The sequence below is a fragment of the Alnus glutinosa genome, chromosome 10 (genome assembly GCF_958979055.1).
Source record: "Alnus glutinosa chromosome 10, dhAlnGlut1.1, whole genome shotgun sequence".
In the NCBI taxonomy this organism is placed as follows: Eukaryota; Viridiplantae; Streptophyta; class Magnoliopsida; order Fagales; family Betulaceae; genus Alnus; species Alnus glutinosa.
In genome coordinates, this window is record NC_084895.1 from 8,537,679 (window position 1) to 8,609,370 (window position 71,692).

Sequence of the window (71,692 nt, forward strand, 5' to 3'; positions counted from 1 at the left end):
TTGTATCTCATTTAATTAGTGATATGAGATAAAGATGTTTTGAATGGCTTTCAAGAAATTCAATGTTTTAAGAAAAATGGTTTTTTTATTTTTTTATTTTAAGAAGAAGGTTTTAGCCTTGTTTAAATAGTGTCAAATGTGTTTTGAAATATGACAGGAAATAAATCGTGTTTAAGTAAAGGGTTTTAAAGAAAATGAATTTAACCCAACTATTTTTTGGTTGGGGATTTAGTTACTGAGCCTTTCAGCTCATTTAATTTACTTTTTGTTTTCAAGTGATCTGCAATTCAATCTAGGAGGTCGGAATGGGGGCGTTGTTAATTATTGAGTTAATCTGAGCTGCATTAATAAGTGCATTGGCACGATTTCAGGATTTAGGGCTTATTTAATTAAAAATGATTACTATATTTTTATTTACAACAAAACTTTCCGCATTTTATGAAGTTTTAAATTTGATGTTTTTATTCAATTATGCATTTAGTATCGTATGTAGCAATTGCTATGGTAAACCTTTGTAATCTTTGCACATCTGATAGAGTAAATTGACAATCCTACCCCTTTTTGGGCTGGGATGCTACATTTAGCATGTCATCTATTAAGTTATTCTTTAAGAAAATATAAAACTATGGAGATCGACAAACACATGAAGCCTAGAGCATGACATTTACATCCGGTTTTTCATATTTATTAATCCAAGAACCTATGATAGGGTTTTTTCGTTACTCTATTAGGCCCAAGACTCGACCATTCAAATTGACATAAATAACAAATCCATACCACATGCATATAATGATCAAGCATAAACATGTGTGGAATTCAAAAAAACTGGAAATAATCAAGTTAAGCATCAATATATGAATTGTAGCTAGACAAATTGAAACCTTAAAGAGACATGATTAGGGCTTCAATCGAGCCCTAACTAAAGTATTAGCTCCACATAATTCGGATGAAAATCATCCTAATAAGAAAATAACAAGGAAAAAAAGGAAAAAAAAAATAGAGAAAACCCTTCTTGAAGTAGCTTTTGATCATTTCCAAAGCTTGTGTGTCTTTCTTCAATGTTTAGAAGCATATTTATAGAGATTAGGAGAGACCTAGAAGTCATAGAAATCCTAGAAAAATCGAAAATTAGTTTCTTAGTCCAAATAGGATAAGGACAACTTTTTCCTTTCCAGAATTCCTAATCCAAAGTGCAAAAGGATTGCTGCCATGTACTATACACCTGAGTGCGCTCGAGCCCAAGGGAAGTGCACTCGAGCCTAGGTAGTGAGGTGATCAAGTATAGGTGCGATTGAGCCCTTGGCTGATGTGCTCAATCCCATGGTTGCCAGTATGCTTCCAAAGTGTCATTTAAGCCCAATTTTCATTGGAATTCTTGCATCTATCATATAAAGCCCTGAAACATGAGAACAAAACAAAATTAAACAAATAACAACGCTAAGAAATTAATATTTGCGAGTTTAGGGGCTAGAATTTGTAACATTCTGCGCTTATCATGCACCACCACTGCCTAGCTTTTCTTGAGAACTTGTAGGCCATGTACTTGACTCTTTACTCCTCAATGCAATTCATAACTCAAAGCAACTCCATCATGTCCATAAACCATTTCTTTGATCCTTGGGAGTTCATGTTCCTATGAAACACAGGGAATGGATGCTCATCAAATTCCTTAAATGAGCAACCTTTCTTTTGACTTGGAGTCTCTTCTCCTCGAATGTTGACCAAGGTCTCCATAAGGAGACTTGCCACTTTCATCAGGCTGGGAAGGTCCTTTCCCATAATTGTTGCCCACGTTGTCATTGCATTGACATCTCAGCAATTACTACGATCATTAGTCCCTACTCCAGAACACGCGTTAAGTCACACTTAAGATTTTAAATCTTATTACGAAACTTACCCCACTAAGCTTCTATCCTAATCCCAACTTATCATATATCTTAGCGTAGATCCATGCCTAGTATTTATATCAAAACATCATAGTTCAGATTATTCCTAATCCCTATAGTAACATTAACATAGTGATCTCAATCCTGACTTTAATACCATATCCTATCATAAAATCCTCAAATCCAATGTCCTCAAAGAAATCCTTCTTGTTAAGACTCTGCATTCCTTGTACAATTATTCCATCTTATGCTCTAGTAGATCATCTCCTAAAACTTAACAGATCAGTTCCTATAGTTCGCAGAGCCGAATGCTCTGATTGCAATTGCAATGCCCCGAGAAATTAATTGACTGGTAATTAACTTCAAGGTTCACCTCCCGGTCCCATTCCACAAGGAATAAGACTTAGGGATCTTTACTCCTCAAAAACAAAATACTATGTAGCGGAAACATAAAGATTCTACCAACATTAATTACAACCAGAGCATCGACCAAGAGTCATCACAATAACTGAAATCACACTATATAGATCATAGATATAAAAGATCCAAACTAAATCGTTAATACATAATCAAGCCTTAAATGCTAAGCTTAAAACATTACCCAAAAGTACCCATTAGCATGAGTGGTCTTCAAAATCCTACAATCAGTCCTCAAGCATAACCGGATCGATATCACTATGCCAAACAGGGCTGAGCATGGGGCGGGGATGGGGTTTTTTTTACCCCACCTCGTAGGGGTGCAGGTTCCCCAAAGAGAACCCGCACCCCGTGAAAAGCCCCTGCAACCGTGCGGGGCGGGGATCCCTGTAGGTATGGAATAATACAGATTTTTATTTTTTTTATTTTTTTATTATTGATTTTTATCTTAGCCCCTCCCTCCCACTACAGCAACTGAACTTCAAAATTCCAAGTTAGAAGAAGATTGAATGGATTCATCAATTGATCAAATTCTCCCAACATAAAGGTTTGTTTTTTTTTTTAAGAGAAAAAAAAAAAAGAAAAAAAAAAAGAAAAGAAGGAAAAGCTTTCTATATAATCAGAATCAAAATTCAATAGGATCATCACATGAGCCAAAACGCACTATTGCATGATCGTTAAAACCAGTGTAGTGACAAAAGTTGAAAAAAAAATAAAAATGAAACACAAGTATCTATCCAACATAACATCAAATTGTCAAACCATGGGGGTAAGAACACAAATTCAAACCACACATACCTGTCTTGACTCTTGCTAAATGCTAAATAGAAGCTAAATACAAGCTAAATAGAAGAATAGAAGAAGGAAAGAAGAAAAGAAGAGGCCGAGAGAAGTAGAGAACGTACCGTGGGGTGCGGGCCATGCGACGTTGTGGAAGTGGGCATGGGCCGCTGGGCGTGGATGTGGGTGTCGTGGGGTGCGACTGGCGCCATAGGTTTTGGCTTGTGGGTTGTGCCAGCCATGCGATGATGAAGAGGCTGAAGTCTGAAGATGTGAAGACTGAAGAACGGCTAGGGTTAGGACTTGTAACTTAGGTTTTTTTTTTTAATATGCAGGGCAGGGGGGGATCCGAGAATTTTCAAGGGCTCCCCCTCAACCTGCCCCTCACCGTGCGGGGGGCCCAATTCAAGGCCTGTGGCCCGCACCATGGGTGCGGTTTTCATGTTAGAGGGGGCGAGGCGAGGTGGGTATTGCAGGGATTTACTCACTCCTAATGCCAAATGCCTGCATCTGCTTCCAAGGTCATCTCGAAACCAACATGTAAAGGTGGCCCAATTATAAAACAACACATATTTCATAGGTGGAAAAGATAAAATCGTAAGTCAACTACTTAATGAATAATAATACACATGATGCACATGTTATCATGGGATGAACTTAGTTTATGATGTAAATCAAATGCAGCAATGTATGTTTATAGTTCCTCATTTGACAAAATGATCATGGATGCAATATAAATATAATATATGCTGAAATAAAAGAGTCATGTCATAGTTCAATTCCATATGGTCTACCCATGATATTAACTCCTTTCCAACATGGTTGAAGTTATCCCGAGGGACTTGTAATATAACATCGGTGTTCTGAATATGTACGCATATTGTCTATCACTAGCAGCCTGACCGAGTTCGACCTTGAGTTGTCCACATCACAAGTGAAGTCCATAACTGTGACCCCCCATTCAAGCATGGTGCCCCGGTCACAAAGCATCTATTGGATTCAAAGTTAAACATAACAAAAAAAAACCAAAATAGTATTAAGCCCATGATCATTTTTCTACACTAGAGAGTGTACCATGTCATACGATGCAATTTAGTCTTCACTGTATTTTGTCATTAATTTATAAACTCATAATTTCATTATTTTGTCATTAATTACTCATTTTCACAAAAATAGAGTTCATGGTAGTAAAAATATATTTTATGTGAGTTGTAAACATGCGTGTTGTGATAAATAAAATAATTATGCTATGCAGAAAAATAATAATAACCAGTATCCATGTGAGTTTTACTCACTTGTATCTTAAAGCTTCACCGTAAAGTCTTATTGAGGCTTTACAATCTTGAAATCTATGAAAAAACTTATCATTAATCTTAATCCCAAGCTAAACAAGTCTTAAATCCTAAATAAGCTCAAAATAGACATTTTGTCCGTTGGTCGAAGGTTTGGACAGAAGCTCAAATCCCAAATCCAAACCTAAAAGCTACAAAACCAGTTCTAAGTAAGTTCCGTGGTCTTAATATGATCCCTAACTAAGTCCTAAGTGTGACGACTAATTTTTTTTTTTTTTTTTTTTTGGTTTTTTAGAAAATTATTTTTTAGTTTTATTTATTGATATTTTTAACATATTTAATTTTTTTTCATTAAATAATGACACGTCACATTTTCATTGGGCCTAACGTAACAACTAACAGTTTCTGTCAAGTTAGTGGACAAAATATGACTTCAGTGAGTGATTTATCAATTTTGTTGACTAGAAGGATTTCTGATTTAATTTTTATACCACATGAAGCGATTTATAAGTTAGACCAATCATATGTACTAATTTTATATGTATATATATATTTTTATTTTTTATTTGGTCAAATGAATTTCATAAATAGCCTAGTATAGTCACTTATATAAATTATTTCGAATCCAAATAATTATTTGTTAAAAACAAAACGTTTTTAAGCCACCAGGCCGGCAGGCCCCAACAACAAAAGAGAAAAACGCACGGAATTGTGATGGGCTTGGGGGCATATGCTTTGCAAACAAACCAAGATTCGGGAGGGGGCAAAGGAAAAAACGAAAAAAAAAACCAAGATTTCCCCATCACTCTCAGTCGAACAATAGACGCCCCATTTCCTCTTTTTCTTTCTTCGATCCCCACAACATCCTCTGTACGGTCACGAATGGAGTCCTTACAGAGCCGAGTAGAGTCATGGATCAGAGACCAGCGGGCCAAGATCCCCAAGGTCTCGTGGGGGCCTCTGCAATGGCGGATGCGGTGGCCGTGGAACAACAACGACAGGGAGCAGAGGAAAAGGATCCAGGAAGAGTACGAGCGCCGGAAGAAGCAGCTCCATCAACTCTGCCGCGCACTCAAGGCCGAGTCCGTCTCGGACTTGCAGGACATTCTCTGCTGCATGGTCCTGTCCGAGTGTGTTTACAAGGTACGGGATTTTTGGGACGCTTTGAATTGCTTAAATTATTTCTTTATTTGTTTAGAAACTTCAGCAAAATAAAGGATATTGTTGATTTTGATTACACGGTAAGAGTCGGTTGGTGGGTTTATGAGAAGGGTGAAGGAATGGAAGGAAAGTGAAGATCTGGAGAAGATTGTCTTATTGTGTTGTTTCTTGAGCCAGAAGTATTGGTTTTTCTTTCGTTAGTTGTATGGTTTTTGAGAAATTTGAGTACAGGAAGGAGAAATGATCTTGGTATGAGCTTGTATTATGTGGGGTTTATTACATGCATGTAGGATTTTAGCCCTTGACCCTTGTAATGCAGGGGCAGTAATGATAAGCAGTTTTAGTTAAATTGCATGTGGCGCTTGTTGATAATTTTGAGTGCTCGACTAGTTGACAATCACTGGGCGTTAATATTTCTAAATTCGTTCAATTATTTGTATGTGAAAAACGTGACCATTATTTTGTATTCTTTTTATCATTCCAATATAAAAACAATGGCAATATGGTTGTGCACATTCGATGTAGTTTTGAGGCTTTAAGTGAAGGAGTTTAATAGTAGAGTTTAAAGGCTCTCCTTTGCCTTTTTAGCTCTTAGTTAGAATGACATTGTTTATCATTCGTGTTGGTTATCTTATTGTATAATTAGTAGAAAGAAAAGTGTGAACTGTTCTCTGAGAACAGTTTCCCATTTTTTATAAAAAGAAAAGATACAGTTTTCTTTTTAAGTAGGAGTTTTTTGTTTTCATCTTTTTTTTTCTTTTTTTTTTTTTTTTTTTTTTTTTTTTTTTAAAAGAAAATGTTAACTCAAAAGAGTACGCTTTTACTACAAGCCCCTTACAAAGTCCATGTGACACTTATCATATCATCCACTAAATAATTAAATGTGATTGTAGCTGACGTGGTAAGTGCCACATGGACTTGTAAGTTTACGTGACATTTACTACGTCAGTCACTAAAATTAAATTTGATTGTTGCTTATGTGGTAAGTGCTATGTGGACTACTACATCAGTTTGTGAGTAGATTGTAGTAAAAACTATAGTACTCAGAGCATTTTCCAACTCAAAATGACTGTTTTTTGAGAACACCAAGATGGTATTTCTTGAAACTGTTTTCTGTTTTTTAGTTTAGGTAAAGCAAAGCCACCTAGAATATCTTATTTGTGATTTTTTTTTTTAATCTGTTCTCTGAAAATAGTTTTTAGAAACTATTTTCTGAAAATACGACTTACAAACCCTAAATATTTTCACATTTAGAACTTAGTTCATGGCCGTTTCCCCATTTTCTTTATTAGTGAGATTTAGATTCAATGATGAGTAATATGGATGTTTAATGCAGCTTGCTTGACACTTGAGTGGAAGGGTTCTTACATTTCTAGTACTGCTCCCACTTTAGAACAACACTTTTACCTTTTGACTCAAAGGCTTTTAAGGCTTGCAGTTCTGTCTTGATTTCATGATGATAGGCCTGGACCTAGCTTGAAATGAATTCTACTTATTTAGAAAGTTAATTTGCCTGAGATATCTGTAGCATTCAGTGATTTAAATATAAATAAGAGGCACTGTAATATTACTTTTGAGCATAAAAATGTCCAACAAGTGCTTTCAACGTATGAACCCCTTGATCTAACTCAACTCAACACACCTTTGCTATCTGCCCTAATTTAATCATCCCCTCTTCTGTACTCTCTTGCTTGCAGCCCCTTCTCTCTCTTAGCACTTCGTTTGTGTTTTATTTTTTCTCTTTTTGCCTCTAAAAAGAAGAAGAAGAAGAATAAAAAAAAACTTTTCTCCATTCTCTTGTAGTTCTTTCATGAAATTAAAGCTAGTTAGATAACGCCTATTTAATTGAAGGATTTTTACTTTGGGCATCTTAGTGTTTAAATTGAGATAAAGTTTCTTGAAACTACAAACAAAGAGAAGGAGAGGAAGAAAAGGATTGCTTCACGCAAATCTCATGAGCATAATTGCTCCAAATTTCTCATAAAACATGTCCTCTACTGAATTGGAAGTGTTACATTGGCATTTATGGAAGACTAAACCTTGCCCTAATATGTCTTGAATGTAGCAAGTTTTAATAATAAGCCCAAACTAAATAACTAATAGAATCCCAAAAATATGGACAAACCCAAAAACAATACTTAATGGACCAAATTACAATCCATGTCTAGAATGTGAAAATTGTAGAAATACCCTTGACTCCTAAATTAAATAAAACTATATCCTTGCTACCTGGATCACCACACCAAGCATGACGGCATGGCATTCCAAGAAACAGTACTTATTTTGCTAAGTCCACACAACACTACATAGTTGTCTCTTGGAATAGCCTCTCCAACCCGCAAGTAACCACTACCAACTTAAGCGTAATTGCAGAAGCTCCAAACAAAGAACTCGGAATGACTATAATTCCCTGGGTACAATGTAGAAGGTGATTGTCTGCTGTCTCCCCAATTTCTTTGCACATAATCGCCATCCAATTATAATTATCTTGTGTTTTTTGAGGTTACCAGCAAATCACTATAACATTGTTTCCCCTCAAGCCCTATTGTTGTTCTGATCAGAAGGTGGCTTTAGATAAAGATAGAGATGTCTGTCAGTGTCATACATGTGTCTCCATTGTCTATACTGTTGATTTTGACAGTCTAAAAAGTTGGAATGCAATAAAAACATGAAATGATGTTGACCCATATAATACGACTTTGTTTTTGTTGGTGGAATAGTTCTTAATTGAAATTGTTTTGGCACTGAGCTGAATTTGTTTTGAGTTATGGTATCTATTCTTCCATATATGAAGAGACCTGCTGCTGAGTTGGTTCGAGCTGTAAATAAATTTAAGGCTGACTTTGGAGGGCATGTTGTTTCTTTGGAACGTGTGCAACCTTCTTCAGATCATGTTCTTCACAGGTGTGTTTTGTTCTATTTCTCTTGAATACTTTTTTTAAAATGATTTTTCTTCTGCCAGTCTATTGGTACACCTTTCTTTATTAAATACATTTTTTTTAGTAAGTAATCGACATATATCATTAAAAGTGTTAGGCGCTCCTAAGTACATATGGAGTATACAAAAGGAAACACCTAACTAGAAAGAGCAAAAAGAGCAAGGACATCATTATAACTAATCGTCAAAGGAGGCATATAACCAGCTGTCCACAGGTAGAAAGTTTAGAAGAATAAGGACTTAATCTCCAATGGTCTCTCCTGGTCCTCAAAACTTCTGTCATGTTATTTTCCTCCATAAACACCATAAAAGGCATGTAGGCACCATCTTCCACACAGTGGCACTTTGCGGACTACCGAAAGTCTACTAACAAGCATACAGATCAACTATACTTCTAGACATAACCCAAGACAATCCAAAATTACTAAAAAAGGCAATCCAAATGGCATAAGCCACGTCACAATGAAGAAGATGGTCTATGAACTCCCAATTCTTCTCACACATGTAGCATCTATCCATCACAATGACGTGCCACTTCCTGAGGTTATCTACGATAAGGATCTTACCTAGAGCCCTCGACCAATCGAAGGATGAACAATGATAAATTGGATAGATTTAGGTAGGATAATTTGAGGTATTCTGGGCCTCCTATTGTTAGGATTATTCGAGGAACCCTAAAAAACTCCCAAGCAACTATAAGAGTTGTCTAATAATTTTTTTCTTCATACTAAATAAGGGCGTCTCTAATCTTCTCATACATTTCCTTAGCAAATGGTGAGGTGGAATGATTTGTCATTACTCCACACCATGGCACCTTTTCTGCTTTGCAAAGCTCAAGTAAATTAAGTTTCATATCTTGTACCCACACCATTATATAATTGTGAAACAAATTCCTTGCGTCTACACCACCCTACACTGGACTGATGTTCCATGATTCAAGATCTCTTTCAAAATCAGTAGTTGCTATTAATAGTTCAGTTACATGCGATTGTGGGCTAGATGGAGGCCATACAAAAAGGAAACCTCTAAGCTTGTTGCACAACTCAGTGTTGAAAACAGCAGCTGCAATGTTTGACAGGTCGATTGAGCTGGGGAATATATGCTGGTTGTGGATCTTGATGTCTGCCTAAATTTCATTGCTTATGTTGATACACAGATTCTTCATCTTTACGTATGTTGTGGAGATGGTAATGGATTCCATAAGGAAACCTTCAGAGTTGCTCGACACAAACTCATCAGTCTCTGCCATGTGCTTCCGACATCTCTTTTTTGTTGCTGTCGTACGGAGGCAGAACATTAGACAGGGGAGCCTTCCATGTCTAATGTTCTGCCTCCGTACGATAGCAGCAAAAAAGAGATGTCGGAAGCACATGGTAGAGACTGATGAGTTTGTGTCGAGCAACTCTGAAGGTGGCTCCCATGTCTAATGTTCTGCCTTTGTACGACAGCAGCAAAAAAGAGATGGTTGGAAGCACATGGCAGAGACTGATGAGTTTGTGTCGGGCAACTCTGAAGGTTTCCTTATGGACTCCATTACCATCTCCACGGCATACGTAAAGATGAAGAATCTGTGTGTCAACATAAGCAATGAAATTCAGGTAGACATCAAGATCCACAACCAGCATATACTTCCCAGCTCAATCGACCTGTCAAACATTGCGGCTGCTGTTTACAACACTGAGTTGTGGAACAGGCTTAGAGGTTTCCTTTCTGTATGGCCTCCATCTAGCCCATAGTCGCATGTAACTGAACTATTAATAGCAACTGCTGATTTTGAAAGAGATCTTGAATCATGGAACATCAGTCCAGTGCAGGGTGGTGTAGACGCAAGGAATTTGTTTCACAATTATATAATGGTGTATGGAAGCATATTAGGAGGGGGTGGGAGGAATTTCGTAATTTTGTTCGGTTTGAACTGGGGAATGGATCAAATATTAGCTTTTGGCAAGATTGGTGGTGTGGGGATAGATCCTTGGAGCAATGCTTTCCAGCTCTTTTTAATATAGCAAGGAATAAAGACGCGACGGTAGAAGATAATTTGGTGGTTCATAATGGTGCTATTTAGTGGAATGTTCTATTCACGCGACATATTTAGGATTGGGAGTTGGATATGATCATTTCTTTCTTCGATCGTCTATTCTCCAGTTCGGCTCGACATGGGGAGGGTGACAGGTTAGTGTGGAATCCCTCTAGAAAAGGTCTATTTGAGGTGAGATCCTTCTACAAAGAGCTTATTAGGAAAGGTGGCCCTGTTGTCCCGTGTTTTCCTTGGAAGAATATTTGGCGTGTTAAGGCTCCAACTAGGGTGGCCTTCTTCGTTTGGTCAGCTGCTTTGGGCAAAATTTTGACGCATGATAACTTGTGTAAGAGGAAGGTGATAGTAATTGAGTGGTGTTGTTTATGTAAGAAGAGTGAGGAGTCTATTGATCACTTGTTGCTTCACTGCGAGGTAGCCAAGGCTCTTTGGAGCTTTGTCCTTACTTTATTTGGGGTCGAGTGGGTTATGCCACGTACGGTGTTGGAGTTGCTGAATAGTTGGGGGGCGGCGCTTGGGGGTGGTCTTGCTATTGAGGCTTAGCGGTTAGCTCCTTTATGCTTGCTGTGGTGTATCTGGAGGGAGCGGAATGCTAGGCTGTTTGAAGATGTAGAGACATCCATGGTGGAGCTTCGGAAGCGGTTGCTCAATACTTTATATTTTTGGATAGCGCCCCATCATAGTTTGAGTTCTTTTACTTATGTAAAATTTTTAAATTTATTCTCTGTTCGTCCCTGTTAGGGGTTCTCTTGTATACTTCCCGTGTATAAGGGTTGCGCCCCTCTGCGCTTTTTATATAATTGCAATTACTTATCAAAAAAAATTATATAATGGTGTGGGTACAAGATGTGCAACTTAATTTACTTGAGCTTTGCAAAGCAGAAAAGGTGCCATGGTGTGGAGTAATGACAAATCATTCCACCTCACCATTTGCTGAGGAAATGTATGAGAAGATTAGAGACGCCCTTATTCAGTATGAGGAAGAAAATTATTAGGCAACTCTTATAGTTGCTTGGGAGTTTTTTAGGGTTCCTCGAATAATTCTAATAATAGGAGGCCCAAGATACCTCAAATTATCCTACCTAAATCTATCCAATTTATCATTGTTCATCCTTCGTTATGGAGGCCTGTAACAGACCCACCATAGCTCAATCACTTTTTCGTCTCACTCTAGCTGAATACAACACCTGAAAGAATGGGGCAAAGACGTCCACCTCCCAATTATGAGTCGCTCTAGCAAAGTTCACGTTTCACTGATTGGAACCACCAAGAGAGCCGAGGCCTTAGCTGCTACTACAATTTAGAAAACAAATTAGATCTACCAGATTCCCTGAGGAAAAAATGGGAACATATACAATAACCCAATCCAAAAGCAATCTCAGAAATGAGGATTTAAGGAAAAGCACATTGGTCTCTCACTATCCTCAAAGAGTCAACAATTCATTTCTTTCCAAATGCTCCACACTAAAATAGTTGGAATAACTTTTCAAATAGTCTCTTTCCAGTTTTATATATCTTGCTCGGTATATAAAACTAGACAATGTGAGCTGATCTCTACTTGGAGTTAGCTATAGTGTGAAGACTTTAGTGCACTTATCACCCTCCCAACACCATAGATTTCTGCCTCCAACTCATCTCTTCCATGAGAACAGATCTCTCTAACTCACTAACAACTTATGTCTTCAATTTCTTCTTAACGCCTAAGTTCCTTTCTTCTTCAAGGACATTAAAAACACGTAACTCTTCTAGAAGGATCTTCTTCTTCCTTTCTACATTGCTAAACACCTCCTTGTTCCATCTCTTCAAATCAGTTTTCAAAGCCTTGAACTTGCTAACTAAAACGAAGCTTGACGCACCTAGGAAATGATAAGAATCCATCACAGTTTCACCTTGTCCACAAAACCTTCAGCCTTTTGCCACATGTTTTCAAATTTGAAAGACCCCCTCTTAGAGCATCACCACAGTCAAGGAGGATTGGGAAGTGATCCGAACAAAGTCGAGTGAGCCTCCTCTAGGAAACACCAAGAAACAAGCTTCTCACGCTGGAGAGACAAGGAATCTATCAATTCTGGAACAAGCGGTAGGATCCCAATTATTCGACCAAGTAAAAGTACCACCAATAAGAGGTAGGTCCATCAGACCTTGATAAAAAATGAAGTCAGAGAACTCCATCATTGCAAGAAAAAAGGGCCTCAGCCGACCTTTCACTAGGGAAACAGGTAACATTAAAATCACTCTCAATACAACAAGGCAAGTTCCACCAGCTAAGCGAACCAGCCAACTCATTCCAAATAAGCCTTCTATCCCTATCAGAATTAGGGCCATAGACACCTGTAAAAGCCCATGTGGAATGATCTTCAACGCTTTTGAAGGTTATAGCCTAGGTGAATTCCATGACACACTCATTTATCTTCTCTACCACGCTCTTGTCCCATAATCAAAATACCACATGAAGCCTCGCTAGAATCCAAGCAACACGAGTCCACATGATGACACCCCCATAAACTGTGCACAATGCTACGGGTCATGACTTCATGCTTAGTTTCTTGAAAACAAATAATATCCACCTTTTAATCTATGAGCAAATTCCTAATCCTTAGACATTTCTTCCCCTCATTCAAGCCTCTCATGTTCTGGGAGAGTAACCTAGGCTTCATAAAAATACTGGAAGGCCCCTATTCTTTCCTTTTCCAGGGCTTGAACACTCACCTTTAGCATCATAGTTGATGGAGCACTCCAAATTTCTTAGATCCCTATTGCCTTTCATACCAAGTTTAGAGAGAGCAGCTGATTCTTCCTGACGATGTTGTTATTCAATAAGTGTCAAAAGGGCCATAAACAGCTCCTCATGACCCACACATGAGATCCCCACGATATGTGTGTTGTAATATCTTTTAGTTTCCCATCTGTGGGCCTATCTTTGAGTTACAGAATTAGCTACTACCCTCTGAAAGTATTACTTTTTAGTAAATTACCTCTCCATTTCCTTTTCGTCCCTCTTTTGAATGGCGATTATTTAAGTCATATAGAATAACTGTGGATAAGCAAGTTTTTAGGAAAAAAGAGGTTACACACACACACACACACAGAGTATTACGTTGTTTTGAGTTTGTATTAAGCAATCTCTATAAGCATAAATCAATCCACTCTTATTGTATGATATTTCAAGTTGTGCGTCATGCTTCTGTATTGTCCTGTGTACCATAACAAGCATCCATGCAGCAGAGATCTTTTCCTGTTAAGAAATGTAAAATATGGAAGATTAAATATATTAGAGTTTTGATGGCTGATTTTTGTCTACAAATGCTTTAAGTGTATCGCACTCGATTTCCAATGGCGGCTGGTGCAAACAAAGATATGGAACTTTGGATATGTTGAAATTTCAAAATTTTACAATTATATTAGTTGACTGTAGGTGTGGTAGTAGTGACATTATAGATGTCCAGGAAAGTTGCTCTAGTTTCCTATGAAGTAGTAAAGTTATATGTCTACCTATGTATTGTTTCTTTGTTTTTCTTCAAGGTGTTTTGTTTATTTTCATTTTGAATAAGGAATTTGTAATTTTTTGTTCTATCATAGAGCTTAATTGCATGTTGTTTGTTGCAGGTATTTGTTGGCAGAAGCAGGTGACACTTTATTTGCTTCCTTCATTGGAACAAAGCAGTATAAGTAAGGATGATTGAATGTATTGATCAGCTGCCTTAGTCTGTATTATTTTTATGATTTTTTTATTTTTTTTATTTTTTCATTTTCTTTTGTAAAAATCAAGGGATGTCATGGCTGATGCAAATATACTGCAAGGTGCTATATTTCATGAGGATGCCATGGAAGATGCTGAGGAAATTGAAACTGTTAAATCTGAACAACATGAAAGTCGAAAGGGAAATTTGGTGTGGAATCCCCTTGAATCAAAATCTAAGCAATTAAAAGATAAATCTAAACCTGCTGCCCATCGGGTAAGATAGCAGTTATTGTTTTCATGGTCATTTGATCATGTTTCATTAGCATATGTCAAATATCTTAGCTCTTATTTCTGTTTTCCCCCACTTTGCTATGCAGCTCTTATCCTCTATATGCCAATGTGTTGGTTTCCTTGTTCCTCCATCCTACACATGCTTAATGTAGTATTCTTGTCTGTGTAGTGTCTTTCTGATTTTTTTTTCTTTCCAATTTTCTTTAGGGTTTTTTGGCTCGTGCTAAAGGGATACCTGCTTTGGAGTTATACAGGCTTGCTCAGAAGAAGAAGCGAAAGCTTGTATTGTGTGGACATTCACTTGGTGGAGCAGTGAGTCTGATTAGCTTGTTTTGCTTCAGTTTCAGCCAGTTCTCTGCATATGATTAATTGACATAATATACTTGGGCTGCGACCCTATGGCCTTTTCAATAAACTAATTTACATATCAAAGAAAATTATTCATAATATACCTGTCATCTACCCCTTTTGTGTCTTTGTAGGTAGCAGCATTAGCTACTCTTGCCATTTTGAGGGTCATAGCTGCTTCATCATCATCTAAGGAAAGTGAACAGGTTTTAGTTAAATGTATAACATTCTCCCAGCCCCCAGTTGGAAATGCTGCTTTAAGAAAGTAGGTTTCTGATAATCTTCTTAGTAACTATGTAATTTCTGAATAATGGGGGTTCGAGTTGGTTAAGAAAATAAATCCATGTTTTGATTTTATTGTATTTTCTTTCAGTTATGTTAATCGTAAAGGTTGGCAGCATTATTTCAAGAGTTACTGCATTCCAGAAGATCTGGTGCCTCGCATCCTTTCTCCAGCATACTTTCATCATTATAATGCACAGGCTCTCTCAATGCCTGCTGAAGCTGAATCTACTAATTTATCAAAGTTAAAACGTGAGGAGGGGATAGAGAACGATGGGGAGCAGTTGGTTTTGGGGTTGGGTCCTGTACAGAGTTCATTTTGGAGACTTTCAAAGCTTGTTCCTTTGGAGAGTGTAAAGAGACAGTTCAAGAAATATACAGGAAAACGAGTTGACTCTGTAGAAACGTCTTCATTAGCTAATTCTGTTGCAACAACTTTGGCTGAAGATGAAGTAGTTGAACCACAGTCTCTCGAAATCCAAGAGGGTTCAGATGGCATTTCCCTTAAGCCGTTTCCTGACACTAATAAAGGGCCCCTGGATGTAGCAACAAGTGGAAAGGTAGAAGAACAAGGCAGCATTAAAGGTGGAGATAGTAGGACCTGGCGCAGAGTGCCTTATTTACCTTCTTATGTACCATTTGGGCAGGTATATACAATGAACTCATGCTCATTTTATTGTTTTTTTCTCTTTTAATAGTTTGTCATCACTGAGTTACATGCATGAGCGATGGAAAAGTAGCTGATATTATTAATTTCTAATGTTGATGTTGTTGCTACTTGCTAGCAATCCATGTTTTGTTATTTCTTTGGTGGCTTGTCCTAGTTGTTTCATAGTCATTAGGTTGCCTTGTTGTAGTGTATTGATTCTCATTGGGGTCTCTGACCAGTCCTAAAGAGTGTATGCGGCATTATTGACTTGCTAACAATTTGGTGCCTAAGTCTTGTAACCCAAACCAGTCCAATGATGTCTTCCAGAGTAATTTATGTAAAGTAAATTCCAGTGCCAACCAATATTCTATACATTGTGGTATTAGAGAATGTGTGTATAGCCGCCTTTAAAGACAGTTAGAGGACGGTGGCGAAGCTTAAGGCCTTATTTTTCTATACCCTTTTCCAATGGATAGCTGCCTATGATTGTTCTCTTATTTCTAGTTTTCATGACTTTTTTGACATTTTATATTTTTTTGGTTAGGTGTTTCTCTTGTATACTTTCTGTGTACTTGGGTGTGCTCTTTGGTTTTTAAAGAAATCATTATTTATCAAAAAGAAAAAAGAAAGTGTCATTGTTTTCTCTGTCCAATATTAGAGGCATCATCACATGATGTTTGCCATATTAATTGTCTTTATTGAGGTTCCTGTTTTCACATACTTAACATGGTTCTGTTCTTTATATTATTAGTCTTTTTTGATTGGTCGGTTCTTTGTATTGGTGACTTCATTAGAAGCCTTTTATGTTTTACAGCTTTATCTCTTGGAGAATTCGTCAGTGGAACCACTATCAGGTGCAGAGTATTCAAAGTTGACATCGGTATGTGCTTCCTTTGTTTAGCCATCTTTTTATTAGTGTTTTTTTTTTTTGGGTTCTTTTTGGGGCAGCAAGATGTTTAGATATTTTTTATTTTTATTTTGACAGCTCTTCATAATCATGAGTGGTAGCTGGTAGTAGTATCTTCTGGGATATCTCATTTTGTTTGGGATATCTCATTTTGTTTACTTTCTTCTGGCAAAGACATTTTCAGGTCAGATCTGTCATTGCGGAATTAAGGGAACGCTTTCAATCACATTCCATGAAGTCATATCGGTCTCGATTTCAGAGGTGTGAATTATTGTAGATTCAAAAGTTTACCCATTACATTTGTCAATATCACAATTCAGTTATGCTTGTATATTGTTCCTTTGCCCCCAGATTGGTAGTCAATGGTTGCATTGTTGTCAGTTTCTTGTATGCACTTGAATTTTATCTATTATATTAACAAAACTAGCTCTGAACTGATGTTATTTATTTGCAATTGTCCCTCGAAATCCTTTTTTGTTAAGTCACCTTTTCACAATCAAATCATGATCCATGGGCACTGGTATTAGACCAAGGAATTTTCTTATATGGGTTAAAAAGTTTTTATTGAAATTATTGGTTGGTAATAGGACTTGTTGGTATGTTTTAAGCAAATGGAACAGTACAAAATCATAAATTAATTCTTTAATATCTCTTTTATTCTTTTCTTTTTCCCATGCAACTTCAATAAATTTGACAACTTAGATCCTCAAAGCGTGATTGTTTCTTGCGCTGTCTACTTGAAAAGATATTCTCAGATTTGGAATTATAGGATGACAATACCATCTCGTTAGAATGGCCATAACTTCATAACATCCGAATTACGCAGACTTGGACTCTTGTAGGTTGTCAAAAGGATATCACTAGAACTTTTTTTTTTTTTTTTTTGATAAGAGGATATCACTAGAACTTGAAGGTTGTAGCTAATGTTTTAGATGCATAACTTTGGATGGTCCCTTTTGACGTGATTAGCATGAAAATTCAGGAATTGTGGGCATCATACTTGATGCAGCTTTGTCTTTTGTGCAGAATCTTTGACCTGTGCATGAGTGATAGTCCTTCATCTTTCTTAGGAATCGAGCAACTGCCTCAGTTTCCACACCTACAACAGTGGCTTGGTCTTTCGGTTGCAGGCACTGTAGAGCTTGGGCATATTGTTGAGTCTCCTGTTATTCGCACGGCGACTTCAATTGCTCCTCTTGGATGGAATGGAGCACCTGGTGAGAAGAATGGAGAACCTTTGAAAGTTGATATCACTGGATTTGGGTTGCATCTCTGTACACTGGTTCACGCTCAAGTGAATGGTAACTGGTATTATTCAGTCATTGTCATAAAATCCTCCCCTAGCCCCCTCTTATGTTCTTTCTTTTTTGGTCTTTTGTAAATTAATTTTACCATCATTTTGTGTATCCTGTATGATCGGCAAGAGTGGTCTTACAAGGCTATGATTGCAATCTGGCATTTGCTGCTTTTATTGTTCTTGGAAAAAGGAGATAGTTTGTCATCGTTTTAAATCATTGTCATCCCCTTATCATAATTTATGATCAGTATCTTCAGATCACCTACACTCACCTTTGCAAACCTAATGTTTTTAGTACTTTTGGCTATTGTCATATGTTTTCACTTTTTAATACATGCTTCACAATATTATGTTTTGATTAAATTGCTTCTTTGCTACACCTGTTTGAGCTTTTGACCTGACTAAACTGCTCCACTTGTGTCCGGGTGCCTTTGGAGTGCTTTCAAAGGAATCCAAGTTTTGAGCCTTTTTGTGGTTGGAATTTGTTCACTGGTGATCATAATAAATTAAAGCGCAATAGCATCTACACCCCTTATACTTTGGCTGTTTTCTATGACATTCCCTTGGATTTTAATTTCTTTGTCACACCTCCTATAGTACCCAGCTATTCTATCTAACAATTCCCACTTCTGTCAGATTCACTCATGGGACTTGTGTCATGTATTGAGCACGTGAATTTTCTACAAAAGATACTTGTGGCTAAACAGGACTGAGACCTGCACAAACATTATGGCTGAGATCACAAACCTCTCTCTTTCTGCTTCCTAATCCACCCAAACAAGAACAGAAAACATCAATACTCCCTCATAGCTGCAAACCACCAAAGCCAACAATTTCGTCACACATCCACCATTTGCTGCACTCTTCCTCACTGATTGGAAACCCAAAGCCAAACCACCATCTTCATGACACCCATAACCTAACCCAGCTCTACCACCAACCGAACATTGAAACCCCCTCGCACCTACTTGTCCATGGCGCCCTACTAGTAAAAAGATCTACTCCCACTATGAGAACCCACTGTTAAGAACCTTGACCAAATACCCAAACCACCCCATTTGTGTCTTTGAAAGCCCCAAACATCCAAATCGGCCCAACTTCCGACCATCACCGAAACCCAAAAGTCCACTGTCCACACACACTCTTCATAATCGGCATTAACCCCAACATAAAAAATGGTGGAAACTTTAAAGAAATTTTGAAAAAAGTGATTAGCATTTGGTTGGATGTGGATTTTGTCAGTTTGAAGATTGGGTTGGTCTGGGAGTAGTAGCATTTCTTAAATTGTACATATTGGATCCAGATGATGTCACTTCTGTTGTCTTGCACCATGTAGACGTATTTTGGTGGGATGCCCATGCCGATTCACATGAGTACTCGCCAGTGCCTTGTGTGAGTCTAGAAATGATAAAGCTACAGAGTCCATTGCCCACACCGTGCATGTGACTCCGATTCCTAGCAATGGTGAGGAAAGTCAGGGTCTTGACTATAAGAGGATTGCATCGAAGCTTGAGGTTGAAGAGCCGCTTCAGGATTTTGCTGATCTATGTTTGGGATTTGATTTGAAGTGTTTTGTTGATGTTCTTTTTGTCCTTGTGGGGGGATCATGGAGGAGACGAAGAGAAGAGGGAGAGGTTTGTCTTCAACATGGTCTTTTGCTGGTCACCTGCTTGCACGTGTCGTGAGTTATAAATCTGGTATAATTGCTGGGTTAGAGTAGTTAGGTCTCACAAGGAAAGTGATTGGAAAACTTGAATACCGAGGGGATTTCAAAAAATGAAAAAAAGGCCAACAGCATAGGGGTGCAGTTGCACCACCTTACCCTGAATCAGGTTGCAAATTGTTTTAAAAAAGAAGTTGCAAAACATTTTTTATTCCAGTGACTATACACGTTATAAATTTTCAATTTCTAGAGAAAAAACGATATGCTTTTTACTGTTATAAACATTTGCTCTGATTGTTAATATGTTTTCGGGTGTATTTTTATTTTTTATTTTTTATTTTTCGGTTTGAAAAAGTGTTCTGATGTAATATAAAAGTGAACTGTTTGTGTTTTTATGAGTTTTGTGTTTTGGGTTTGTGAATATTTTTGTTTTGAGAACAAAAGACAAAGAACACAAATTTTAACAAACAGAGCTGATATCAATTGTTCAACTTAATTCAACTAAGTGAAGTCTTCCCAACTGATTAGGGTTGGCTTTGTGAACCTTCTCAACTAATCAGGTTGGCTACATCTATCTTTTTTATTTTCCCAGGAATCTGGTGGCCCCAATTGGTTGAGAGAAGGGTTTTATTTAGTTGATCCCAATCAGTTTGTATTACTCCCAACAGCTAGTTGCTAAGCCCATAGCAAAGCCGAGGCACTAGGTTAGCCATAGATGGATCATACTCTATATTACTGTTCAATTATTATTTTTTTCCAATTTTATTTACACCAATAAATTCCTTTTAATTTTGTTAACCTGGGGGCTTGAGAGTAGTTTCTTCAATGCGATTATGCTCAGGAAGGTACAAAAGCCACAAGTCATTTGACATAGATTGTGGTGTTATAGAGAGACTAATAAATATCCCATTCTGAGAAATGGTGCCTTCTTTTTCACAATAGCTGTATTGGAATGGCCATATGAGTTTTTTTTTTTTTTGATAAGTAAGAATTCATTAAAAAGCGCAGAGGGGCGCAACCCTAGTACACAGGAAGTATACAAAAGTGTCCCTAAATAGAGGAAAGGAAAGAACAAGAAAGTAAAAAGTCAGCGAACAACAAACTACTCGGGCTATGCGCCGCCACCCAAAGATATAACATATTAAGCACCTTTCTACAAAGAGCCTCAACTGAAACCTCCACATCCTCAAAAAGCCTAGAATTTCTCTCACACCACAAGCCCCACAAAACACATAAAGGAACCTGCTTCCAAATACGGAAAACAGGATCACAACCCAGCAAAGTGCCCCAACCACTCAATAAATCCACGACACTACTAGGCATAACCCACTCCACCCCAAACAAGCTATAAAAAAAACTCCAAACAACCCGCGCCACATCACAATGAAGAAGAAGGTGATCAACGGACTCCCCATGCTTTTACACAACACACCACTCTACCACCACAATACCACACCTACGTAAATTGTCATGAGTTAGGATCTTTCCTAAAGCTGCTGTCCAAACAAAGAACGCCACCCGCTTCGGAGCTTTAACACACCATATGCCCTTCCAAGGAAAAGAGGCCGCCTCGTGACAAACTAAAGCTTTGTAGAAAGTCTTCACTTCAAAAATCCTCCTCTTGGAAAGATTCCACACCACCTTATCAACCTTCCCATGCCGAACCCGAGTAGAGTATAAATGATCAAAGAAAGACATCACCATCTCCACCTCCCAATCCTGAGCATAGCGCGTAAAGAGAACATTCCAATGAACCACGCCTCCTACCACAGACAAATTTTCCACCACCCAAGCATCAGGAGAACGCGCAATAGAGTACAGAGTTGGAAAACAGAGCTTGAGAGGCTTGTCCCCACACCAAAGATCATGCCAAAAACGAATGTGAGACCCATCTCCAACCTCAAAACGCAAGAACTTGGCAACACTATCCCACCCCCTTCGAATAAACTCCAAACACTGACACCATAAGGCCCCGTAACCGGTAAAGAGCACCAACCTCCCCTCACACTCCCATACTTCACCTCAATCACAGATCTCCACAAAGCTTCGCGTTCCTGAGAGAACCTCCAAAACCACTTCCCCAATAAGGCTTGATTAAAATTAATAACATTACGAATACCCAGACCACCAGCCTTAATTGGAGTACAGACTCGATGCCAATTGACTAAATGAAATTTAGTCTCGTCACCCAAACCACTCCACAGAAACTCCCTTTATAGCCGCTCCAGTTTCTTAGCTACACTCACAGAACAGGGAACAGAGATAAATAATAAGTATGAATGCTAGAAAGAGTACTGTGAATCAAAGTCACCCTACCACCCTTGGACAAATATAGTTTCTTCCAACTAGCCAACCTTCGTTCCACCTTCTCAATAACCCCATATGAGTTTATAAAATGGTATCATCTATATTCATGCTTAGGTGTTGAAGTACTTGTGCTTGTTTGCAATGCATCATATGGTTTGTAGTTATGTTATCTGCCTATACGAGTATTACGAGTCCAATGTACTCTGTTAAAATCCTTTTATTGAGATTCCTTTTAGATTGGGCTATAATCTATGTGCTTAATTTCTCCACTTTGAATCTCTTAGATCTTGTAAACTTTTTAGATTCAGACACCTTTAGGGTGATAGTTTCTTTTGTATACTTTTCGTGTACGAGGGGTTTGCCTTTTCCTTTCATAAATTATTATTATTATTGAGGAGGTGTGGTTTTGGGGGGAAGTGGTGATCTTGGATAGCTCATTGTATCTCCTCTGTGCATTTCTCGGTTTTGGTGAACGACACTTCCACCGGTTTTCTTAGTAACTCCCATGGCTTAAGACAAGGAGACCTGTGTCTCCTCTGCTATTTGTCATTGTGATGAAGGCTTTAAGAAGGATAATTTCTGCTGCAGTGAGTGGGGGCTTGTAATCTGGCTTCTCTGTGGGGACAGGGAATGTTGGTGGGATTGATATCTTTCATCTTCTATTTGCAGATGATACTTTGATTTTTAGTGGGGCAAACCTCGGTGCTTGTTCTTATGTTTTGAAGCTGTCTTGAGCTTGAAGATTAAGTTGGCTAAGTCGGAATTGGTTCCTATCAGTAATGTTGATGAAGTGGATGGGTTGGCTAGTACTTTGGGCTGTGGGCTTTCCCCTTTGCCTTCGAAGTAGTATCTTGCCCTTCCATTTGGGGCTTCCTATAAGGCCAAGTATATTTGGGACGGTGTTATTAAAAAGATAGAGGGTTGATTGGCTGGTTGGAAAATGATGTATTTGTCTAGGGTGGTAGAGTTACCCTTGTTAAGAGCATACTTTCTAATTTACCTACGTACTTCATGCCTTTCTTTCCTCCTCCCTGCGGGTGTTGCAAACTGTATTGAGAAGTTTCAACATGATTTCTTATGGGGTGGGCTAGCAAAGAATTCAAATATCAACTGGTAAGCTTGTCCAAGGTTTGTTCTTTGATTTCTGAGGGAGGGTTGGGGGTTTGGAACTTGCTGATGTTCAATTATGCTCTCTTAGAAAAGTGACTATGGCGCTATGCGCATGAGAAAGAGGCTTGGTGGAGAGTTGTGGTGAATTCTAAATTTGGCAGTTCATGGGTTGGTGGGTGATTTCTAATGAGCCTCTTAGGGCAGGAGGTGGGGTTATGGAAGAATATTAGGAGGGGTTGGGGGAAGTTTTCAAGTTATACCAGATTTGAGGTAGAAGATGGCTCCAAGGTTAGTTTCTGGCATGATTGTGTTGTGGGGATAGGGCTCTTAAGGAAACATTTTTAAATTTATATGGTATTGCTTGCGCGAAGGATATTTTTGTTGCGGCTCACTTGGAGCTTTATAGTGGCCCCAATTAGTGGAACGTAAGCTTTGCTAAAGTAGCTCATTATTGAGAGGTGATTGTCTTTGCCTTGTTCTTCATGATGTTGTATTCAGTTAGAGTGAGACGGGAAGGTGAAGACAAGCTGATGCATGATAAAAAAAAAAAAAAAAAATGGATGTTTTAGTTTTATTTATGTAAGTATTTAATTTAATGTTTTATTTAATTTTGAATAGTCTGTTATTTTGTAGTTCAATAATGAGCTTGACCCAAAGTCGGTCAAATTAGGCTAGTGTTAGGGTTTAGTCAGTGAGTCTATTTAAGTAGGGGTGTAAACCCGGTACCAGTTTTCGGTTATTGGTTAATAATCGGGAACCGACTCCAGGGTCTCCGGTTACTAAATTTCAGTAACTGGAACCGGAACCGGGTACCCCTGTTAACCGGGAATTACCTGGTTACCTAGCTGAAACTGGTTGTCCAGACCAGTTACTTGAAAAAAAAAAAAATCTCATTGATTAGATATGGGCCAGGAATAGGCGAAAAAAAAAAAAAAGCCACTGGAACTCTCGAACTGCTCACCCAATCGGTTGAAATCGTCTTCGGCAGTTCATCGGTGAAAGATTTTTTCTTCGGCAGTTCATCCAGAATGCCCCGTTTTGGCTAAGGATAATGGCTTACAACTGTAACAGGTTGAAGAAGAAGAATGAAATGAAGATTGTAACAGGTTGAAAAAGAAGAATGAAATGAAGATCAAAAGAAGAGAGAGGAAGCATATGTATGTTGAGTTTGAAACTTTGAATAAAGGAAGGGTTATCACCGAAGCTCTGTAAAGTCGTGCGTGAAGGGATTGAAGTGACGTGTACAGTGTAAAGCTGAAGTGAAGAAGTATCTTGAGGCTTACCCATAAAACACTCTGTTTCAAGTGCATAAAATGCACCGTTTGTAATAGTTTTGTAATGAACTGTTTTGGGCTGGGTTTTAAACACGTGTAGCTTTAATTCTGTTGTGCTTAGTCTTTTGGGCTTAGTCTCTTGTGAAGACAGAAGGGGGCCAAAAGGGGTATACCATGGTAAAAGGGTAGGGGTTTTTTTTAAATTTTTTTTTTAATATATTAATACACTCGGAGCCGGTTACCTGGTTATAGCTGAGTGTTTAGAAAACTAATACTCGGCTCTGACTTCGGGTACTGGGTTATAAATAACCGGGTACCAAACCGGTTTCCCGGTTTTCTGGTTACCCGGATCTGGTTTCCTGGCCGGTTATAATTGGTCCAGATTTACACTCAGATATTTAAGTGTTCTTTTGTTCTCCAAGGGGCATAGATTAGAATTGATGAATAACCGGATTTTGTTTTTTGTGAGTTGTGATTACTCTTCTCTTGTGGTGAGACATCATTCCCTTGGTGTGATGCCAATTCTTTTGTTTGGGGAGACGCCAATCCTTTGTCTTTCAAGCTCTTGATTTGTTTGTGTGACAATTCTTTATGTTCTGCGTCATAAAAGTTGTTGGGTCCCCTCCAAAAGAGGTTTGTTTGATGTTAGATCCTTCTAAAGTGGAATGGTTTGGCGGACTAAGGCTCCTTTGAAGGCAACCTTTCTTGCTTGGTCGGCGGCCCTAGGAAAGATCCTTAGGACAATCTTAGGAAACAACATGCCATTGTGATCGATAGGTACTGTATGTATTAAAAGGAATGAGGAGTTCGTTGACTATGTTCCTTTTCATTGTGAGGTTGCTTGTGCCTTATGGAATGTTTTTTCAGTTGATTTGGCTGTCTTGGGTTATGCCTAGACGCGTAGTCAACTTGTATGCTTGTTGGTAGACTTTTGGCAAAACTCAGTGTCATGCCTTTGATTTTATTCTAGTAAAACTTCAATAAAGCTTATAGAAATTTCTAGGCTGTTACATCTTCGCCCTTATTAATATTCCGTCCTTGGAATTATTTAAGTATTATAAAGAATACTTTCTTATTGCATTAGCAAGCGAACACATAAAGAGATTTATTTGTGCAACCAAGACCTTGATTTCAAATTGATTTATATGACTGTATCTTATACTTTAGTATATCTATTCTGTAAATCCAAAAATCAAAGCTTAACCACTCATACCTTAACAATTTTAAATTTATTAAATCGACTAAGACCAAAAATAAAGACCAACAATCCACACCAGTCCATAAAAAAATCTTGTCAATGTTGAACCCTAAAATAAAATCCTTTAACAATTCTCATCCTCTGTAATTTAAAACAAGACCCAATAATTATGAAAAATACAAAGTCTATAGTATTAAAAATAATTATAATCCTCTCATCAAAATAATTATAATCTTTCTTCAATTAATGTCTATAGTATTAAAAATACGACAATGTTTCTTCTCTCGAAAGTAACCCTCACTTATCAAAAACAAAATCGAAGATTATAACCCTCAGTTATCCCAATAAATTATTTATCCAATTTTACCAAATATATACATACTAAAGAAACCAATTTCTTAAATCATAAATCCACCTTAACCAAAATTTGAGATTATTTGAGAGTAAACAAGTTTATCAATTCAGTTTTACTATAAACTCTCAAATTTGTTTAAAACCTTGAAATCTTTCATTAATTACAACTACCAACGACATTAATCTTGGATGTAAATGTTTCAACTCTAATCATTGTATCTCTGTATTTTTTCTAAATTATCCAGCTATTAGGATTTATGTACCTCAGTACTTATATGGGCCATGTAAACATCCACCAACTCTTATGACCATTTATTAATATTACTCTAGTGATCAACCTTAGATATATATATATATATATATATATATTTGAGCAGTCCACGAGCTTTTGGGGTGGGATTATGGAAGAATGTTAGAAAATGTTGGGAGACTTTTTCAAACTACACTAGATTCGAAGTGGGGGATGGGACTAGGATTAGCTTTTGGCACGATCTGTGGGTGGGGAATATGACTCAATGCAGCTTTTCCAGCTCTGTTTGGTATAACCATTGCAAAGGACGCCTCTGTTGCAAATAACCTTGAGTTTTTGGGTGCTTCCAACCAGTAGAACGTGAGCTTTGCTAGAGAAGCGCATGATTGGGAGGTAGATGTTTTTGCTTACTTATTCCAGATGTTGTATTTAGTTATAGTTAGAAGAGGTGGTGAAGACAAGCTTTGGTGGGTCCCTTCTAAAAAATGCCTTTTCAAGGTCAAGTCTTTTTTCAACTCCTTGACTCGTCCTATAGGTACTCGCTTTCCTTGGAAGTGTGTGTGGCAGACTCAAGCCCCCTTAAGGGTGGCCTTCTTTTCGTGGTCGGCGGCTCTTAGAAAGATCCTCACCTTGGACAATCTCAGGAAGCGCCATGTTATCGTGATAAGCAGATCCTGCATGTGCAAGAAGATGGAGGAGTCCGTGGACCATCTTCTTCTCCATTGCGATGTGGCTTCTGCCTTGTGGTATTATCTTTTCAGTCGCTTTGGGTTGTCTTGGGTTATGCCACGACAGATTATCAATCTGCTTGCTTGTTGGTGGTCTTCAGGCTGGTCGAAGAGTGTTACGGTGTGGAAAATGGCACCCACTTGCCTCTTTTGGTGCTTATGGAGGAAAAGAAATAACTGTAGATTTGAGGACGTAGAGAAGACCCCTGAGGAACTTTTATCCTCTTATCACACTTTGTATCTTTGCACTATGACTTATGTGTTCCTCTTATCCTTTAGCTTTCTTGATTTTCTTACTCGTTTCTCTAGTTAGACATTTCCTTTTGTATACTCCAAGTGTACTAAGGGGCGCCTCACACTTTTAATGAGATTGGCTTATTACTTAACAAAAAAATTATTTCCAAGAATTTCTCTATGCATGAATCACATCAAAATTTGGGCCTCAAATTTATTATCTTGAATTTAAAACCTAGCTAGTTGATACTTGAGAGCTTCAAATATACATTAATATTAAATTTCTACCTACTTACGCAAGAACCTTTGAGCCTCAGTGGTGTGGAAGGTCTTTCAAAAGAGTGCTACCTTATGGTATCCTACCCTTAATGTCAAGAACCATCCCAATAATCATCGAGGTCCTAAATTTATAAAACCAATGCTTCTTAATCAAATGACAGGCAAGACCTCCCATATGTTCCGAACATTAGATTCTCTTATCGAATATTGCACAACAATTGGTTGGCGATAACCTCAAACATGTAGCGACATCTTGGATGGCTCCAGTCCTAGTGCCTTATGTGGAGCCCCCTTCATCTTCCACTATTCCTGATCCATTCATAATCTACAACGAATAATCAATTTGAATTTCTCCCACTTGCCTATTTCCCAAACCAATCAAACACGCATTGTTAGAACGAATACTCTATGTCCTTAGGGTCTCTAAATTCCTGATTTTCCTGCGGTCCTTGGCAAGTTGAACATACAGTCGACTTAGCTCTGATACCACCTCTGTCACGCCCCTGTTTTTAGTCTAGTAAAAATTCAATAAAGCTTATAGAAATTTCTAGGGTGTTACACGGAGTGTTGCTTTGTGGAAAATAGTGCCTTCGTGCTTTTTGTGGTGTTTATGGAGGGACTTGAATGACAGAAGTTTTGAGGACCTTGAGAGGACATTGGAGGAGATTAAGTCTTTATTCTTCAATCCTCTGTATCTTTCAATAGCTGCTTTTGTTTCTCATTTGGTGATTAGCTATCATGATTTATTTGTCCTTTTTTTCTCATTTTAATTATGTGTTTTCCCTTGTATATTTCTTGTGTATCTAGTAGTGCCTTAGGCTTTTAATGATATCTCAATTACAAGTAATTCAAGACGTCATACCCATGTCCCTCTAATAATGATGTGGCTTTTAAAATCACCATTGGGCTTGTGATTGATCATTATTGAATTTTGATCAAATTGTGATTTTAAAAGCCACATTATTATTAGGAAACAAGAAGGACATGGGTATGACGTCTAGCATTAATCCTCAATTACTTATAAAATAAATTATTATTATTCATCGAAATGTAATAGGACACTTAACCATCCACTCATGCATCATCATGATTATGTATCATTGATTTCCTTGACCTCCATGGATGTCTTTTTGTATGGAGTCTTCATGATTATGTATCTGTACTGTGCAGGTGTGCTACTAGAGTGGAATCCTTTCCTTCAGCGACTTATTCTTCAAATTATGACGCAGAACCCGAATTGCAAAAAATGCGAGTTTTAGTTGATGCGCCATTGAGAAGGCCACCAAATCCTCAGATCATGGCAGATACATTGATTCCCATGTTTCCTTCCATTGATTCAGATGCTGCCAATCTCAATCATGAAAAAACTTCAGGATTATTTAGTGATGAAAAATTTATCCGTCCTGAAGGTTTAAGTGATTTTTTCATATTCTGCACCAGTGATTTTGCTACAGTCTCTAAACAGGTTCATGTCAGAACTCGTAGGGTCCAATTGCTTGGCCTTGAGGTACCGATTATAAATATCAAAATATGTTCTGTTTTGATTGTTTATGTAGTGACTGAAATGACTTGTGGGCTGTAGGGTGCTGGTAAAACTTCTCTTCTTAAAGCAATACTCGGTCAAAGCAAAGTAAACACTTTCGCCAATATTGAGAATATGCTCCTTGACGCTGATGTTCAAGAGGGGATTGCTGGTGGTTTATGCTACTGTGATTCAGCAGGGGTAAATTTGCAGGTATTTGTTTTGGTAATGTAAAAAACATATTTCCTGTTTATAAAGCATTTTTTTTAAAAAATAAAAAATTCTTCTCTATTCCACTCAACATTGGCATATAGCATTTGCTGTAATTTCGTACAAATTGTAACATACTATGACATGTTTTTGGTGCGCTATTTTACAACAAAAAAAATCAGTTGAGCTGCTCCCTTCCCCAGCTCCTCCCCCCACCACCCCCCCCCCCCCCCCCCCCAACCATCCCCTTTCCTTTCGATGTTGATGGCCAGTTACTTGTGTCACTGCTATATTTTAGCATCTGAATGTCATACAATATCATTGCTTCACTATGAGTCTAGTTTTTTTTATGGTTAAGGATGATAGCTGAACCTAAGACTTGGACCTTATAAATAAAAATACTTTATCAGTATCATCACTGCCCTCCCATGAAAAGAAAAACAAAAAAGAAGGAAAAAGGAGACAAAGAAATGTTTATCTTTCATGGTATATCGAACAACTTGTTTTTGTAGCGTTCTTAACCAAATGTTACTTATTGAATAAGTAGAAAGAGAATTGGAAGCGTAAAACACCGGGTGTATTTTGTTCAATTTTTCTTCTTGATAGTTTGGTTTGAACTTTGAACCCAAGATCCCCCATCAATGTTACTTAGTTGTTTACTGCTGTATTCAGAAATATTGATATTGGTTATAATGAACATTATTCAATGGTTGGCCTCATTGCCAGCTGTTGCACGTTCCTTGACATACAAGGTAAGTTTCCATTTCCGTATGACAAGTGCAGCTCGCAGGAGTGTTTTGAACTCTAATCTGCTGTCTGACCTATCAACATTGAGACGTCAAAGTTTTTATGTTACTACTTTCTTCTTGATGATTACTGCAGTGTATAGTCTGATTAAATGAACAAATTCCTTTATGTTGAATCTTGTTATTTTTGTTGGATACATTGGCAGGAAATGTTGAGGCAACGATGCCTGATTTAGGACTGGGATTATGCAAATTAATTTTTAGATTTTAGTGCAGTCCTTGTTTGACTCTTTTGTTATTCATATTCTTTCGTGAAACTGCTGTATAATCAAGTCAGCTCGATATGGTTTTCATTATAGCTGATCAAGCTGTTCAGTAGTGAACCATTCATTTTGGCCCTAATAATCTACCTTAGAAGTGCTTGATATTATTTCCAGCTTCACTGGCGAGGAAACAGAAATTGCAATGCCATAGCAGTTATTTGTAATAATATTTTTCCACTGTATGAAATTTAGTCTCATGATTAAGATAATAAAATAGTTTTTCCACTACGTAGCCACGCGGTGAGCCCAAAGCAAACTATTCTTTTGCCTTTTTACTAAAGAATACTGTGTGCTCGCCGCAAATAGCGGCATACGCTAGTTTTTGGAGGGTTTTCTTCTGAAGAGGAAGGCCCTAAGATTAAATGTTTAAGGCTTATCCAAAATAACATTTTTCCGCCAGAAGTTGCTAATGTTATTTTACATTGACATGAACCTTGTTGAAGTGTTGATATTTACGAACTCATGGAGCAATATACATGCTAGTTGATACTATTCATGAGATGAGCTTTCTGCCGCTAGGATAGATGGGGGGTTATAGTTTAGAGTGTAAATACAGTTTTATTATTTAGCTGGTTAGGCTGAGAAGGAACTCTTATGTGTTCAGATATGCTGCTGTTGTCCTCTGTCATGGTTGTTGCTGGTATACTTCTGGATTGTGTCCTTACTTTCTTTCCCCTGTTTGGTTTTTGTACTGCAGGATCTGAATAGGGAGATTTCTCATTTCAAGGATGAACTATGGATGGGAATTCGTGACCTAAGTCGGAAGACAGATTTGATTGTTCTTGTGCATAACCTGTCCCATAAAATACCTCGATACAATCACTCAGATGTGTCACAACAAAAGCCAGTCCTTTCACTTCTGTTGGATGAGGCCAAATCGCTGGGAATCCCTTGGGTCCTTGCCATAACAAATAAATTTTCTGTCAGTGCACATCAGCAAAAAGCTGCAGTTGATGCTGTTGTGCAGGCATACCAAGTGTCTTTGAGCACAACTGGAGTTATCAATTCCTGTCCATATGTTATGCCCGGTGCTGCAAGTGCTTCTTTGTCCTTGGGTGCAACTGGTGGAGATTCTGATGGGAGGGTGGGAGCTCAAAAGTTTCTTTTTGCCCCAATTAATCTTGTTCGAAGGCCTTTCCAGAAGAAAGATATTGTCCTTCCGGTGGAGGGTGTCACCTCCCTCTGTCAGCTAGTCCACTGCGTGCTTCGGAGCCATGAGGAGGCGTCTTTCCAGGTAAAAGCATTCATTTTAATTTTATATTGCACTAACAGACAAGGTAATTTTCCCCCTTTTTTTCTTGTTTTTGGGTTCTGAGTTCGGGGAAAGAAAAAGGGGGTAGGGGATTGAGGGTTCATTACAATTGAACCCCTTTTCCAAATGCTCGTGTGGGATTATGACTATGGGCGCAAATTTGTGTGTATGGAAAGGGCATGGTAATTGCTCTCTCTCATGATCGATATATTGACATTTATAAGTTTGGCCATGTAACAAACATAGGTATTAGTATTTTTGTTAATGTGCGAGAATCATATAGTTAAGTACCTGAAGAACTGTGATGTGATAGATAAGAGTACTAACTACATTAAACATCCGGTGAGAAAAAACAACACTCACGTTATACTGTTATCTTGTAGTCTTTTAATTTTAATTTTATATTGCACTAACAGACAAGGTAATTTTCCCCTCTTTTTTCTTGTTTTTGGGTTCTGAGTTGGGGGAAAGAAAAGGGGGGTAGGGGATTGGGGGTTCATTACAATTGAACCCCTTTTCCAAATGCTCGTGTGGGATTATGACTATGGGTGCAATTTTGTGTATGGAAGGGGCATGGTAATTGCTCTCTCTCATGATCGGTATTCTGACATTTATAAGTTTGGCCATGTAACAAACATAGTTATTAGTATTTTTGTTTATGTGAGAGAATCATAGAGTTAAGTACCTGAAGAACTGTGATGTGATAGATAAGAGTACTAACTACATTAAACACCCGGTGAGAAAAAACAATACTCACATTATACTTTTATCATGTAGTCTTTGGGGGAGTACATGAAGTGGCCCTGCCTTGGAGGGTTTCCCATCATAAAAGAAAAGATTATTTCTAATCTACTCAGACAACCTTTTCTGTCAGTTGCTATCTGCTTAACTACAAATTTATGTTATGCACAAAATAAATCTGTGGTTGGACATAAATTCCACAGCAAAAAGGTGGAAAATGTGTATGAACATCCTTTCTAGGTCTAATGCTATTCATATGGTTCTTAGACAATAATATGCCCACTAGGTCTTCAATGAAAAGCCTTAATGTGACCAGGGTTGTTTTTCACATATAGATCCTTAATGGAGCAACATTTAGTTGGTATGGTTGAATTGAATTGCTTGTCTTCATATTGATGGTGAGAACTTGGGTTCTGGATGTACGTCTTCAATGATAAAATAGAATTTGGGTATCATTTAGATTACTTATGATCAAATGATCATGTGATTAGCTGGAAGAAAAGTCAAAAATGAATTTGAGCATTTATTTATTTAGAGAGAGGTCTGTAGAGAGGGTTAATGTATCTTACACATCGAAGAACTTTGTGACTTTTGTCGCTGAGGTCATATTTTGCAAGCTTGTGATATGTTGGTTTAACTTTAGATGATTGGCCATTTGGCCCGAATAAAGAAATCAATAAATGAGTTTCAGGCCAATCATCTAAAGTTAAACCAACATATTACAAGCTTGCGAAAATATGTATGTATGTATGTATTTATTTATTTGATATGCTTATGATCAAAGATTATAGTTTATTTCTTTGAATTTTTTTCTTGTTCAAATTAAAGGAACTTGGTAGAGATAGACTTCTGGTGGAATTGGCACGAGAACGCTCGATGGTAATGGATGCAAGAGGAGATTCTCAAGCCAAGGCATCCTCGTTAACGGCTGCAGCTGTGGGTGCTTCCGTTGGTGCTGGTCTTGGCATTGTTTTGGCTGTTGTCATGGGTGCAGCATCTGCCTTGAGGAAGCCCTGAGAAACTGCATTTGTTTTCCCCATATTTCCATGTATACATCTTTCAAGATCTGAGAGTTGGATAGAATGTTCCCTTGCTGTTTCCATTAGCGGCCATTTTTGTATTTAGAGTTAAAATTATCTTAGGTTCCTCTAGCAGATGGCCCTATTCTATGTAATAATGTGTAGGCAAAGAGCTTGCTTAGGCGTCTTTTTAAAGTTCATATTTTTATCTAAACCCTACCTTCTGTCCTGGATGTACAGATTGTATATTTTGGTAGTCCATTACAATGTCATCTATTATTTCAAGAATTTATATAACATAATATGGATTTGAGTATATTGTTTATGATCACAGGCCTGACTAAAGGTGAAGAGTTTCATGGACACCTATGCATTTTGATCTCATTGTGCTGAATGTGGAGATATGTAATATGCTTAACCCTTGCATGGCGCAAGTGAAGTTTGGGAATGAGCTCGGAAGTTTTGCAGCCGGTAGCCGGCTGTCCTTGATGACCAACGGAGCACCGTTATTAGCCACTTGTCAAACCAACCAGCACACAGTTTTGCCACCTTGGACCAACCACGTGTATTTGACAAGAGCTCCCAATGATGGAAACCAGCATATTTATTATTGGAATAACTTCACAAAATAGTATTGAATTATATACCGTTTTGAGATAAGAGTACTGAACTAGATACGTCTCAACTGGAGTATCTAGGTTTCCAAACGTCCCACTTAAGAGTACTCCGTTAGAATTTCTTGTTAAATTTTGCTAAAATTCTTAAAATACATGTTTTTTTTTTTAAAAAAAAAAATTATAAAAATTTTCAAAAATTTAGGTACGTGTATTTTTACAAATTTCATTAAATTCTTACCAATATTTAAATCTTAGCATTTTTTTTTTTTTTCTAAAAAAATAGGAATATTTTAAGTACTCCGTTAAGATTTAACAGCAAATCCTAAAGTAATAACCTTAAGTGAGACTTTTGGAAACATGATTACCCCAGTCTGAGATGTTTGTTAGTTCGGTACCCTTATTTTAAAACGATATATAATTCGATACCCTTTTGTGAAGTTATCCCCATTATTTCATCACATGAAGGCTAAGGCTAGTTTCGTGACACGGCATACTGGGGAATATTCATTATCCCAGCAACATTCTTTATAATAGAAGAAAAGAAAAGAAAAGAATTTAAACTTGCAAGTACAAACTTGTCTATAAAGATTCATTGATGAAAGCTCCAGAACCAATAAAAATAAACTGGCTACTGGAGAGACAAACTAAATAATTATTTGAGGGGAAAAAGGGGAAAAGAACACGGCACGTAAAACTGAAACAACATATATAGATATCATTTAGCACAACAAGAGAAACTGATACTTGGCTTGGATGAAGCTGTGGCATTATCCAGGCTTACTCGATTTGCTGACAATTCAGCCTTGTAAGAATCGGAATTGAGGACTTTTCTGCTGATATTGTTGTAAATCTCCCGGATAACAATCTCAAATGCAGTTTGAACATTAGTAGCATCCAGTGCGGATGTCTCCATAAAGAATAGTCCTTCTGCTTCTGCTAACCCTTTGCCCTCCTCTACGCTTACTTCTCTAATATTCTCCAAATCACACTTGTTTCCAACCAGCATTCTCGCCATAGTGCTATCACAATGAGCTGCATTGATCCAGTTCAAAATTACAAATTAAGGGCCACATACGGGGGGAGAAAGAAAGAAATCATAAATGTAAAACATTGCAAAAGAAGGGCATCAGAGAAGAACAGAGAGATGAATACACAGCACTTTACCAAGAATATGCCTCGATGAAACAAGATTGAAAACAAAGGTCCGAAAGAAAAAAAAAAAAAAAAAAGGGAGAATATGCCTGATTAGGTGACTGCATACCCAAGGTTAAGAGATGAAATACACAGCACTTCACCAAGAAAACAAGTTGGCTCATTACCCTCAAATTTGGGCAACAAGATACACTAATTCTCCTGAAAAGAGATTTTCAACAATAGAGGATAATGGTACCACAAATACATGCAATCATCAATCTAATATAACTGGTGTACTATATAATAAACCCCTTTTGAAGTAGGCAGCACTCTATAAAAGGAAATGGGCTAGATCGTTGAGAGGTACGCTCATGCTATCCTTGTCAAACACACTTATTTTCTCTGCTTACTTTCATTTTCAAAGCCTATCACTGACTTAAGCATCAGAGTGATTCCCCTCTGGACCACCAGCAGGTCACTTAGACCTTTCTTTGTTTCTTATCTTCCAGACATTGGCGATCCGGAGCTCGGTGTGCGATCAACTGACATCTTCAATAACAATACTAGATGCAACACCTTTGCTAACCTATAAAAGATTGACGGTACTTTGGAGTAAATTTCTTGTAATTTTTATTAGTAAATTACATATACAACTCGTGGTCTTAAACCCACAACCCCACCCTCCACCTCATTCTGATGGGAAGAGAATATACCATTTGAGCCAGAGAAATTAGCAATATATCATAGTAACTAGAGGCATTTTAATTTAATTTTTACTTCTTTCTTTCTAACTCTGTTTTGACCTTCGACATGTTTGCACCATCCATAAACTCCAGCTAGAACTTGGTGACAAAAGTAGATTTCAATCTGCCTCCAGCTTTTTCGCACTTGTCTTGTTCATGTTCCAATATGAATTTTGGTGAAAAAATTCATCTACCTCTGTGAATGATGCTTGTTTTGTTCACAGAAGCTTGAGAGGGCCTTTTTGATGACTGAGCTAGCAACATTAAACAAGTGGTGAGTAATAATAGTCTTTATGGTGTACTAGACTTGTGCTCGCACCAAGAAAAGCAGACCAATGTGAAAGTTTATGCTTGTTGTATAGTCATTTCCAGTAGAATTATATAGATTGGGAATATACATAAACACTGGCATGCTCCTGAGGATGTGGAAGACAAAAGTTAAACGACTTTAGGCATGTTATTGGTTAATTTGTGGGGTTCCAATTTCTAAACTTTTTAGATATACTTCAACAAAAGTTTTTAATTTCTAAAAGAGACTTCGGACGCAGAATAGCATTAGTATAACTATCCCTCACCTGCCCTTTTCGTGTTGATTGAAATGCAGTGATCATATAGAAAGGTTAAGGGCAAATATTGAGACCCAATCAATCTTCAAAGCATTGAAAAGATTGAAGCAATTACAATAAAAAAATTTCCCACATTTTGTCAGAAACGAGAGAGAGAATGAAAAGTAAATAGAGAGAGAGAGAAGAAGAAGTTACTGGTGAGTTCATCCAGCCAGCGGTTGACACTGTCGAAGGTAGTCCTGCGGCTAATATCGTAAACAACGAGTGCGCCCACAGAGCCTCTGTAGTAAGCAGAGGTGACGGCCCTGAAGCGCTCTTGGCCAGCAGTGTCCCAGATCTGGGCCTTGACTTCTTTGCCATCAATCTCCACCACTTGGGTCTGGAACTCCACCCCAATGGTGGCCTTGGAGTTTGTATCAAACTCGTTGCGAGCGAAGCGGGACAAAAGGTTGGACTTGCCCACTGCAGAGTCGCCAATCAGCACTATCTTGAACAAGTACTCCTCTCCCACCGCCGCTTCCTCCTCCATCTCTCTCTCTCTCTCTCTCTCGCTGTGTGGTACTAAATTATGAGAATGCAGACAAGCTGCCTAATTGGCGGGGTTATGGGTCTGACTAGTTTTAAGCGACGCGGTTTGAGTTGCATTCACACCACTTTGCCAGTATACCAGAGGGGTTGGGTTGGGTTGGGTTGGGTTGGGTAGGGTGGTTGAAATTGTTTCACATTTTATGAACGTCATGTGAGAGGGACCGGACATTACATGTACTCCATTACCTCGTTGGTTGTGTGGTTATGAGGCTTCAATCAGACTATCTAACTAAATTCATCACGGGACTAAGAGATCCAAAAGACAATGAGAAAGACCTTCGACAGTATTAATATGCTTTGTAATGCTACATATTATCATTGTGTCCTTTTTTTTTTTTTTTTTATTCTAAAAAATTGATGTGACTCTTAAAATCACTATTGGATTAAAATCTAATAGTGGTCTATTATAAATTCAATTGTAACTTTAAGAGCCACATTAATTTTAGAAGGACAAAAGGGATATGTAAGGGTAATATGTTGCGTTACTCCAATATGTCACTTAAATCGAAAGGTTCGAAAATGTTATTATCTCTAGCGTTGGCCGTTAAGATCTAGAGGAGGAGTCTCTTCTAGTCTTGCACAAGACTGCGAAGGTTTTTTTACTTGTGACTGTTTGTACATTTCCGGGTAGTTTTTATTTTTTATTTTTTTGCACAATCTAACAAATGGGGAGTACGGCGGCAGATCTAACAAAATTATGGGGAAAATTCTCACTCTCGGCAGAAGAAAGTGTCGGGGTGGAGGTTGAAGAAGGTGCGGTGGTGGAAATCATGACCAAAGGCAAGTTATGCTTGGTGGGGAAACTAATCGCTAATCAAGTACACAGTAAAGACATTATCAAAGCCACTTTGGGACGGGGTTGAAAAATCATGGGAACTTCAATTTTCAGGGTGTTGGGTGAAAACCTTTTTGTTATAGAGTTTGAATAAAGAAATGCTAGAGGTATCAAATATTTTACCAAGAGATGGGTACCAAAATGATGCGGAGCTTATTCATTGGTACCCGTAGTATTTCTTTTTATTAATTGTTTTGATCATTTCCAATGAATAATGTCCACATCATCTTGGTACCCATCTTTTAGTAAAAAATTTGATATCCCCAGCATTTCTCATTTGAATATGAGTGGGATAAAGCACGGTATTAGAAGGAAGGCCTTGGATCTTCGAAGGGAATCTGTTTTCGGTGACAAATTTTGATACCACCAACCTAGATGGAGTTTGCAAAGGTTGCTTTCTGGCTTAAAATGTTTAATATACCTTTGGCATGTATGGGCACAGAAACAGGTTTTAAAATTGGAGCTACTGTGGGTGATGTTGAAGATGTAGATGTCCCAGATGGAGAAGTGGCTAGGGGGAATATATGAGGGTCAAAATTAATCCGGATCTAACCAAACCTCTTGCTTGGGAAGAATGTTAACACTCATGGAGAAAACCGTATGGATTGCTTTTCAATATGAGAAGATACCAAAGTTCTGCTTTTGATGTGGTACTATTCATCACGGTGAGGCCAGTTGTCCTTGGAAGGAGGAGCCACGATGAGGGTGCTGAAAACCAATTTGGATCGTGGCTGAGAGCTGCCTCTCCTCGTTGGAGGTCTGGAGCAGGGTAGGGACATATGAGAGGCGACACAGAGGTACAAGCAACATGTGAACCCATGCCTGAGGCGATTTCTAGCCACCGGGGCAACCGTTTTGAAACCGGTGATCAGGGTGTGATTCGTGGGCGTGGAGTTATTCCTGTGCGAAGTGCTGACGAACCCAACCATGATCTTGGCAATCAATCTCAATATGTAATGGACACAACTGGAAGGAAGGATGTTTAATAACGAACAAACATGATGGAATGTTTGTAGTAGATTGTGTGAGAAGGAGTGGTGGTTTAGTATTCCTATGGAAGGAAGAAGTTCAAGTTACCAAACAAAATTATAGTAGGAGACATGTAAATGCTATTATAAAATTGGATAGGGATGGTGTGGAATTGAAATTTACAGGTTTTTATGGGCACCCAGAAGTAGCAAGAAGAAAGGAGGCTTAGGCTTTGCTGCATTTCCTCGTTCGGTTTTCCCCTATTCCTTGGCTTTGCGTTGGAGATTTTAACAAGATAATAAATTTGACTAAAAAAATAGGAGTTGTTACCAAGCCCAATTGCCAGATGGAGGATTTCAAGAATGCTTTAGAGGATAGCCAACTGAGTGATTTGGGTTTTCGAGGTCCAAATTTTCCTTGGAATAATGGTGGTATAGATCATGGATTTACAAATGAACAATTAGACCGGGCAGTTGCAAACAAGGAGTGGTGCGAGTTTTATGGTGAGGTAGATTGTGCAAATCCAAGTGAAATTGGTAGGTTGTGTACTACTAATGATGACATTGCCGATGCTTTTGTCCAATATTATCAGCACTTATTTACTATAGCAGAGTTGAATAACATTGGGGTTGTATTCATGCTATTGAAAGAAAAGTTAGCCCGAATATAAATTTAAAGCTTCTATCCGAATTCACTATAGAAGAGATCAATCAAGCACTGAATCAGATGTAGCCTTTGAAAGCACCAGGGCCATATGGTTTTGCGGCTTGCTTTTATCAACAAAACTAGGTGACAGTTGATGGGGAGGTATGTAAGGCTATACTTTGTTTCCTAAATTCTGGACATCTGGATGAGCAGATTAATGTCACAAACATTGCTCTTATTCCTAAAGTGAAAAAATCTACACATGTTTCAAAATTTCAACCTATTAGCCTCTACAATGTGATTTATAAATTGATCTCCAAGGTTCTAGCTAACCGTTTAAAAGAGGTGCTTCCGTACATTATCTCTGTCAACCAGAGTGCTTTTATCCCTGGAAGATTGATCTCAGATAACATCCTAGCAACTTATGAAACTCTCCATTCCATGCAGACAAGATTGTGAGGTAAAGTGGGATACATGGGGATAAAACTTGATATGAGCAAAGCATATGATATAGTGGAGTGGGATTTCATAGGCAGATATGAGGAGAATGGGGTTTGCTAGTAGATGGATAAGGCTTATCATGACAAGTATCCGAATGGTCTCTTATGCTATTGTGGTGAATGGACAACCAGTGGGAAGTATTGTACCCTCTAGGGGAATCAGGCAAGGAGATCCTATATCTCATTATCTTTTTATTATGTGCGCTGAGGCTTTGAGTTCTCTTCTTTACCATGCCGAGACATCGGGTTGCATCATCGGCATCCCAACTTCTAAGCGAGGCCCTCGACTTAGTAAATTATTCTTTGCAGATGATAGTTTGTTATTTTGTAAGGCAAACTCCGTGGAATGGCGTAGACTGATGAGGTTGCTAGAGAAGTATGAAATTGCATCTGGCCAAAAGCTCAATACGGCTAAAACTTCTATCTTCTTCAGCAAGAATACAAGTCCAGCATGACGACATGAGATTTCCCAATTATCCGATTTTCAAGTCATGCATAGATGTGAGAAGTACCTTGGACTACCTACACTTGCAGGGAAGTCTCATCCTAGGCTTTTAAGAGTATAAAGGATAAAGTGTGGAACTGGCTATCCAACGGGAAGGTTAAATTCCTCTCACAAGCAGGGAAGGAGACCCTCCTAAAAGTTGTGATTCAAGCTATCCTTACATACATTATGAGCATTTTTCAACTTCCCATTGGTCTTTGCAAAGAAATTAATGGGCTGATGTAAAAGTTTTGGTGGGGGCACCAAGAGAATGAGGCCAAGATACATTGGATGAGCTGGGGACGTATGGGGGTTGATGTGGTTTTTTTAAAAGCAATAGTATATCAATAATAAATTACTACTCGCAATAGAACGAATCATTGTAAGATAAGACTATAGAGAGAGTGTCGAACCTCAATAACTGTAGGGGTGTTGTTTTCAAGTTTATGACGATTAGAAGTAACTTAAGAAAATGTTGTTGATTTTGTTGTTGACTATAGTGCATAAAATAAACGCAAAAGATAATTGAAATATAAGAAAGAGAGAGAGAGAGAGTAGAGTATTGACTTCACTGTTATCCGAACATCAATGGTTAATCATATTTAATCAGAGAAATTCATTTTATGGATATTATAAATAAACAAGAAATTACCTTATTAAAGAATAAGTATAATCCATCTTTAGTTGGCACAGACCGTTCACCTAAATTACACTAAAGTAGGGTGTAGTACGATCCATCTTTCCTAGGCATGATGTCAATTAAACTCGTTGTATAATCATCTTTCACATAATCACAGAAAATAAGAATGATTTGAGTTCAATAAAAGTAAAAAGCTTTCTAAGACAAGAGAAGAATTTCACCAATATTGATTTTGAATTTAAGAACAATTGCATTAAAATGTAAAGAATAATATCAAATTGTAGCAATTCTCATAATTATACAACCAAGATGCATAAACTAAAATTCTCTAAATTAAGATATAATCAAACCATTGTGCTTGGATAGGTTTACATCAATACTCTACGAAGGGTTTTAGCGGCTCATGACGCTGCTGAGATGGCCTCCTGCCATGGTTTCTCCTCTTCAAACTTTCAAGAAGTATTTTACTGAATTTGCTCTAGGTAGTAGTGTATCTTTCTTCAATGTTTAGAGGTCTATAGGGATTAGGAGAGACCTAGAAGCCCTAGCAATCCTAGAAAAGTCGGAACTAGTCCAAGTAGGGGAATGACAAATCTTTCCTTTTCTGAATTTCCAATTGAAGGTGGAAAAGGACTGTTGCTGTGCACTGTACACCCGTATGTGCTCGAGCCCAAGGGATGTGCGCTTGAGCGTATGTGAGCTTGAGCCTAGGTGATGGGGCGCTCGAGCCCTTTTGCTGGTGTGCTTGATCCTGTAGCCTTCATCATGCTTCCAAAGTGTCCTTTTAAGCCTAATTTCCACTTGAATTCTTGCATCTATCAAATAAAACCCTAAAACATGAAAACAAAACAAAATTAAACAAACAACAACACTAAAGAATTAACATATGCGAGTTAAGGAGCTTGAATGTACAATATTCAATGCTTATCAGGGGTCTCGAAAGCCCAAGGGGGATTGGGTTTTAGAGATTTGGTGTATTTCAATAAACCTCTTTTACCTTGATTTCTCACCAAAAGTGAAACCTAAGGCTTGAAAGTTGTCAAAAATCAACACAAAATCTAAAGGAACTAGGATTTTCAGATTTACCTCAAACCAATCGGTGAAAACTTAGATTCCACCCTGAGGATCATGTTTACAGGGTCAAATTTAAGTTTGGGAGCTTCAATATACTAGGATATAGGGTTTATAAAGAGCAAACCCTATGGGGGGGGGGGGGGGGGGGGGAGAGAGAGAGAGAAGTGGGAGAAATGAGTTAAGATGAGCTTGTTGGTGTCTTAAAATGCATCCTATCTGTACATGTTAAATGGCCCGTCCGAGCACGCTTGTGTGAAGTCACAGACATGGACTCTCTGCAAATCTTGTCCGGACACGGAAATGGTTTGTCCGAACACGCGTAAAAACTGGGATTTACTGGAAGTCTCGTCTGTAGGTCATCTGGACACGGCAGCGGACATGATTCTTACTGATTGACTAACTCGTCTGGACACAGAATTGGTCTGTCCGTACACACCACTCAAGAAACTTAATTTTAAATGTTTTCTAAGTGTTTTTCTGGTACATTTTACCTAATTAATTATTCATTTAATTAGTCTAATTCATTTTTTTAGTACTTAATCACTATCTTAGACGTTACAACGACCGCCCTTTGTCTCCTCCAATTCTTGATAGCGTGGTTTAGCCCGCCGAGGTTTGTCCCGACGGCGAAGCCACTGCTACAAGTGAAGTTCCCATCGGCGAACATATTCTTCCCTACTTAGAGTACGGTTATGGGCTTTGATCTATCTACAAGAAGGCGGATGAAACGTTCCTTAGGCATAACTTTGATATTCCCTCGCTAGTACACCTTCACTTTCCCGGTGCAAACCTAGTGTTATCCTGGAACTCGGCTTCGTAGACATCTGTTTTCACAAACAAATGCTTTCTCATTGGTCTTTGTTTCCCACATTAAGGCCGCAATATGGGCTTCCAACGCCACCATCTAGTTCTGTTCTCCACCACCCGGTGAAGGGAACGACGGAGGAGGTTCCGGATTGCTATGGCCTTTTAGGGGTGGGAACGAAAAAACGTTCACATAGACGGCGCCAAAATGTTGGAACAATTTTCAGTGTGGTGTGAACTGCAAGTTCTTCGATGTTCTTCACGTTCCTTGAATTCACGATTGCTGCAAAACCAATACCGTCAAGAGAACGCATCGGGGTTGCCGGCGGATTTCACTTTGATGCTTACGTAAGTTTATGAGGGAAAAATATGCTCAAGCCCAATAATTCAATCTTTGGTTTATGCCTAGTCTAAGGGCCTCTTTATAGGTTGAGAGGTAGAGGTAAAGCTGCATTAGGGTTTTTCTACTCCCATCTTGACCTAAGAAAGCCGTGAGAGTTCCGATTGGACTAGGAATCCTTTCTCTACTCGAATTGGAACTCTTTTCTTATTTATTTCGGGGTAAGATTCTAGGCGGATTATTCGGGATTGAATTTGGGCCTAGATTTCCTAGAACTAGATTCGATCCTTGATTTCCTAGGATCGCAATCTTTGCCGCTTCTGGATGGTCATGTCGATGCCCTGGACAATCTCTTCTCGGGACTTCTTGGGACCCACACTCTGTGTCCTAGGATTCATGCTATGCAGGCTTAAAGCCTGCGATCCTTATTGGGTCATTGTGGGTTTAGTGGCCCATAATCTTTTGGATGGGCCAGGCCAACTAAGATTATTCCCAATAACTATAAATGAGAATTTCCATATAAGCCCCTAGCTGTGGATTTCTTTTTATTTTTATTTTTATTGCAACACGTCACGACTGATTGTAAGATCACTTCCATGGTCTCAAAATATCTTAGGCTTGTTTGGCCAAATGATCATGCTCACAAGTTAACTAAAAATAGACGATTGTATCCAATTTCACTACAAGCATTCCCTTTTGTTTTTTTGCTTTATTAAACCTTCCTCTTGATAATGAAATGGCTTGCTTCCTCTGTTGTTTTCTAGTTCTATCTTACTCTCGTGAAAAAATAAATAAAAAGAAAAATTATGCCCCCAGTAAGAGCCAAGACGGTAGCGTCCAGTCAAAATCAACGACGGCCGCATATCCAGTCAAATATTTACAAAGAGAGCACTAAATGCCAACCAATCATAGAGATTGACATCGATCATGCACCCCACCTTGCCAAATATCAATCCCTTCATTCTTTGGTGAGTGCCGATCGAGTGGTACACACGGCAAACAAGACACCAATCACGGACGATAATTCTCCGCAATTAAGTAGTCTAAGAAAGAGGCGAGAGGGTCCACTTGCTCTAGATAGATCTAGAGACCGCAGTTTTAACTGCGTTAAGAAATTTAAAAAATATTTTTAATGAAAAAATTAGAGATTTTAAATTTTTTTATTGAGAAATGGATATTAAGATGATGTGTAACTTATTCATTGAGATAATAAAAAAATTTAATAAAAAAAAATATTACGGGTACTAATGAATAAGCTACACATTATCTGAGTATATACTCATCTCTTAGTAAAAGATTTATGACCTCTAATATTTCTCATTTTTAATATATAAAGAATTGTACCAAATAAAAATGAGTTTGTTTAGCAAACCAATCTTTTAGTCTGAAAAAAGTAAAAAATTGCATTTTGAGAATGCTTGAAAATTTTAAAAAAAACAAAAACTCTATTTCTTAGGATCCGTTTGGGTTTGCGATTTCAAAAAGTGCAATTTAAAATAATGATTTTAAAATGTGCGATTCGAAAATAGTGATTTTTAAAAACGCAGTTAAGCGTTTGGCAAAATCGCAGTTTAGCCTTTAAAATCGCGAATTTACCTTTAAAATTCTGCGTTTTCAAAAAAGCACTATCTTATCTGCGATTTGGTTTAAAATTGCATTTTCTGCATTTTCAAATCGCAATTTTTAAAAACGCAGTTCCCAAATAATCTATGTTCTGCGATTTCGTTTAAAATTGCACTTATTGCCTATGAAATCGCAATCCCAAACGCACCCTTAATGCAATCCAAAATAAGCACTTATAATGTTGAGTCTACCTGTTCAGAATAAATAGACCCAACAACCCTTCTCTCTGGGTCTACCCAGATTTAAAAAGATTCAAACAACTTAATTTTAGAAGACGTTAATCCCGAACTTTATTCTTTTATATATTTTTTATTTTGTAAATCTATCATTGAATCTGTAAAATTTACATGTAGTTTCATCAATTTAATGATAGATTTATATATGTTTATATAAAATGGATAAAAAATGTGTCAGAAAATAAAATAAAACATTTGTTTATTGTTTATATATTGTTCGATTAGAATTGTGATAGAGGTTGACTTTTATTTCCTTGATAAATCCTGAACAGAATATAAAAATGATGCTTTTTACATTGATATGCTTTGACTAAAACACTTATGTCTGAAAATTATTAAAAAAAGAAGAAGGTAATCATGGCTATAAGTTTTCGTCACGAATTTATTTCTCTGTGCAACCAGTTACAGATTAGGCAGGGCTGCTGCTATATATAGATATTAGAGGCTCGAGAAAGTACATGTCTAGTGTCTTTTAAAATTAAGGATTTTATTAGAGAATACCTACAATAAAAATGGGCAGTTAAATTTTCATTTTACAACATCTAATTATAAACTCAAAAAACAAAAAAATAAAAATAAAAATACAATAAAAATAATATAAACATGAAAACACTCAATTCCTTACTCATTTCTGTTCTTTCTAATCTCTGCCGGACACACCTCTCCATTAGAAGCTTTCGCTAGAATCATGGAGCCGGCCACCGTCAGAATTCACCCAAATCTGAGATATCTTTTATGGTAACCCAACCCAACACATTTCAGGCTTGCAAATTTATCATCCTCGTCGCTATCAAACAAGCTGTAAAGCAAATCCTGAGGCATAATCGCAATCTTGCTGAACTCCATGGTTCTCTCATCGATCCTCCACAAATTAAACGATGGCCCAAGTGACGAATTACATATTCCAGCAAGAACAAGCCTGTCTTGGCACAAGATTAAGAAGGAGAAGATAACCCCAGTGTTATGGTCTACATCCCATGGCAAAAGAAGTCTTGTAATAGCAATACTCTTTTAATTTAAAATAAAAATGTATAATTTTATTAGGAGTTTAAGACTTGAATAGCTTAAAATAAGTTATCTTTATTGATAACATTAGAATTAGAATTAGATTATGATTTAAATCATTATTGATAACATTAGAGTGGTTTATTCTAGTTAGTCTTTTACTTTTACTATGCATTGTAAGTGTCTATTTAAAGACACCATAAGTTCATTAATAAAATTAAGCAAATCAAAAATTAATATTTTTCAGCTCTAGAGTTGATTTGGGAGGTGTTAGGGTTCCTCAAACTACCCTTATTCTATCCATTATGTGCTTGAGAAATTAAGCCCATAACAACTTGGTATAAGAGCCAGGTTGATTGTTTTCTACAACAATTTCTGATCCACAACATCCATGTCTGTCAGCGTCTCCCATGAAGAATTTACGACAGAGTTCCAACGGTGGTCAGCACAATTTTTCAAGCAATGGAGAGATGAAATTGCAGCATGTCGCCGCCAACTGGAAAAATGCTTCCAATCTTCACCAAACATTTCCAACGACCACAACCAATCCATTAATCCACATGATTCAACCACCCCAAAACTCATCAGTTTGGAAAATCTGACACTGCCTGCAACCCTAACACTTCCTAAATCAACTCTAGAGCTTAAAAATATTAATTTTTGCTTTGCTTAATTTTATTAATGAACTTATGGTGTCTTTAAATAGACACTTACAATGCATAGTAAAAGTAAAAGACTAACTAGAATAAACCACTTCTAATGTTATCAATAATGATAACATATTATTTGTAACATTTAAATCTATTTCTAATTTTAATTTTAATGTTATCAATAAAGATAACTTATTCTAAGCTATTCAAGTCTTAAACTCCTAATAAAATTTTACATTCTTATTTTAAATTAAAAGAGTATTGTTACTATAAGACTTCTTCTGCCATAGGATGTAGACCGTAACACCTAGGAGGCCTAAGCATCTGGACTAAGGTCCAAACACGTTTCTCCAAGTCAAAGGATGATATGAAACACGAATAAATCCAAAGCACATAAAATTTCCCTCCGAACAAAGCTGAGGACAACGATAACAAAGAGTTTCCGGATATGAAATCAGCAGGAAAAGGAGGACAGATTTCCCAGGAATTTAACTGGGGATCGTATATCTCGACGGCCAAACGATCCTTGATATCGAGGAGATTGTTGATGAACCTGACGCCACCGACAACAATGAATCTGGGTGCGTTGGGGTTGGCATAGAAGATGCCAAGAGATCTAGCCGTTTTTGGCGGCTCCACATTCCGGCATGAAAATAAAATAATGACTTCTAAATTACCAAGTGTGTGTTCGTGTGCAACAAAATATCTTAAATGTGGAAAATAAAAGAGACAAGATATTTGTTGACGAAGTAAAAACTCTGTGAAGAGAAAAACCACTTTGAGGCAGCCAAACTTAGGAAATCCACTATACCAAAGACAAAGCTAGTTACAAGACTCTCGTACTCACATTCCTTTGATACAGTAGCCATACCTTTAACTCTGACAGGAAGCTTATTATGAATGCTTCCTAACTAAGTCTCCTATTTGAAAGGGTCTTCAATGGAATCCTTTACTTTAGGGCCGACTCCTAAGATAGACTTCACACGAAACAAAAAGCACACATCGGCAACGACTAGAGAGCTAGCGGATCTTCAATTCTCCCTAAACACCCTCTCTAAGCACTATGAAATTCTATACTTAATTTTTGCAAATTACAAGCCTAGAGCCATCTATATATAGGCTTCAGAAATCCTAATGCTAGACAAATTTGGACTCTAGCTATAGAGCATCCGAACGGTAACTTACTCTTGTCCAGACGGTTTTCTGCGACCGCCTTTCCAGAATAGCGCAATTTTTCCCTAAACAGAACCATGTTTGGACAGCTTGGCCGAGTGTCCGGACGGTCTTCACTGTCACTCCTTTCCGCGTCTGTAAAGGAAACTCGGAATATTCTAAAACGCTAGGTAGCGTCCGGACGTGTTGCCATGTCGTCCAGACGTCTAGCAAAAACGTCCCAAAGTGTCGACTGAAATCCAACTCCGTGTCGGACTCGAAGTAGCTTGACCTAGCGTCCGGACAGTGTTGCTCGACTGTCCGGATTGCTGCAACGCTGAACCTTCTAGACACTGAGGGGATTCCGGACGCCTTCAAAGGCCTGTCCCGACGGTTGCATAGGAATCGACTGTTCTAACTTGGAAACTGCATAGAATCTTCATAGGCATCTTCTAGAAACCTGTGACTAGTCACATGGCTTGAAATAAACACTGTCCATATAACATGAAGACTCTAAAAAGAACCGATCATCCTGTTAAAAAGCAATCATTACATAAAGTGTTTTTGTTAACTAGAATGTTGCCAATATAAAATACTAACACGGCGCAGATTTGGCGGTGGCCGTCGGAGGAATCCAGCGGCAAGTGGGGCTGAGGATGTGGTGGTTTTTTAAAACCGGTTAAGCTCTTGAAAGGGAAAATATTTAGTACTTTCATGCTTAATGTATTATAGTCTTTTAGATGATGTGTCAACTCTTTATTGGATGCTGTAAAACATCACTTTTACAACCCATCCTTATAGAAAGTGACAGACGCATGTCACAAAACCTTTTGTTTGCACAATTTTTCTAAGTTTTATATCATTTTTTGTGTCGGTTCGAAGCCTTTTACATAGCCAATAAAAGCATTTAAAATTATTTCCTGGTCAATCAAAAAACTAAGAACTCCTGACTCATGTCAATTTTTTTTTTTTTAATTTATAGGAATATTTTTGTTTTATTCAAAAAATTTGAAGGGTATTTTTTTTATCTTTTGCAGAATAAAAGGTTCATTGCAATTTTTTAGTGGGATATATAATTGCATCATTAATCCTTATGATTGGCCTAAATTATAAATCACTCCCTTTGATATCAAAATGAATTCGGAGGTCTCTGCGGTTGGCTTAGTTTACAAAAATTGCTTTTCGAAGTTAAATTCCGTTAAATTTTTTGACAGATTCCGTTAAACATCACATCAGCGCCAACGGGCCACCCCAAATGCCACACCCTCGGAGGATCTGAACCAAGATGATGCAATGAATGCTCGATTTGTAACGTCGCGAGAAACTGTGCCGACGGCAACTTCTAGTCGTTGCGCCCATCGTTTCAGAACCGAAGATGGGGGTGTACCCCATGGATGTCGAACTGAGCGAAGCTCAGAGGATTTGAACTTCTTTTTCGAAAAGCATGCACGAGTTGTAACGTCGCCAGAATCTGCGCTGGTAACAGACTTCAGCTACTGGGCCAATTGGATCAGAAACGGAGATGTGGGAGTAACTCTTGGATGCCGATTTGAGCGAAGCACAAAGGATCTAAACCAAGATCCCAAGGCCAACGGGCCACCCCAAAGGTCACCCCCGGCCACTAGAAGTGGCTGCGCGACTACCCCAACCCACCTGTGCTATTTTTTTCTTTTAATTTTTTTAAAAAAATAAGTTTCATTTATTTATATTTTTAATAGATTTATATTTTTTTTATTAAGATTGACACGTGTCGTCATTTTATGTGCACTAATGTGATGTTTAACAGAATCAGTCAAAATTTTTAACCGAATTAACTATAGGGAGCGATTTGTAAATTAAGTCAATTACATGAATTTCTGAATTCATTTTGATACCAGAGATAGTCATTTGTAATTTAAGCAAACCTAAATGACTAATAGCATAATTATATCTTTTTTAGTAGTTCGAAGAAGGACATTTGATAGTAGTGCCTTTGATGATTGCCAACTTCTTCCCAGCATAATCATTATTTTTCTAATGCATCCAAAACATTCAACAAAATCATTGAGATGAAGCCAATACTTATGGCCTGTTTGTTAAGTAATTGTGTTGTGGAATATTTGTGTGTTGTATATTAAGAAGTGATTGATGTGATATAAAATTTGAGAATATTTTATAGAAAAGTGAAAATATTTTGTTTTGTAGTGAATTTTTTTATTTGAATAGTAATAAAATATGATTGATGTGGTATAAAAAGTGTAAAAAAGTTAGAATGTTTTTTATTTGATTTTTTTTTAGAAAAGTGAAAAGAAAAAGAGAGAAAGTTTAAAATGGTTCGCCAAACAAGCCCTTAGTATGACAACAAAAAAGTAGGGGCATTGACTTTCTAGAAACAACTTGTTAGTTTTCCACTCATTCAAGTGGCAGTGAGCAAACAAGTCAAGAATGTCTGCCGGGGTATCCCCACATCCACTTACAAATCCTAAAAACCTCAGCCTAATAAGAAGAAGCTAGTTTCACGTACGTGAGCTACAAACGAGAAAGTATGAATTCAATCTACAAAATTCTTCTCCTTCTTGCTCTATGCATTTGCCATGCACAATCTGCTGACCCTTTGGGGCAGTTCTGCAATACCGACACTAACATCACAAGTGGCAGCAAAATATCAGCAAATATTGACCACCTGTTATCTTCTTTGGTTTCCAGAACCGCCTCCAATGGCTTCACTGCTACTTCTTACGGTCAAGGGCAAGACCAAGTTTTTGGGCTGTCTCAATGTCGAGGAGACGTCGGCAGCACAGACTGCGCAAGCTGTATCCAAGATGCAGCAAAGCAGATCCGCCAACGCTGTCCAAACCAAGCAGATGCGAGAATTTGGTACGACTATTGCTTCCTACGTTACAACAATAAGAGCTTCGCTGGTCAAGTAGATACATCTTTTGGTATATTCTATTGGAACGTGGATAACGTAAGCGATCCTGACAATTTCAACAAATACCTTGGAGCCCTCATGGATGAAATCAAAAAACAAGCTGTTGAGCCGAAGAATGAAGGGCTTGGGAAAGGTGAGACCAAAGTTTCACAATTTGTTACACTTTACGCTCTGGTTCAATGCACAAGGGACCTTTCTCCGCTAGATTGTGCTCAGTGTTTGGCCATTGCTGTGGGCAATTTTGAAACCTTTTGCAACAACAGAAAGGGATGTCGAGTTCTATATAGCAGTTGTTATGTCCGGTATGAGCTTTATCCTTTTTTCTTTCCACTCGATTCAAACAGCAACATGGCTGATACTCGAATGGCCATAGTTTATCCATAACTACTTTCCCAAGCCCAACTGCACGTGAAGGCAATTAGAGGACACTGCTTTAAACGGCGATCTGGGGCCTCTATGTTAGAAATCTTAAATGTTTAAATATTTCTGCTTTTTTTTTTTTATTTTTTTTTTATTTTTTTTATTTTTTTTTAATGTGTGAGAATAAATTTTAAGGGCTTGATTTCTGGTCTTACTGGCCTTGTTTGTAGTTTATTGTTCTGTTTCTTGCTTTATTTTATTAGCTGTACTTTTCGAACAGGAAATAATAATAATAATAAAAAAAAAGTCTTAAGTAGACTCGGAAAGGAAAGAGATAGTGACACCCTCTTTGACTATGTACATTTTTTCTTAAATACAACCGGTGGCGGAGCCACTAAAGGGCTTGGGGGGCCTGGCGAAGGTTCTCCCCTAAAAAAGTTAAAAAAAATTAAAAAAAAAAAATTAAAAAATTAAAATTTTACCCCATATTTTGTTATTTTTTCTAATTTTAGCCTCCCAATTTTTTTATTTTTTTTATTTTCAATTTGACCCCTCAACTTGGGGTGCTGGCTCCGCCCCTGAATACAACTATATAAACGATAAACAATTTGGGTTTGACTAATATTTTCAGCAATCCCACACACCTGGAATTGAGGAAAACGCTTTCCGAAAAAGATTTTACGTTCAAACAAAGAAACCTTAAATTGTTGAAGTAAAATGACATTTCAATATTTGAAGTAAAATGACATTTCAATTATTGAACTAGTAAAATGACATTTCAATATTTGACACTAATGTTAACTTAGTCAAAACTGAAATTTAGACCGAAGATGAGTGGATTCCTTAAAAATGAAGGGTAAAATTATTCTTAAAAAAAAAAAAAAAAAAAAAGAAGTAAAATAACAATTTTATCCCTCTATTTTAATGAACCGGTTCATATCCACTTCAAATCCGGCTCAGTCAAAACTAGGCAAATGGTAATATGATTGTCAAGGCAATGCAATGATACTTATGTATCTGAGCACCAAAATACTCACAATCCAAAAGGAAGTTACTCTTGTATCTTAGCACCAAAATACCAATAAAGTAATAGAAACGTAATAATTAATTTTAATTTGAAAACTTTGAAATTATAACACCAAAAAAAAAAGGGGGGAAAGAAAAGAAAACCGCCATGTGCAGTAATTAATTAAATTTGCAGCCAGGACTGTAAACGACCCAGTCCGAGTTGAGTTTTGGCATTCCCAGACCGGCTTATTTTATTGCACGTCTAAATGAGTCTAGCTCAAGCTCAAGTCGGGCAGAGAAACCCTTGTTCGAACTTTGCTCGTTGGTTATATACCCTAGATCGGATTCAAGCTTGGGCTTGCTAAGAAATCAATTTCGAGATGAGCCAGACACTCAAACGGCTCGAATCGACTCGAGCTACACTCAAAATTTTTTGAATGTTGGATCTGAGCTCGAGCTCTAGCCCCGACTCGTTTAAGAAGCCTTTTGAGCCCTAATCGGGCAACTTAGCCCAATTAGGGCTTGTTTAATGTGATTTTATTTTAGTCGATTTTAAATTGTCATCAACAAAATTGGAAAAAAAAATAAAATAAACAAACAAAAAACTCTATTCTACATAACAGACTACATATGTGAAATAATAAATCTGATCAAACATATGATCTCGAGTTCTCAAGGATATACAAGTTGCAAGTTGATTCGAAGAAGGAAAACAAAAAAAGTAAAAAATAAAAAATATAAGAAAAGAAAAAAGGGAAATACAAATGAACAAAGAGATCAAATTTACATAAATGACCAAAATACAACTCAAATTACAATAGATTAACAGGTTGAGAAGAAAAGTGTGAACATAAAAAGTTAGAAACATTAATATGGGTTGCCACTTGCTAGATGCCACAATGCATTCGGTCAAAAAAAAATTTGTTAGCTATTTTTATTCCATTGCATGTTTAATCAAAGTTTTTTAACCTTCATAAACATATCAGTAGAGCTTTATCACTTAAGATTTATCTAAACAAATCAATTAAGATTAAGAGTTAAGACATATCTCATACCTGGCATTTGGTAATTAGCATTTAGCATGGTCCTTTTAGGGATTCTTTGAAACCAGAAAAGTGAAAACAATTCCGAGGATGGGGAGAATTAATGAATATAACTTGATCCAAATCGTATTCGGCTAAAATAGAAATAACAAAGTCCAACAAGCTGTATAAGTTTAACATGCACTAAATATGTCATCCAAGTCAAATTAACAAGTGATTAATTACATGCCCAAAAAAAAACCCTAAATGAGAGTCTGAGACTTTAAGTAAATTGTGACTATCAATCTATCATTAACAATGTGCATAGCTGACTTAGCAGTTAGCACTTAACACTTTACCAGCTAGAATAGAATGTTATAATACTTTTGAGTTTTGAATAAAAAATAAAAAATAAAAAAAAAATAAGAAAAGAAAGAAAGGCAAAAAAATGATGTAAAGCAAAGATAGATAAAGCCTTAATTTCCAGTGAGTGGGTACACTATCACAATGAAAACACAATAAATACACACACACACTGTCACACACTCTCATACAAATATGACTTTTATACATCATATGAAAACATAAAAACAAAATATGTATTGGCTTCTCAAAAAGGGGAGTAATCAATGCAATCCGATGGAACTTAACACTAGAAATGAAAATACATATATGGGGATAAAATAAATTGCAGAACAAACCCAATACATGCAGTAGCTAGAAGCCTAAAAAGCATAACTTTGCTATTTCAGTGCAAGTCTAAAGCATAGGAAAGTAAAAATTTGTTGGAATCAAATCATAAGAGCTAACAGAGAAGACCTCTAAATTACATTTAGAAGACAATACATTATTAAACCTCTCATGCATGTAGCAGCAGATACAGATATTAGAAGATAGCCAGATAGGTAGTCAAATATTTAAAAGTAGATTATAATCAACTGAAACATTATCCCAAATCTCAATAGATACTCAAGTTCTCAAACGTAGATTCCAAATTTCCAATCAACTGAAACTTCTCCAATTAAAAGAGAAGAATATACCCGGTCATCAACATTCAACAAGAACAGTAAGGTCAACCACAAACAGACAATAAGAACAGTATAGTTAGTTTCGAGCAGCAGAGTAAGAAGTAATACCAGCAGAAATATTATCTTATCCCAATAATAAGATAAACTTCTTTAATGAAAAGAAAATTTAATGCTAATCAGGTAAAAGCCTAAGACTTTAGTAAAAAATACTAATCTATCAAGTTCCAAAATATCATGTGCGTTTGGTTTGAATGAATATTCAATATTCGAACCGGATTTTTATTCAAAAACCCAAACCCGGATCCAAGTTGAATAAAACCCGTGGGCCACTTGAATAAAGTTTGAATTCAGTTTGGATTTCAAGGTGATGATGCGTGAATTCGAGCTGACGTTTTTGGACAAGATGCACGCTTTCTTTTTTCCTCTGCTGCAATTTCTCTTATTTTAATATTTTTTAAAACCCATCATATTTTATTTTTTTCAAGAAAAATATAAAAATGGGATGGCTTGCGAGCCACCCCCAGAGGTGGCCAGGGTTGGCCGCGCACCACCCCCTGAGCATTAGGGGTGGCCTGCAGGGGGGTCAGGGGGTGGCTTGCAGGCCACCCCCCTCCCCAAGGGGTGGCTGCCGCACTATATATATATATATATATTAAACAAAAATAAAAATAAAAATAAAACTAAAAATAAAATTTTAGTTTTTTATTTTTTATTTTTTATTTTTTTTATTATTCTTTTTATTATTAGTTTTATTATTTTTCAATTTCTAAAAATTAACACTTATTTTCATAACACTAATCATTATACACAACTTTTCATACAATCCAATCATTTTCAATCACTTTTTACCATTATAAAACTCTTTTTTTCAATCTCAAAAATTCAACACCCAAACACATATTCAAAAAGAATTTGAATTATATTCAACATCCAAACATATTTTCATTGTCTTGAAATTCGCAATCAAATTCAAAATATTATTCATATTCGAAATATTGAACACCCAAACGCACGGTTCTTTCTTATTCAAGGGATATGTCCTGTTGGCTGCTGCTCTACATACAGAAAAAAAAAAAAAAAAAAAAAAAAAAAAAAAAAAACCAAAGAACATTGTTAGATAGTTTTACTCCATTGCATTTATTTACTCAAAGTTCTTTTACCTTTGATAAACATGTCAAAGGAGGTTAAAATAACAAATAAATTTTATAAAAACTTAAAATATTTTAGAGAACAAAGTATATTACCTCAACTCGATTTCCATGAATTAATTACTAACTTAAACGGATTATCCAAGTTTCTATCAAAAAAGTGTTATGCATAAATTCAAATTACATACTTCTTAAAGAAAAAAGAAAAAAAAAACCATATAATTCAAATTGCCTGATTCACATTCACAGTAATGTTGAGGTCGGCAAGTCAACTTGCACCAGTTTCTACAAAACAAGCACACAGTTAATAAAGTGAGTTTATACCTAAACAAGAATTAGTGAATCACTAAACACATGTAAATTATGTAATAAAAATGTCACTTACAGCTAATGAAGATTTTTTGCCACATAATAGCATTTGAAAGGTTTTAGTTGATAAGGATGCTTTATGTGGATCAATGACTCTACCACTGGCACTAAAGGAAGATTCATAAGCAATTGTAGTGATGGGTACAGCTAGAATATCCTGCGCCATCTTAGACAAGATGTGGTACTTCAAGCCATTGAATTTCCACCATGCCAAAGTCTCAAATTATGTATCAATATCTTCTCCATTTTTATCCTTCTTGCATATGTACACATCATCTTCAAGATAAACATTCAAATAATTTTTAAGGGGCCGAAAAATGTCACTACTTCTAACGTGATCCCAATACCTTGATCGATCCGTGGAAACTTTGGGAACAACATGTGGGGGTAGAAACAAATGAAACACTAGCATTTTCATTAGCACTTTGTTGCAAAACAGATGAATTATGAGCGGAGACATATACGTCATACAACTAGTGCAAAATAGACAGTAGGCGATCAATGTGCATAGAAGCTTCAAGTTCTGATGAAATAAAAGGAAAACATACATTGATGAACTTCGTCTTGTATCTCAGATCCGAGACAGCAGCTAAAGACATTAAAAAATTGCATTCACCTCAATACTTACCAAATTTTTGAGCCATTTTACTCGCCATTGATCTAATGTATTCATTCCTATCCATACACTTTATACTCAAAATTTCCTTCATTCTCCATACCTCAGGTGGAAACAAATTTGAGGTAGGGTAATCACTTCTAAATACTATGTTCATGACTTCATTGAAAATTGTCAAAATCTGATTCAGATTCTCAACCTTGTCCCATTATTTTGGGCTCATAACCCATTGAAAAGCTTGATCAACTTGATGATACCTCGGGAACACTTCTTTGAACCCTATTGCAGTAGCCAACATCAAGTAGGTGTTGTTCCAATGCATGGGGACATCTAAAATTAGTCTCTTTGATGGTAAATGCAATCGTTTTGCTATATCACTGAATTCCCTCAACCGACCCTCTGAAGCAACCAAATACTTGATACCCTGTCGTACAGAATCAATAATGTCCCTAATTTCAGCAAGCCTTGCTTGCACCAATAAGTTTGTAACATGCGCACAACATTGCACATGAAATAACTGGTCCCTAATAGGCAACGAATCCTTTTACTCAAAATCATCTTTAATGATTCTAATAGTAGAATCATTTGCTTTTTTTTTTCGCATTATCCAATGTTATCGTAAATACCTTATCCTCAGTGCCCCAGTCTATGAAACACTTTTGTAGGCCATTAGCAATAACAACACCGCTATGCAGAGGAGGTACGTTACGAAAATCCAAAATTCGCTTTTGAAGGAACCAATCTGAGTCCACAAAGTGCCAAGTGACCACCATATATGACACATGATGTGGTCTTTTGTTTACCAAAATATATCAATAATAAAAATTACCACTCGCAATAGGATGAATCCTTATAGGATAGGGCTATATTGAGGGTGTCGAACCTCAAGGACTGCAGGGGTATTGCTATCAAAGTTTTCGAGATTAAATATAACTTAATTCAAAAGATTTTTTATTTTTGTTTTCTTAAAATAAAATCATAAAAGTAAAAGACAAAAATAAATAGAGTAGGGATGAGAGAAAGAATAGAGGATTGATTTCACCACTCACCGCATAACAATGGTCAATTATAAATTAACAAGGTAAATTCATACTATGCATGATATAGGACTCGTCTCACTTGAGTAGTCAAGAAATTACCTCTAAAGAATAAGTATAATTCATCTTCGGTTGGTACAGACCGTCCACCTAACCACTAAGATGCGGTACGACCGTCTTTCCTAAGCATGGATTAGCTACGTCTTTAATAGGATACACACAAACAATGGAATAGTATAACCCATCTTCGATTGGTACGAACTGTCTACCTAAATTACACTAAACTAGGGTGTAGTACAATCCGTCTTTCCTAGGCATGGCCTATCTAAGCCTCTTGATCATATGTTAATTAAAACCGTTGTATAACAATCATTCACATAATTATAGAAAATATGAAGGATTGAATTCAATCAATATAAAAGACTTTCTAAGACAAGATAAGAAATTCGATTGAATATAAACATTAAGATCAATTCTCACAGTTATACAACCATCATGCATATAGAAAATTTCAAATTAAAATACAATCAAACCATTGTTACTTGGAAAGGGTTACATCAACACCCTAATATGAATTTAGTCGCTCATCGTGGTGCTGAGATGGCCTCCTACCAAGTTCTTCTCCCCTTCAACTTGTCAAGCCTCCAAGAAGAATTTATTGTCTAAAACTAAGCACAAGCACAAGCACAAGCACAGCTTCTCTTGAAGCTTAAGGGTCTATTTATAGAGACTAGGAGAGGCCTAGAAGCTCTTGGAATTTCAAAAAAATCGTCTATTTAGTCTTCCTGTCCAAGTTTGAGATTAAAACTTCAATCCAAGTAGGAAAAGGAATCCAAATTCGTCCAGAATTGCAGTCTTTTATTGTGGGCCATTTTTTGCATAGAAAACGTCCGAATTAGGGAAAAGATATTTCTAATATATTTGTATCATTTTTTATTAGCTTTCCAACGCCACCAATTTCATTGCAATTTTATATTTGACGCAAAAGTTATGATCCAAACACTAAGATATGTACATAATCTAAATTTGAATCTAATCCGATTTTGACTCTTATTGGATAAATTCTGATTTAATCCTTCACTTGATTTGATTAAACTTAACCACATCATATAGGTCTTCTATTATGATTGGTTAAAATTACCAATATCTTCTAAGTCTTCTCAAAGTGTGCTTTAAGCTCAAAATCAATAGAATTAATTGCATCTTTATTTACAACCTGAAAACAATAAAACAACACAAAATCAACCAAATAACAATGCCAAGGAATTAAAATATATAAGTTAAGGGACTTGAAAGTTAAGGTGATATTTACCTTGCCAACCACACTTAACAGTGTTCTCAACTTCTTTTCATTATGGTATGTAGCCATATAGTTATCTTGAAAGTTTCACGACTAATCTTTTTCCAGTGGAGCATGCATGCTCTCATAAACTTGTTGAAAAGTTCATGCTCGATCATATTAAAAGGATATTCATGGAAGAGCACCATGTGGACAGCAAGTTCTTTAGCCTTCTTCTCATTAATAGAAAAATTTAACAAGCTTCCCACCCCACCCATCTCACGAGGATCAAAGGTCAGGGTATTTTGCTTCTTGTTGTTGTTGAACTCCACATATTTGACACAAGCACTCAAATGCCTACCAAGTGTTGAGGTAGAACTTGATCTGGAAACGGCAAACAACATTTTACACCAATTACACTGATTTTTATTGCACCACCAACTTCAATAGCAGAAAAGGCATCCCAAACTTTAAAAGTCTTTTGCCTTTGCTTCTTTTCATATGCATTATTCCCAATATCACCATCAGTAGATGGAGTACCCAAAGTTAGAGGATCAGCAGAAGGAGTACCCATAATTGTATCATCACCTAAGTCCAGTGGAAGGGGAGGCAGTAATTGTATCATCACTTAAGTCAACATTATTGACTTCTATAGGTAGACTTATGTTATCCATAATTATTATAAGTTCTAAAACATAAAATTTTCTAACAAAACTAGAGTTGTTAACTAAAGAGCATTGCAGATTTAGGTTTGTTAACTAACAAAGAGATTAGACTATAGGGCTATTAAAAACAATGGATTAGATTATATGGCTGTTAACTAACCTCAAACAACATGGCAGATTATGTTTTGTTAACTAAAAAACAAAATGTCAGATTATAGAATGTTAACTAACAAAGAGCATGTTATATTCTAGGGCTATTAACTAACCTCAAACACCATGGTAAAATGTAGATTATATTTTGTTAACTAACAAAGATCATGGTAGATTTTATAAAAAAAACTCTAACAAAATGACAGATTATGGAATGTTAACTTACAAAGAGCATGTTATATTCTAGGGCTGTTAACTAACCTCAAACAACTAGGAAAAATTGAGATTATGTTTTTTCAACTAATAAAGACCATAGAAGTTTCAATTTAAAGAAGTCAGTTACTCAAACAAAGCATAATAGATTACAAGTTTTTTTTTAAAAAAAAACTCAGGCTTGATATTTTTCTAATAGGGTTTGTAGCTTGCAGATTTGAAAAAATCAAGTCACGAAGGCAAAGAGGCAAAAACTGTATGATAGCCCATGACTTTGTCACTTGAAATGTGGAAAAAAAAAAGAAAAAAGAAAAAAAGAAAGAAATCCATACATTGAAATTGTAATTTAGAACTAATTGAAACTAAAAAAGAAATTAAAATCATCCAATCCCTTCAGACTGAAGTTACATACCTAAGTTGTATAAAGCCCTGAAACATGAAAACAAAACAAAATTAAACAAATAACAACGTTAATGAATTAGCATATGCGAGTTAAGGGGTTTGAATATGCAACATTCGACGCTTATCACACCCCCAGGTTCGCTGTTGGACAGAAGAGTATAATTCATTCTTTAGCAATACAAAATAGAAAATAAACTAAAATACAACAAGATAAATCCTTCTTTTGTGAGATGTACGATTGCATTTAGTATATGCAACAAACCTTTTCAACCCCTAGGACTCCCTAGTGGACGAGTAAAGTCTCGTGAGGGTTTGCTAGAAATGATACCCACAAACATTATGCAAGATCATGTTATCCATAAGATTGAAGTGTCACAAAAACAATCATTCTCATTCATTAACAAGCTTAACAAAATAAACACCAGCTTCATAATTTTAGGGAAATAAAAATCAAGCTATTAATATAGCATTGTGAGATATCACAAGATTCAATTAGTGTAAAGTGATCTTAACACATATTCATGAGGTTTCAAAAAGTAATCTCAATCATGAATGGTTCAATACTCAAAATTGGTTGTACTCCCCATTAGATAAAACAACTAAGGAATATTTTCTTTTTATTTTTTTATTTTTTATTTTTTTTTTATTTTTTATCCAGGTTGTGCAGTGCTTAGCTCCCTTAAGCTTTCTAATTGACCCATATATCAAGCTTGAAGCCAATGACTCCCAGACCATATGGTTTTAGGGCATTAGATGTAAAGACACCCCAAAGGGCTTGCTAACTCAAGTAAAAAAGGCTACGAATCTAAACTAGCCACGGTATCAATCAAAGAAAACTTTCACCTTTTGACATGAACACTTAATGCTTAATGAGGTAAGAAGTTCAATTACTCAGTAAAAGCTCAAAGTGATCAATATTATTTTTTGACAGTTATATATATATATATATATATGTGTGTGTGTGTGTGTGTGTGTGTGTGTGTGTGTGTGCGTGCACGCGCGCACGCAAAGGTTATTCCTCCAATAAGTTGTCCAACTACATCCAAGATATTTACAACAGACATAACTGATTTCAAATTTCATACCCCACAGACTACATGCTAGTGTGCTTGTGATAATTAAATTGAAATAGGTAATATCTCATGCTGCCAAAGAAAATAACAAAACACTAAATTTCTTAGTCAAGTGATCATGTGTTCATCATGTTAAGCTTACCAATGAAATACAAATCAAAATTAAAGTTCAACCAAGTTTTTAGAAATAACATGATCAGGTAGTCACAATATCTATAACAGGACATCAAAATCGTTTACCTACCCTCAAACTTAAACGATACATTGTCCCCAATGTATAAATAAAGATGCAATACCAGGTGGATAGAAAAAGGTGGGGCTGGTTGCATTGCCCCAAACTTTGACGCAAGAACGCTTGTCCTGAAAAACAAAGCACTACTCCAACTGTGTAATAAAAATAAGCATCATGAAAATGAACATGAGAAGTGTTAGTAAGAAAAAAATAATAATAAAAAGATGAAAATAAAGTGGGCTGCCTCCTATTAGCGTTAAGTTTAACATCTTCATCCAGACAAGCCAGATCTATAAAGAAATAAAAAATAATATATAGAGGAAAAGTGAAAAAGACTCATCTAGTCCAAGTAGACGGAATCCGTCAAGTGGATGGAAGTGGCATCTCCATTCTGTGCAATGTCCTCTATGTAGGGCTGCAATCGTTGCCCCTAGTAACTCTGTTGTTTACCTTCTTGGACCATTGTGAGAGAATGTTACCTAGAAGCAGTAGTTGAAACATTCTTGGTATGGCCAGTGGAGGAACGTCAAGTTTGGCAGTAGTGTGAAGCCAGGAATTTGCATGGCTTGTGTTTTGCCCTGTATCATAATTATCCACCTTGATGTGTGTCATACTGGCCACAAAGGGATCTTTTGTAATGCAAAGAGAGGCCTCTGCAACCAAGTCCTCTATTGAGTCTAGAAATAGACACTAAGCTTTATCCAGTGGTTGCTGGAACGTATGGAAGATGTTCAATTTTACCTTCAGATTCCTAAACCTGATCTTCACAATTCTAGTCCTATAGTTTATGTTTGCATTAGCCGTAGTTAAGAAAGGACGACTGCGGATTATAGGGATCAGCTTTGAGGGATTGGCTACCGGTTTAGTATCAAGAACGATGAAGTCGACGGGGAAATAAAAATCGTCAACCTGAATGATAACATCCTCGATGATTCCCCACTATTTCTTGGTGGATCTATCAGCCAATTGCAAGATAATAGGTGTGGGCTTTAATTCCCCCAAACTGATCTGTAAATAAACTGAGTAAGGCAGTAGATTCACTCTAGCTCCTAAATCAATGAGGGCTTTATCAATCTTGTGGCTCCCAATAATGCATGAGATGGTGGGAGCACCAGGGTCCTAGAACTTGGGAGGAATATTGTGCTGAAGGATAGAACTAATTTGCTCAATGAGAAATACCTTCTTCAGAGTGTGGACCCTTGTCTGTTGCTTTTGAGTACACAAATCTTTGAGGAATTTTGGCATACGCAGGTACTTGCTTGATGGCATTAAGGAGTGGGAGGTTGATTTTCACCTGTTGGAAAACCTCCATCATATCTTATATTTTCTCTTCTTGCTTCCTAAAGTGAGAAGGTGCCTTGAGACATTCTGGAAGGGGCCCCAGGCTCATATGGTATCTCAGGAGTGGGAGTGGATGAAGAAGAAGCCTTAGTTATTACTTGCACCCCTTCTACAGATTCTGTGGAGTCTCTATTTGCTCACCCTTCTTTTCTTGCACATGATTGTCAACCCTTCTTCCACTTCGCAATGTGGCGATGGCTAGCACTTGTTGGTGATATGAAGTAACTTCTTCTATCGTGTAATGTCCTTTTGGGTTGGCCATCGTCTTACTTGGAACTTTCCCATCTTCCCTTCTGTTGAGGGTATTAGCTATCTGTCCCAACTGGATCTCGATTTTGGCAATAGCTTGAGAGTGGGATTTAATTGTCTAACTATGAGAGATCATTTTCTGACTATGAGAATCCACTTTTTGATTGATCTTGCTCAGAAGTTTCAACGTCTAATCTTGAATGTCAGAATTTGACTAAGGAGATGGTGCAGCCTGAGATTGCTGTTGTGGAGGCCGATATGTGGAAGAAGGTTGGTAGGGCTGCCTGTTATATGGAGCTTGATTGTGCACTCCTAAGGCTGAGTTACCTGAAGCTTGAGCCTCCCATGAGAAGTCTGGATGATTTCTCCACCCCAGGTTATAAGTATTGGAGTACGGATCATTACCTGGACGATAGAATGTTGCATTGACTTCAAAAAGACCTTCGGTCTTTGGTGTTGTAGGTGTTATATTCTAATTGTTACTCCATGAAAGATTGGGGTGGTTTCACCACATTGCAAAAGTGTTAGAGTATGGATTGTTTTTCAGAGGATAGTTATTCTGTCCCACATAGTTCGCTTGCTCCTGATCTGTAAATGAAGTCATGGGGCAAGTCTCAGTGGTGTGGTCAGAATGGGAATATATGGCACATACTTCAACTTGTGCAATCTGTTGAATGTGAGAGATTTTATGAGTAGTCAAGGCTTTCACTAGCATATCCAGCTTTCTCTCCATAGTAGCCATTTAAGTTTGAACTCCGCGATTTATATTCACTTCATATATGCCCGTTCCTTTGAGTCCTTGCCTCCCTCGGGATGAGAATTGCTGGGAGTTCTAACTTAAAGTCTCAAAGAATTCTATGGCCTCCCCGCTATTCTTCTTCATGAGCACTCCTCCACAAGCTAAATCTACAAGACTTTTGTTAGAATCATTTAAACCTTCATAAAAGGCTTGTACTTGATCATCTTGAGATAGGTTATGATGTGGGCATTTTAGAAGTAGCTCATTGAAGTGCTCCCACACCTCAAAGAATAAGTCTCCATCTTTTTGTTGGAAGGTTTGAATCTCTCTCCTTAATTGCCTAGTCCTTTAGGCTGGGAAGAACTTTTTTAAGAACTTTGTGGCCAACTCCTCCCAATTGTGAATAGATCTTGCAGCCAAGGAAATCAACCACAGCTTAGCATTATCTTTCAAGGAAAAAAGAAAGAGAATTAACCTGATTCCTTCCGCATTTCAGCCACGGATGTTTTGCGTTTTACAAAGATCAAAGAAGTCCCAAATGTGTAGACAAGGATCCTCCGTAGGTCTGCCTCTATAGTGTGGAACCATATTGAGCAGGTGATGAGATAAATTAAAATTGCTTTGCACATTTAGCTGGAAAGCAATACATGATGACTAGTTTAAATTTTGTTGTATGAAGGAACTTTTCATCAGCTTTCGCTCGGGCTGATTCTCTTCACGTACTTCTGCCATCTTTTCCTCAACTTCGAATATAAACTAAAAGAAAATAAAATAAAACATAAACTAAAGAGCTCACAAAAGGCCAGTAGGAGTGCTGGAATTTAGGTGCTGCAGCTGCTGGAATTAGGCAAATTGTTGCTGGTGTGCTCAATCTCAATTTAGAGTGCACTCGAGCATACTATCTGCAGATAAGGGCTTGAGCACATGTATGATGCACTCAATCGCAAACTGCTGGAACACTTGGGTGCTTTGGACCTGAGTGAAAAAAAAAAAAAAAACCAAAAAAAACCAAAAAAAAAAAACAAAAAAAAAAAAAAAAACAAAAACAAAATCAAAAATCAAAATTAAGAATAAAGAGAAACAAAACAATACTTAAGCTAGATTTAATCTTTAAAACTTAATAACGCAATTGTTAAGCAGTCCTCGGCAACGACACCGAAAATTGATGAATCGTTTTTTAAAGAAAAAACATATCAATAAAAATTATCACTCGCAATAGAATGAATCATTGTAGGATAAGGCTATAGAGAGGGTGTCGAACCTCAAGGACTGCAGGGCTGTTGTTATCAAGTTTATGAAGATTAAAAATAACTTAAGAAAATATTATTAATTTTGTTGTTGACTAAAGTGCATAACATAAATGCAAAAGAAAATTGAAATGTAAGAGAGGGAGAGAGAAAATATTATTGATTTTGTTGTTGACTAAAGTACATAAAATAAATGCAAAAGAAAATTGAAATGTAAGAGAGAGAGAGAGAGAGAGAGAGAGTGAGAGTAGAGTATTGACTTCACCACTATCAACACATCAATGGTTAATCATATTTAATCAGAGAAATTTATTCTATGCATGTTATAAATAAACAAGAAATTACCTTATTAATGAATAAGTATAATCTATCTTCGGTTGGCAGGGACCCTCCACCTCACCACTAAGATGCGGTACGACCCGTCTTCCCTTGGTATGGATTTTCTAATTCTTTAATAGGATACATACATCAATGGAATAGTATAACTCATCATCGGCCGGCATGAACCTTCTACCTAAATTACACTAAACTAGGGTGTAGTACAATTCGTCTTCCCTAGGTATGACATAACTAATCATCTTGATCATATGTCAATTAAACCTGTTGTATAATCATCATTCTCATTGATGAATGCTAAATATTGTATATTTGGACCCCTTAATTTGCATTTGTCAAATCTTTAGCTTTGTTATTTTCTAATTTTTTTGTTAGTTTTAGTGTTTTAGTATTTGTAAGTCATTGAGAGAAAATGACGGTATTTATGTGGAATTACAAAAAAATAAAAAATAAAAAATAAAAAAGGAAATAAAAAGGAATGAGATATTTTGTAGAAGACCAAAAAGAGAGGAAAATTGAAGAAAGCCAAGAAGTTTACTGTTAATTGTAGGACCAAAAAAAAAAATGAAAGAAGAAGAAAAAAATTGAGGAAAGCCAAGCTTGCTGTTTCGTGGGACCTACAAGGAAAAAAAGAAAGAAAAAAAAAATGAAGTCTTGTGTACGTGAACTGAGCAAAGAAAGCAAAGATGTTTTTTTTACACAAGGGTAGAGGCATCATTTGGTTTCTTTTTCTAACCCTAGCAGCACCCAATAAAAAGCTTGCTTTTCTTTTGTAAACCTGAGAGGCGCGTGAGTGAGGCAAAGCGCATTCATGTTTCTCCTCCTAGCAGTTTGGTGTGTCTTCTTCTTACACTGATATCTTCTTCTTCTTCTTCTTCTTCCTTTTTTTTTTTTTTGGTAAGTCTATCAATGTTTATGATGTCAGTTAAAGTTACATGTTAAATATTTAGCCATGAGAGGCTAAATCTTCAACTAAGGTTGAAGATGAAATATTGCCATTGATAACAATTTCTTTCTTGTTATTTTATTTTATGCAATCCCGATGTTTATCAAAATAATTGTTCAAGTCCAATATTCAATTAATTGATTTATGTCGTTTAATTGAATGATTATTTATTAAAAGTTGGATATTCAATGTGTTTCAACCGATGGATATATCGAATCATTTAATTTGAAAGAGAATATCCATTGTGATTTGTTTATCAAACGGATACGTTTGATGATTTGATTTCAATTGGATATTCGTTGTGATTTGTTATTGAGTTGGATTCATTGAATGATTTAATATAATTTTTACGGAACCTTGAACAATGAATAGGGCTTAGTCATTTATCAGGTGTATTAATAAAATACAAGAATGTGTTGTTTGATTTGGCGAAGTGGATTCTAAAACCTTAGTGCATTTTATCTATTGTTTTTAATTTAGTTTTATTTAGTTATTTAATTTACATGAGAAAACCCCAAAAATTAGAACTAGGTTGAAATAGAATTAGTTTAAAGAGAAATTAATTTTCGCAACACAATTCTCTGTGGATTCGACCTCGCACTTGCACATACACTATATTGCAAACGATTCATACGCATATGAGTATTTTAAAACTCACAATACTCATAATCACAGAAAATAAAAATGATTTGAGTTTAATAAAGGTTAAAAAGCTTTTTAAGACAAGAGAAGAATTTCACTAATATTGATTTTGAATTTAAGAACAATTGCATTAAAATATTAAAAACAATATTAAATTGTAGCAATTCTCATAATTATACAACCAACATGCATAAATTAAAATTCTCTAAATTAAGATACAATCAAACCATTGTGCTTGGTTAGGGCTACATCAATAGCCTACGAAGGGTTTTAGTTGTTCATGATGCTGCTGAGATGGCCTCCTGCCATGTTTACTCCTCTTAAACTCTTTAACCCTTCAAGAAGTATTTTACTGAATTGGCTATAGGTAGCAGTGTGTTTTTTTTCAATGTTTTGAGGCATATTTATAGATATTATAGGAGGTCTAGAAGTCCTAGGAATCCTACAAAAATCGTAAATTAATCTCCTAGTCCAAATGGGAGAAGGACAACTCTTTCCTTTCTTGAATTCTCAATCCATGGTGGAAAAAGACTACTGAATTGTACTGTACGCCCGCATGCGCTCGAGCCGAAGGGAAGTACGCTCAAGCTTAGGTATTGATGTAGTCGAGCGTAGGTGCGCTCGAGCCTAGCTAGTGGGGCACTCAATCCCAGGGCCTTCAACATGCTTTCAAAGTGTCCTTTTAAGCCCGATTTTCATGGAATTCTTGTATCTATCATATAAAGCCCGAAACATGAAAACAAAACAAAATTAAACAATTATCAACGTTAAGCAATTAATATATGCGAGTTAAGGGGCTTGAATGTGCAACATTTGACACTTATTAGTAGTATTATGTTATTATATACATATTAATTATTTTATATAAATATACATAAACGCATGGATATGACAATGTGCATATGTTAGTATATGTGTATACACTAACATAGTTTAGTTATGTATTATGATAGTATTTTGTTCTTAAGTTAATATTTTATTGTGTGTGTGTGTGTGTGTGTGTGTGTAAGTAGCATAGTATGTATGTATACATAATGTTAATATATTTATGTATAAATGAGCATTTAATGAGCTTAACGAGTTGAGTCAAATTTATACGAATATGGTTCACGAACTTAAACCGAATGGAGTCGAGTTTATCTGAGTTTAGCTCGTTTAATTCGAGCAATTATTATTGGAGCTCGACTCATTTATTAAATGAAATGAGCTCAAGTGGAGCTTATACAAGGGTAGCTTGAATGGCTTATATGATTCATTTAAAGCCCTACCAACCAAACTGAGAAAATAAATAAAGATTTGAAACCTAAAAGTGGTAATATACTTTTATGGTTTTTCCACAAGTACTTGGCATTGTCATGCTGCGACTGTCATAACTTACAGAAGTAGAATCCTTTCAATGCAAGTGTATTAGAGATTATACTTGCAGGCAACAATGTTGAAAAGAAAAAAGAAAAAAAGAGAGGTGCAAACTTGAGTATTATTCCCCTTTGTATCATAAATTTTCGTCATATACATTTTACTTATTCATGTGATCAACTCAGCATAGAAGGGCTCATGGATAAACTCCTGCATATGGGAGACTCTTCTTGGATATGTATACCATATATGTTTAGACATTTTCCACTCTGTACTGATACTGGGGCAGTTGGATGTGGGACGTCTTCATTTCTGAAGCCAGATTCTTTCCTTAAACCTGATTAGGGGTAGGCTTTACCATAACTTCTGGGAAAAGGGATAACATCTCTAACATGAGTCAGCCCAGTGGCAAAGAGGAGCACATGGTCAAAGCTAAGACTGAATCCAGAGTGCTCGACTGTTCCATGCCTGCGAAGATCTAAGTACCACTCGTACTGCTCTCTTGGCAACTCCAATTCCTTTATTCTGTCAACAAAAGACAGTGAGAAAAGATGTCAACTCCAATTCCTTTATTCATCATTTTTTTGATTTGTTGATCCAGTTGTCAACTTCAACGACATCTGATACAATGAAACTACTAGGTATAATGCCCTGACAAATGGCTAGAGAGGGGTAAAGTAGAAAGTCAGTACCTTGAACCTAAAATGTCGAAACGCTCCTCATTTTGGCTACCTGAAATTACTGTTCCAGCCTGCATAGAAATTTTGCCCAGCTTTAACACCAGCCTAAATCAAAACTTGGATTTATACAGATAGGAAACCTCACTGAAAAGGCACTTCACTGTCTAAAAGACACAGACAAACCCATTTTAGCTCACCTTTGGTACAACCATATCAAATGCTCTGACTGTCTTTCCGTCATCATTCAAGCGTGCATAAAAAGGCTTAACTTGTTTCGGATAATTGTATATTATTACAGGCTTCTTGTGGAAATCCTCCACCAAATAACTGTTAAGGCATGAAAAAAAGGTAAGCACTTACTACATGCAGAGGTCTCATTTCCTACCTTTCAGACATTCTCATGTCCAATTATTAAAAAATTGGTATACCTTAGATGCTCTGAAGCTAGAGCAGCACCCCACTCAAGTTTCGTTTCAAAGTTCTTATCTGTGACCTGGGAAAGAAATGATCAAAAATATTTAAAAGGTAAAAATTGTTCTAGGTGAAAATGGTTGTCAGAATGATATGTGAAGGAACTCATAGCATGATATACCTTTTTTAAAACGTCCACTGCTTCAGTGTAGGAGACCTTTTCAACTGTACTTGATATCATTGACCGAAGACGATCAATGCAGGTTTGGTCAATTCGTTTTGAAAGAAATTGCATATCATCAGAACAGTTATCCAAAACCCATTTGCAGAGGAACTTGAAAAGGTCATCTGCACAGCTCATTGCATCCTGAAAATTCCTCACATATTTAATATCAGAAAAAAAAAAAATGAAGTTCGCCATCAGCTTATGAGAAAGAATATAAAACACATGATTATACTCAGCAAGTACGGAAACATGTTTGACTCCAAATTAAACACATGATATTGTCGTAACAAGGCAGGTTATGGGAAAAGGGTATAATCAGTTAGTCACTATTCTCTACGGAATTGAAGTGCAGATTAACAAGATGAAACAAATTTTAGAAAGGCAATATTAAGGAGACATACAATAATATTAAACCAAACTTGACGAATGACCTGGAAGTTGAAACTTAATTTTCAAGAGTCACTGAATGTTGTATACTCATTTTCTTTCATGCGAAGAAAAATTTATAAAATCATGCATGCAGCAGTGGTAATAAATATGAAGGAAAATCTTAATTGTGAAACTAACTCCTAGGCCCTCACTGAACAGTGAAGTTCACAATGTGGCATCGAGATCCAAGTGGAAGTATCAAGGCCTTCTGTAATAGTTATTAGCTGGTATAAATGCTAAATGATGAGAATCACTTCATTGTGAAACAGTGAATTGGGCATGAGGGAAATAAATCAAAATCAAAATCCTTAGAGTGGGTCAGTTCGACACAATATGAAGGATTATTGTCTCCTCTTTCAGTCTGCATGAGCAAATGGAACTTTTCCGTGATTCTTTTCTCCCTTAGGTATTTTATTTCCTTCTGTTTGATTTATTCATAAAAAAATAAAAAATAAAAATCTGCTTTTTGATTCTATTATCTTACAAAAATTGGCTGGAATACTTTGATTTGTTTCAGAGTTCACCTACTAAGAAGCCGACTTTGCCCAACATCCTCATATCACAGTTTCACATGACTTCAACAGTATATCATATTCTAATTTGTCAAGAATAGAATCAGGGTTTTGCGCATAAAGATTCCACTGACCCATTTGAAGAGATTGACCAGCAATATAGGGGAACTATTCTAATTAACCATTTAATAGATAAAGATAGAAAAATAATTCACATCTATCATGCTTCCCAGTTCTATCTGACATCAAAATCAAAGGTCCTCATATGCTTCTATAAAATATATTCTCCTCTTTCTCAACTATCACTATATAAAATTTCCAGCCTCAGGAAAAGTCATAAAATTCAAATTACCTCCAAATCCCCAACCTGTGGTTCTAGGAAGGATACACTGAATAAATTTTCAAAACTGTTGCTTAACCTATAAACTAGATTTGACAGGCATATATAATGTGCTCAATTGGAATACTTAAAAATACCGGAATAAACTAGCTTATACCTCTAACTGTGAAAAAGCTATTTCAATCTCAATCATTGACATCTCTGCCACAGGTTTTGCACAATCTGCCTGAAATCTGGGTCCAACTGAGTAAACATTTCCAAGGGCGCATGCATAGCTCTCCAGGTGCAGGCGACCAGAAACAGTCAGATAAGTTTGACAGGAGAAGAAATCTTCGGAAAAGTTAACTCTCTCAGCCTTTAGTGAAGTTCCTGGTTTTGACTTTTCTTTTGCTTCTAACTGTGATGCTAGTTCATTTGTTTTCCTTAAATCCTGAAGTGCGGCAGCCAGTGCTTCCCTATTGCTTTCACTTCTCTTTAGTTCTTCAACAAGATTACTCTTCTCCTTTACAGCAGACTTCATAACTTCAAGGCTAATGCCTTCAGTTTCAGTAATGGCATTCGACTTCTCCATTTTACCTACTTTGCCAAAAAGAGTCGTAGCTACGAATTTTTCAGTAAACCCTTCACTGTCTGTGGTCGTGATAATGGGTACTTGCATGTAAAGGAACCCATGGTTTTGGAAGAATGTATGACTTGCAAAAGTCAGGGCATTACTAATTCTTGTAACAGACGCCACCTGGATAGCGTGAAACATGTCAAATAAAGTACAAAAAAATGAATTGGCTCTGATTGTTGTGATAGAAGACAATATTGCAAGAGTGAACTCTTTAATAAGGGTAAAAATATTTAACAAGCTGTGTTACTGAAGAATTTGCATGAAAAAGGACAAAACAGGCTCATTAGCACATCCTATTCCCTAGAAGTGGTAACTTAAAGGTACTAATT

General features: G+C 36.8%; 5 protein-coding genes and 2 non-coding genes across 8 annotated transcripts in view; 4 read left to right on the top strand and 3 right to left on the bottom strand.

The window, feature by feature from the left end:
- Positions 1-5,092: 5,092 nt before the first annotated feature.
- LOC133879728 (uncharacterized) lies at positions 5,093-33,499 on the top strand. 2 transcript variants are annotated; one of them, XM_062318442.1, is made up of 14 exons: positions 5,093-5,518; positions 8,331-8,440; positions 14,116-14,178; positions 14,279-14,465; positions 14,690-14,794; positions 14,965-15,095; positions 15,204-15,759; positions 16,576-16,641; positions 16,843-16,929; positions 17,678-17,976; positions 28,533-28,869; positions 28,945-29,097; positions 30,861-31,397; positions 32,985-33,499. In XM_062318442.1, exons 1-14 carry the CDS (start codon positions 5,258-5,260, stop codon positions 33,171-33,173), a joined length of 3,081 nt encoding a protein of 1,026 aa, XP_062174426.1. In that variant the 5' UTR covers positions 5,093-5,257; the 3' UTR covers positions 33,174-33,499. The 2 variants fall into 2 exon arrangements, with proteins under 2 accessions (XP_062174426.1, XP_062174428.1); XM_062318444.1 differs by having other exon boundaries at positions 5,094-5,518; positions 16,853-16,929; positions 17,695-17,976.
- On the top strand, positions 30,395-30,512 carry LOC133880794 (U5 spliceosomal RNA). The gene has a single exon (XR_009902411.1). It is a non-coding gene; the product is annotated as a U5 spliceosomal RNA (small nuclear RNA).
- Positions 33,500-34,353: 854 nt separating the features above from the next.
- LOC133880203 (ras-related protein RABA5b) lies at positions 34,354-36,915 on the bottom strand. Its single transcript, XM_062319105.1, has 2 exons — positions 36,431-36,915; positions 34,354-34,824 (listed from the first exon to the last, which is right to left on the bottom strand). Exons 1-2 carry the CDS (start codon positions 36,762-36,764, stop codon positions 34,508-34,510), a joined length of 651 nt encoding a protein of 216 aa, XP_062175089.1. The 5' UTR covers positions 36,765-36,915; the 3' UTR covers positions 34,354-34,507.
- An 8,564-nt stretch (positions 36,916-45,479) lies between these two features.
- Positions 45,480-47,497, bottom strand: LOC133878989 (F-box/kelch-repeat protein At3g24760-like). The gene is made up of 3 exons (XM_062317544.1): positions 47,459-47,497; positions 46,934-47,261; positions 45,480-45,941 (listed from the first exon to the last, which is right to left on the bottom strand). Exons 1-3 carry the CDS (start codon positions 47,495-47,497, stop codon positions 45,685-45,687), a joined length of 624 nt encoding a protein of 207 aa, XP_062173528.1. The 3' UTR covers positions 45,480-45,684.
- A 2,775-nt stretch (positions 47,498-50,272) lies between these two features.
- On the top strand, positions 50,273-51,334 carry LOC133880242 (cysteine-rich repeat secretory protein 55). Its single transcript, XM_062319155.1, has one exon. It carries the CDS (start codon positions 50,305-50,307, stop codon positions 51,073-51,075), a length of 771 nt encoding a protein of 256 aa, XP_062175139.1. The 5' UTR covers positions 50,273-50,304; the 3' UTR covers positions 51,076-51,334.
- Positions 51,335-63,854: 12,520 nt separating this feature from the next.
- Positions 63,855-63,961, top strand: LOC133880799 (small nucleolar RNA R71). Its single transcript, XR_009902415.1, has one exon. It is a non-coding gene; the product is annotated as a small nucleolar RNA R71 (small nucleolar RNA).
- A 4,293-nt stretch (positions 63,962-68,254) lies between these two features.
- The window catches only part of LOC133879904 (asparagine--tRNA ligase, cytoplasmic 2), a 5,691-nt gene continuing 2,253 nt past the window's right edge, over positions 68,255-71,692 (bottom strand). Inside the window, exons 3-8 of the mRNA XM_062318718.1 lie at positions 70,905-71,483; positions 69,422-69,607; positions 69,258-69,322; positions 69,027-69,156; positions 68,842-68,900; positions 68,255-68,674 (exon numbers count right to left, since the gene is read on the bottom strand). Of these exons, the coding sequence (XP_062174702.1) occupies positions 68,491-68,674; positions 68,842-68,900; positions 69,027-69,156; positions 69,258-69,322; positions 69,422-69,607; positions 70,905-71,483 (1,203 nt within the window). The 3' untranslated portion in view covers positions 68,255-68,490. The remainder of the gene's footprint in view (positions 68,675-68,841; positions 68,901-69,026; positions 69,157-69,257; positions 69,323-69,421; positions 69,608-70,904; positions 71,484-71,692) is intronic.

Coding starts and splice junctions, on each gene's coding strand:
- LOC133880203 (XM_062319105.1), bottom strand. CDS start 36,764: ATGGAGGAGGAAGCGGCGGTGGGAGAGGAGTACTTGTTCAAGATAGTG. Junction 34,825..36,430: donor CTGGCTGGATGAACTCACCA/GTAACTTCTTCT, acceptor GGATCAATGCAG/CTCATTGTGATAGCACTATG.
- LOC133880242 (XM_062319155.1), top strand. CDS start 50,305: ATGAATTCAATCTACAAAATTCTTCTCCTTCTTGCTCTATGCATTTGC.
- LOC133879728 (XM_062318442.1), top strand. CDS start 5,258: ATGGAGTCCTTACAGAGCCGAGTAGAGTCATGGATCAGAGACCAGCGG. Junction 14,795..14,964: donor GACATTCACTTGGTGGAGCA/GTGAGTCTGATT, acceptor GTGTCTTTGTAG/GTAGCAGCATTAGCTACTCT. Junction 15,760..16,575: donor CTTATGTACCATTTGGGCAG/GTATATACAATG, acceptor TATGTTTTACAG/CTTTATCTCTTGGAGAATTC.
- LOC133878989 (XM_062317544.1), bottom strand. CDS start 47,497: ATGGCTACTGTATCAAAGGAATGTGAGTACGAGAGTCTT. Junction 47,262..47,458: donor AATGTGAGTACGAGAGTCTT/GTAACTAGCTTT, acceptor CGGAATGTGGAG/CCGCCAAAAACGGCTAGATC. Junction 45,942..46,933: donor GATGCTTAGGCCTCCTAGGT/GTTACGGTCTAC, acceptor CATGGGATGTAG/ACCATAACACTGGGGTTATC.